Source organism: Nannobrachium achirus, assembly GCF_963921795.1.
Source record: "Nannobrachium achirus genome assembly, chromosome: 18".
NCBI lineage: Eukaryota > Metazoa > Chordata > Actinopteri > Myctophiformes > Myctophidae > Nannobrachium > Nannobrachium achirus.
In genome coordinates, this window is record NC_137825.1 from 46,461,115 (window position 1) to 46,533,203 (window position 72,089).

Below are 72,089 nucleotides of genomic sequence, written 5' to 3' on the forward strand. Positions count from 1 at the left end.
TGAAAAACCCCTAGTTAGACCCCTCACATGCTACTTAAAGAAGATTTTTTGGGGGTCTTTTATTTCCTGTATAGTAAGTGAATGGACTCAAACATGAACCCACTGAATTTACCTTGATCCACTAAATATATAATTCACAATTTTTAATATGTTATTTGGATGACCCTAAGGATCATAAAAACCTTGAACCATTACTATTGCAATTTATTTTGGGTCAAACCTTAGATTGACTAGCCTACCCTCTTTTGTAGTACCTCTAGCAGTGGCCAACATGGCAGCCGGCAAAGTGTCAATGAAGGAGCCAGTGTGTCTGATAAACAGCGACCGCGATGGCAAACCGTGCATTGACCCCAGTGCCCTGAGGACCTTAGAGCAGATTGACCAACATGTGGTTGTGGTGGCAGTAGTGGGTCTGTACCGTACTGGGAAGTCCTACCTCATGAACAAACTGGCTGGAACAAGCAAAGGTGAGCATGATTGATTGGTTGATTACATTATTAATGGTAGTGTAAGTGATAATAACACAATGGGTTAAATAATAACACAATGGGTCTATGATCTGGGAGTACTAGTTACTTTAGAGTGTTAAGGACTTCCGGCCTATCCCCTGTGAGGAGAAAAAAACTGTTTCAGTTTTCCCCGTAGGTGACAGCCTTCCTCCAATCAGGATAAAGTGGGGGCCTTCCTCCAATCATGATCGAGTGACTCGATACTATCAGAACATAGATCCATTTTATTATTATTTATATAGAATTAAATGAATTCACTTAGCCTACATTTAATTGTTTGATTCAACAGTTTTGGGGAAGGAATATATGCATGTTCACTTTACAGACCCATGTTTACATGTCTAGCTCAGGTGATTATTAATATTGATGACATCAGGGATCTCCATGCATGTAAGGGCATGAAAGTGATTCTGTTACTGTGGTTCCCCTGACTTCACAGTGAAGTCAGAGTGTGATGTCAGAGCAGAAAACGACCTTTTTCAAAACATTATACAAACATTATAAATGTTTTAAGAAAACTAGGCCTACATTAATGACATGATGATGTGTCCCGTGCTGGGACACATATTTGAACAGCCAGCTCATCTGACAGAAACGGACAAAATACGATGTTTTATTTCACTTCTATGTAACACCTGTGGGTTACATAAACCCTTGTTTACTAAAGAACTTAAAGGTCCTGTAGTGGTACAATGTTACCTATCTCTACCCTCATCAGATTGATGATAAGATGCCTTTCTGTCTCTCTGTCTTTCTGTCTGTCAGTGGTGAGTTTCACATCAGGGGGTGAACAGGATATTTTGCATTGCTCTGCCTCATGCATGCATGACAGTGTCATGTGATGAATTCAAATCAAACGATCAAGCGATATTTTATTACTTCCAAACGTCAGGGGATGGGTCTATTTGGCAAAAGTTTGGGAGATAAAATGTGACTAGGTCTGGTACTTTGTTCCTTATGTCTGCATTGGTCATTTTTCTTTTTTGTACAGATTATCCAAGTACAGAGTCTAAGCTTTCATATGATGTATCATTTGTTGAAATTGGAGCATATTTGAAGAAGTTATGGACATTTTAAACTTGTTGCACCATAAACCCCAAAGTGCTTAAAAGGCCATTTGAATCCAAGGAACATTTTTACACCTCTAAGTAGCCAGAAGTGGGTGTGACAATGGGAGGGACAATAGGTACTTACCTACACCCCTAAATCACTCCCCCCAAGTCAAACCACACCCACAGTGGTATAGCTGTCAACTTCAAATGTACTTTTATTCCACTACAATTATTTAAAACTACTATTTAGTAGTAGACCTGTGGTAATATATTGTGCTATAGTGCTTGCAGCCATGTCAGAAATAGTGGCCAGTGGTCTTTTCTACCTCCTCCCCTCCTTATATGCTCATCCTGTCATTTTCTTCTTTTTGTAGTTTTTATTTTTCACTAAAATAGTGTATTACAAAAGTACCTACATTTTATAATTAAGTAAAAGTATCAATACTGCAATGTAGAATCACTCTGTTACAAGTAAAAGTCCAGAATTAAATAATGTACTTGAGTAAAAGTACAAAAGTATTGGTATCCAAATGTACTTAAAGTACCAAAAGTAAAAGTACAAAAATGTTTGAAAATAGCAGATCTACAAGCTCACAACGCGTCGCACCGCAATGCGTTGTGAGCTTGTAGATTGGCTATTTTCAAATAGCCTTGGTATAACATAGGGCTAAAGTGGTTCATGTATGTTTTAAACTTTAGTTATTGTGATTTAGCATTATTGGGCTAAATGTAAAGACGCTACGCTGCGCCAACCGTGAATTCAACACAATCTGCTGTTGAGCAGTTTAACCAATTTGCTACGTACGTCTACACAAACGGTCAGATTACAAAGATAAATTGCTTAGTGAAGGCTCACGGATGTCACCATAGGGTACGCTCCAGCAGAATGTCCCGTAATGATCGTATTATTTAACGAGGAGCATTTTAATCCGATCGGTCGGCGTTTCCTTAAAAAGGTATTAATGTATCTAAGTGCAGTACACCTCGCAACCGATGGGGTCGCATGGCTGAAAAACAACAGAAAATGGCATCTGATCGGATTAAAATGCTGTTTATTAAACAATACGAAAGATACGGGTAATTCTGCTTGAGCGTACCATACTGTGACATCTGTGAGACTTCAGTAAGCACTTTATCTTTGAAATATGAACGTTTTTGTAGACGTACGTAGCAAATAGGATTAACTGCTCCACACCAGGCTCGAGCCCTATCTAAATTGGTCGGGCTAACTGTGCCAAATGTAGCATAATCAGTGTTTGTGTAACTTCAGTCAGAACGATCATCTGATGGTTCTGACAGACTTAAACTCCTCGCGTTGTGAGCTTGTAGAAGAGCAACAATTCCAGTTGTGTATACGATGCCTTCATGCCTGCAGTTAGCGCTAGCTAACGTTAGCGTTTGCCGTTAGCCACTGCTTCTCATAATAAACAGCCAGCGTTAGCGTGTAGCTAACGTTAGCTTCCCATTAGCGCCGGCTGTTCCATTACGAGAAGACATCATCGCTGCGTCTCTGTGTGCCCGATAGCGACTCGGAGAGTCAGATCACAACGTATAAATCAAAAAATAAATCCTTCCAGAATACTGTCTTCTGCAAACCAATAACATTAGCGAGATGAAGTTAGTCACTGAGATGTGTTTACACACTAGAGAACCAGATGCACCACTGTATGGGCGGTGCTCAAAGCGTGAAATACGAGACAATTACTTTTCAGAGCGCTATCTCTCCTCCCCCAAAAACCACGTACAGTTTCTTCCAAAAGCAGCCTAGTTTAACAAATAAAACTAGCCATTGTAATACCTCAAAACAACTATCTTTTGACATGAAACCCTTGTTATAAATTCGAACTTGTGTGAATTTGAAAAAAACGAAAAATACAAAAAACGACTTTGACTTCATTTTCTCACTTTTCTGCCGTTTTAAAATTGGCGACATTAGGACGGTTTCACCAGCCTGGGACACAAATGGTCCTTTCGCGCTGATCAGTCAAAAAGCACCAACTTTTGCCCAGATGTAGCTGGAGGCATGCTCTAATGATTTAGCCAGGGGCACTGGCGTAAATAACGGGACGGAGACAGCGGGGCAGAGTCAGCCCGACGTGCTGTCGGTAAAATCTCCTAATAATGTATACAGACGGAGCCGCTGTTCTGTCCAGTGTCTGCCGCTTCCATTTCCTGTAATAGGCTGCTACCATTTCAAAATAAAACGTGTTGAATGATCACATTACAAATATCCAATACAACTACTCTTGTTTTCAAATGCCCACTGGTATGACAGGAAGCTCTAAGGCCCCTTGGTGCTGCTGACGGAACAGGCTGAAGAGACGTTCTTCTGACTAAAACACTCGGACATTATTAAGTGTGCCTGCCATGCAATGGCAAAACACTTATTGTAATCCACCATACTTACATATGGTAGTTAGTTAATGATATTGCAAATTTTGGCACGTAATAACTGCCGCACAATTTACACCACCCCCACAATATATACATCAAAGCGTGCGGCTTGGCCGGGAATAGGTAGCTATTACTTTTCTTTCCGATCCGCGTTACCATGGCGACGTATTTTGCAAAAACACAACGCCCAAAAATCCCATTGACTTAGAAAGAAAAGAAAAGAAACCATTTTTGTGTATGTTTATATCAAGAGTCCCTAAATAGCCCATTCTTAATTGCTGGATTTCCTGTGAACAGAAACGTGCCGCGTGATGACATAGACAGGTCATCTTGAATATAAATGAACCTTGATTACATTCACCTGTTTGATTCCCATTGCTGCACATTCCTCCAAAAACAACTGATTTTATTCACAGAGCTACTCCATTTTGAATCTCATTCAAGATGACATCCAAACTATGTATTACTCATTGTAAACTTAATGAGCACAATAAAATATGTCTGTGAACATTGGCCCCCCTGTCTTCCTATTGGCTGAGCTTTAAACAGCCATAACTCCAGTTTGCATAATGGCACGCTCTATACACTCGGTGTCTGGACTTCAACGGCCAATAGGGACTTATTACTTAAGCCAAGTCCCTCTTAAGCCCCGCCCCTGTCTTCCTATTGGCTGAGCTTTAAACAGCTAGAACTGCAGTTTGAAGCATGGTATAATCTCGAAACTTGGTGTGTGTAATTAGACGGCCAATAGGGATGAGCTGTAATTGCTAAGCCACGCCCCTCTGTCTTCCTATTGGCTGGGCTTTAAACATCCATAACTCCAGTTCCCAACATGTTACTGGTCTCAAACTTGGTGGGTGGTCCCACAGACTTAACCGCTAATGCTAACGGCTACTTCCGCTAATGCTAATGCTGAAAATGCTAATGCCACGTTAAAATGTTAATGTTGCTAAATATTAATGCTAATGTTGCAACATATTAATGCAAATCCTACAAATGCTAATATTACATTTATTTTGGGAGGTCCCCAGATGATTAGCTTAAAGGAGTAGTTCACCCCCAAAATGATTTTTTTTTCTATTGATTACTCATGCCATGGAGAGTAGAGTTCAATAATATTTTTAGTTTTTTGTCACATTCCTAAGACATAAATGTGATAACAATAAATGTACCCCCATTCATTTCGGATGGTGACCCGTTTCGAAACGGGTCACCATCCGGAATCAATGGGGGTAAATTTACTCAAATCAAATTTTTGTCTTAGGAATGTGACAAAAACCAAAAAAATGTATTGAACTCTAGTCTCCATGGCATGAGTAATCAATAGAACAAAAGTAATTTTGGAGGTGAACTACTCCTTTAATGTGCAACATTGTTTTCTCACTCAGCAGTAAATAAAGATAGATAGATAGATAGATAGATAGCTTTATTATCCCGGATAAAATCAGTTGTCCAGACGCAGCAAAGCAGTATAAGGTTATTTACAAAGTTACAATATGAAAAAGATAACAGAAAAACTAGAAATGAACATTTCTAAGAAAATGTGCCTGCAGCTCTCTAAGTGTGTGCAACCTTGTGTAACGGTTGGTGTTAGCATTAGCATTAGATTTTTTTACATTAGCATTTTTAGTATTAGCTTCAACATTAGCATTTTTGGCATTAAGATTTTTAGCATTTTTATTAACATTAGCTTTAGCACTTTTAGCATTATCATTGGTATTTTTAGCATTAGCTAGCATTAGCATTTTAGCATTAGCTAGCATTAGCATTTGTAAAATTAGCATATTAGCATTAGTATTTGTTAGCATTAGCATTTGTTAGCATTAGCATTATCAATACCATTTTTAAAATTAGCTTCTTTAGCATTAGCATTTGTTAAAATTCTTTTCTTTTTTAGTATTAGCATTTTTACTATTAGCATTTTTACTATTAGCATTTTAGCTTTAGCATTAGCGGAAGTAGCCGTTAGCATTAGCAGTTAGCCGTTGGGGCCGTGGGACCACCCACCATGTTTGAGACCAGTAACGTGTTGGGAAGAGGAGTTATAGCCAAATAATGTTTCGGCCAATCTGAAGTGGGGGCGGGGCTAAGTTAATCCAATTAAGTTGAATGACTCTGAAACAACCACAACACCACCACCAAGTTTGTACGACAAACGGTTGATGAGTAATAGCCAAATAAAGTTTCGGCCAATCAGAAGAGGGGGTAGGGCAAGGTTAAACTAATTAAGCTGAAGGACTCTAAAACAAGTCAAATGGCACCACCCACAAGTCTGTACGACAAGTGTTTGACGAGATAAAGCCAAATAAAGTTTCGGACAATCAGAAGAGGGGGCTGGGCTAAGTTAAACCAAATTAAGGTGAAGAACTCTGAAACAAGTCAAATGACACCACCCAAAAGTATGTACAACAAACTGTTGATGAATTAGAGCCAAATAGAGGAACAATCAAGTTTCGACCAATCAGAAGAGGGGGCGGGGCTACGTCAAACCAATTAAAGACAGGGTAGCAGAATAACATCTACTTTGTCCCAATTTAATTGTTAGGTAGTTGTGAAAATATTTGCCAATGCAACCATATAGTTGTCTTGCCTGTTTTCAGAGTTGTATTCAGACGGAGATTCCAATGTCCTACTTTTTCAAAACTCCTCCTCCACGAGCTCGGGAATGGCCGAGCAAAATCATGACGTATGGGCTCAGAGCAACATCACGTGATCCCATTGAAAAGAATGGGAAACGTGCCTTGGGAATTACAGTATTTTACACTCTTTCAAATAAAGTGAACTCATAACTTTCTTAATTGACATGCACAACAACGTGAATGCTATACACTTGCAATTTTTTATGAAGAATCAATAAGCCGTTTTTTCCGTATCCATTATATAGTGAAGCATGCACCTATTTACTAGCCTGGGGGCGTGTCTCTTCGCTACCCGGTTCTCTAGCGAGGCACTGAGAAACACCAAGCCGAGATGGGCGCTCGTTTCGGCCAAATGCTGGAGTTGCCTCGGTGCTTGACTGTGGATGTTTTTTTTTTCTCTCCTCCCGTTTTTCCCCCTGCCTCTCCATTCATGTGTTCTCTACATCTGGACCAAACAATGACACGACATTGGATTAACTCACCCAAAAGAAGGTAGACAAATGTATTCCACTGGAATTAGTTATAAGGTCCTTCACAAACGCGAGTGACGGGGCCGTGGGCCGTGCGAGCTCGCAATGGTGGAAAAGATACTCATATTTTACTTAAGTAAAAGTACTCTCATATCATTCTCGCATGGACAGTCGCCTAGGACGCGACACGCAGTGGCCAATCTACAAGCTCACAATTGTGAGCTTGCAGATCGGCTAGTTTCAAACAGCCAAGGTATAAAATAGGTAGTTAATGTATGTTTTACAATATTATAATGTGTTTCTGTAGTAACTAAAGCTTTCAAATTATTTTAATGGTGTAACTACAGTATTTGCCTCAGAGATAGATGTAGTGTAGTAGAAGTGAAAGTATTGGAACTATCCAAGTACAAATACCTCAACATTGTACTTGAGTAAATATACTTATAGTTACTTTACACATCATGCGGTGATGCAGAGTCTTGCGGACATGTCCGGGCGTGCGGCGAGCCGCGAACACGAACAGTCACGCAATCAATCAGTCTGCAATGTGTCTCTGCTACTACTGAAGTAGGCTAAAGTACACACAATCAGAACATTAAACAATTATTTCACTAATCGTTCACTCTCTCAGTGCAGACTGGAGAGAGTCCTGCAGAAACAGGCAGAGGGGAGGGGGGTGACTGTCTGTCTGTCTGCCTGTCTGTCTGCCTGTCTCACTGACTGAAACGAGCCGAGGCACTGTAGTAGCTGTGACGGAACGTCACGTCACGGAAGAGGCGTGGTCCCGAAGTCGAAGGAAGTACAGGGTGTGATTATAACTTCAAATGTGCCTATGTCTTTTGTGTATTTATTTATTTTAAATTTATTTGGACATCCTTAGGGGATCTTTGAGAGATATGCGTCATTATTTAGATAAAGAAAGATTCCTGCTCCCCCTCCTTTAAGGACAAGGACTCTGAAACAAGTCAAATGGGGCGGGGCTTAAAGCTATACTGTGTAAGTTGCTCAACTGGTGGTCTGTAGCAGTATATTTTTTCGTCCGTTTTTCGCTCGCGGACCGGGCCGTCAGACCACCGTGTCCGCCTTGCCTCGCCGAGACGCTTTTAATGAGGTCTCCCGTGTCCTTCTACGAGCAGCGGTTGGAGAGTTACATGCTAGACTCCTCCAGTGTAAACACTGCAGTGTACTTCCTGAAGGCGTGTTTCCTAAACCCACCAGAGAGCCCGGCAGTGTATGTTCTGCGCTGTGATTGGCCGGCAGTGTATAACCCTCGCTGTGATTGGCCGGTAGTGTGATGACGCAATTTTTTCCGCGAAAACCGGTCCCGGGCAGGGATCATAGAAAACATATAAAGAGAAGGCTTTAGAAGCTGAAAATAACGGAGTGGGGGTTCTAAAACTTTAGTGATTTAACAGCTAGGACCATTTTAAGATTTGTTTTATAAAAAAAGTTACATGGTACAACTTTAAGTAATAAGTCCCTATTGGCCGTTTAAGTTCAGACACCGAGATTTGAGAGGTTACCATTCTGCAAACTGGAGTAAAGTCTGTTTAAAGCTCAGCCAATAGGAAGACAGAGGGGGCGGGCTTCAGCAATTACAGTTCGTCCCTATTGGCCAGAAAGATTCCAACGTTGTGTGAGCGTTTTAAATTCGAAATCATGTTGCTAGGCAAAAGTATGCCACATTACTCTGGCATACTTTTGCCTAGCAACGTGATTTTTTGGGACTTTTCCCAGGCAATAGGGAGGAGCTGTAATTGATTAAGCCCCGCCCCCTCTGTATTCCTATTGGCTGGGCTTTAAACACCCATAACACCACTTCACAGCATGGTACCATCTTGAAACTTGGCATCTAGACTTATACGGCCAATGGGGACCTATTACTTAAGCCCTGCCTCCTTTAAGCCCCACCCCTATCTTCCTATTGGCTGAGCTTTAAACAGGTATAACTCCAGTTTGGTAGGGTCTTGACTTGGCGTGAGTAGTACTGCCTTCCTATTGGATGGGCTTTAAACATCCATAACTCCACTTCCCAACACGTTACTGGTCTCAAACTCGGTGGGTGGTCCCACAGTACCGACGGCTAACTACTAATGTTAACCGCTACTTCCGCTAATGCTTAGCTAAAAATGCTAATGCTAACACATGCTAATGCTAAAAATGCTAATGCTAACCAATGCTAATGCTAACACATGCTAATGCTAAAAATGCTAATGCTAAAAATGCTAAAATAGCTAATGCTAAAAATGCTAAAATAGCTAATGCTAAAAATGCTAATGCTAGCTAATGGCTGGCGAGGGGTCCCCGAGGCCGGGGAAGGCGGCGCAGAGGTCCGTACGGGTCCCCAGAGTTCTGGGGACCACGGAGCTCGGGGCTGGGTGGCTGGCTTGCGGCCTGCCACCCAGCCCCGACGGGCCCTGGAGGTCGTTAAGGAGCCAGGGGCGTCTCTGGACTCCTTGCCCCCCTCCCTTCTTTGAAATTCTCTCCCGAACGATCTTCCAACTTTTCCCAGACCCAATGGTAGTGAACCGGCACGCGCCGGAGACAATGCGGTGAAGCGGGGGTCCACAGACCCCTCCCCGGCCGAGCCTCGGCCCGTGGAGTGGAGCAGTATGTAGATTGGCTACATTTGCCTATTATTCCATTCGTTTTTCCCGGCAGTGCCGGGGTCCATGGGGTCTGCATTCGGAACCCCGGCATGTTGGAATGGCGGGGTGGAACCCGTATATGTACACGGTCTTCATTAATAAAAACAGTACCCTGACATTCAGCATTTACCTGTGAAAACAAAATGGTACAGTAACGGTACAATATGTAGCAATATGTAGCTTATTTGCCGTAGTCTATAGCTTGGCCTGATTATCGCTGCTTGCAGCTATATTTAGTGGCCAAGGCCACGAAGTGGCAAATGGCCACTCATTGATATTGGACTTTCTCATTATGATTATTATTATTCTTCCGCCACTTTTTCTCTAGCGGCTAGACCGTGCAGTCGCTTTTTACGAAACTCGGCAGTATGGCAGAGGACTATGCCAAACGGCTAAAACGCGAAGCTCGCAACAATCGGCCAAAGGGTGGCGCTGTAGGAAGCTTTTGAAAAATGCCAACTTTGAACAGATAAAGCTCATGCTCTGTTTCAGATCCAGCCATGAAACCTGTATACACTTATGCGTCTCCTCATGCCGAACAACTTTTACGCTCTGACTTTTGACCTCTGACCTTTACTTCTCCCACAATTTTGAATTATATGAAAAACAGTCAAAATCTGTCCTGGGATTTTCGCATCACGTGCGCGAAACCTTTTTTACATGAACTTTGGACCAATACGGTCAGATCTGTCTCGGCGGATTTTTTTAAAAGTGAAACATTATTTTTTAATAATTCACTGTATATTGCAGTTTCATGCAAATTATTCTTCTGCCTCTAAATCATACATGCAAAGTGACACGTTCATGGCATTTGGCAAATATGTAGAGGGTTAGTCCAAATATCACTGAAAGCAATCTTACTCCAATTGGCCAAAGGGGGGTGCTATACGAAGCGTTTGAAAACTCAAACTTTAAAGGGGCATAAGTCATGCCTCATTTCGTTTGAAGACATGCAACTTGCTTACACGCGTGCCTTGACTCAAGCAGAAGTCATCTGTGTCTTTGTTAAGTAAGCTCCGCCCTTTGATTTTCCGCCATTTTGAGCAGTTTGTAAAACGCTTAAACCTGCTTTTATTCCGGAATTTTCGCATCACGTGCATGGAACTTTTTTTACATTAACTTTGGACCAATATTTAAAGATCTGTCAGATCGGACTTTTTAAAAACTTGAAACATGCTTTTTTAATAATTCAATCAATATTGCAAGTTTTATGAAAATTATTCTTCTGCCTCTAAAACATACATGCAAAGTAAAATTTTCATGATGAACTACTGTAGAGGGTTAGTCCAAACATCACTGAAACCAATCTTACCCCAATTGGCCAAAGGGGGGCGCTATATCATTTTGAAAGAAGGCGTCAAGTACATTACATGAAACTTTTTTTATTTTATTTTTTATGACAGGTCCATTATGTGTGACTGCCGTAGTGTAGTGGTCAGTGCCTGTGCCTGATATATGGACGGTTGTGAGTTCAAACCCCACGTCGGGTTGAGTTGATGTTAACATCCTGGATGCCCATGGCATGTAGTCCATGTGCCATACGAGTTGTCAGTATCAAAAAGGTGGCAAAGGTTACCATGCATTTTTGAAAAGCTCTATATCTGTAGATTATTTTGGTATGATAACCCTTTCTTAGACACAGCTAAATTGGTGTTATCAGCCGCTAGAGTTGGTGTCCCATTAACTTTACATTACAGGAAAAAAAGCTAAAAATTAATCTGCTTTTAAGTAGCATAAGAGGGGTCAAACTAGGGGGTTTTCATGATGCTGAATCCATTGCAAGCATCTGTTTTGCACAAAAAAACATTCCTTGGGCTAAAAACTGTCCCACAAGACTATAGTTTAGTGATGAAAAGTGATGAGTCATCACCTTTCACACTTTTGTGGGGGTTGTTTTAGCCCCAGGAATGTTTTTCGTGCAAAACAGATGCTTGCAATGGATTCAGCATCATGAAAACCCCCTAGTTTGACCCCTCTTATGCTACTTAAAGCAGATTAATTTTTAGCGTTTTTTTCCGGTAATGTAAAGTTAATGGGACACCAACTCTAGCGGCTGATAACACCAATTTAGCTGTGTCTAAGAAAGGGTTATCATACCAAAATATAATCTACAGATATAGAGCTTTTCAAAAATGCATGGTAACCTTTGCCACCTTTTTGATACCGACAACTCGTATGGCCCATGGACTAATGTGCGTATGTCAAACTCTTTAATGTTGACACGTCTGATCTAACTCCAGATCACGTTCATGTTTAAAATGAGCCCTTCTCTACCGGCCGTTATTTTTCTGTTCTGAGTGAAAGAAAATATGATCACTCGAAAATGTCAGAAATACTCAGATTACATTTACTCAGGTTGATTTCACCCCAAGCCTCCAAAATATAAAAAATAAATCAATAAAATCAAGGCACTCAGCCTACATAGAACTTTTTTTTTTTTAAACAAACATGGTTAACAGATCCTGTGGATGCCTAGTGTAGTGGTCAGGGCATATGCCTTTCATGCAGAAGGACGTTGGATCGAATCCCACCTGGGGTTTATATAAGCATAAAACCATGACATTTGGTAGACTTTACAGTTTGGTTCCTTGAACAATGTCTATATGGAGCCTTCCTAAAAATGTCCCCCAAACCCCCTTGATGCGTATTTTAATATCCGCCATTACTAAATAGTACAGCGCCTAACAGAAGTATTTTGGGAGAATCGTTCACTCGGTGATACAAGCGTGAAAATTGGTACACATCATCTTTGGAGGCCACTCTTCGAATTAAGAAACCAAGCCACTTGAAAATAAAAGATGGCGGCCCCTGAAATCCAAGATGTCTGTCTGAAAACATGTCTTTTCCTTTATAACTCTAAATGCATTGATTTTAAGACCCATAAACATATCAAAGTTGAATACATTACGGATATTTTGGTACTAAGTATGTGTCTGTATCTATTACAGTTCTTGAGATACAACATATAGGTACTTTTACAGACTCAGGTGTACCTATATGCTTTATCTCAAGAACTGAAATAGATACAGACATTTACTTGGTACCAAAATATCCGCAATGCCCAACTTTATATTCAACTTTAATATATATATGGGTCTTAAAATCAATGCATTTGGAGAAAAAACATGTTTTTGGACGGACATCTTGGATTTCTGGGGCCGCCATCTTTGATTTTCAAGTGGCTCGGTTTCTTAAATCAAAGAGTGGCCTCCAAAGATGATGTGTACCAATGTTCACGCTTGTATCACCAAGTGAACGATTGCTCTTATTATCTCCTGTACTATACCTTCCACTTCCAACTCCGCTGACATCCCAGAAAAGCTGCTACTGTATATGAAAGAATATATTCTCCCAATGGTGCTCAAAGTGTGGTCCAGGGACCCCCAGGGGTCCTTGAGGGGTTTCAAGGGGGGGTCCCCAGCAAAATCAGTGCAACCACTCTAAAGCACCTTGGCCTAAACGCCGGGCGATATTACGCCTAGCAGCCATTGTTGTAGTCCTCCTGCGCGCCAGCCGGCAAGCGGGAAAAAAGCTGACCACAATCCAGCTCTCGCCGCCTGCGAGCGCATGCACGAACGAGCACGCGCACGAGAATTTCACAGGACCGCGCCCGCTCGCCTCGCCGCCCCTAAACCTCTCCGTGCAGCCAAAATAACCGCCCGCCTCTCATTGAAAATGAATTACTAGGACGCGGCAACCGCGCTCCGTATGAAAGGCCCTTAACTCTATTTTATACTTTGGATGTTTTAAAATAGCCGATCTACAAGCTCACAACACACATATTTCTGAAAAAGCGTGGAAGTATTTTTTTAATCTTTAGGTGTGCATTGTAATAGGATAGACTCCATCTCCCAGAGGTCTATAGTGCATTGTAACAGGATAGACTCCATCTCCCAGAGGTCGATAGTGCATTGTAACAGGATAGACTCCATCTCCCAGAGGTCTATAGTGCATTGTAACAGGATAGACTCCATCTCCCAGAGGTCTATAGTGCATTGTAACAGGATAGACTCCATCTCCCAGAGGTCTATAGTGCATTGTAACAGGATAGACTCCATCTCCCAGAGGTCTATAGTGCATTGTAACAGGATAGACTCCATCTCCCAGAGGTCTATAGTGCATTGTAACAGGACAGACTCCATCTCCCAGAGGTCTATAGTGCATTGAAATAGAGGGATAGACTCCATCTCCCAGAGGTCTATAGTGCATTGTAACAGGACAGACTCCATCTCCCAGAGGTCTATAGTGCATTGTAACAGGATAGACTCCATCTCCCAGAGGTCTATAGTGCATTGTAACAGGATAGACTCCATCTCCCAGAGGTCTATAGTGCATTGTAATAGGATAGACTCCATCTCCCAGAGGTCTATAGTGCATTGTAACAGGATAGACTCCATCTCCCAGAGGTCTAGTGCACGACAATAGGTGTACAGGGTTATTCTTTCTCGTTTCGTTTCTTTTCCTCACAGCTTCATTCAATGTAGTTATAAAAGACAAATCCTCTCTCACACTTATGCCAGTGTGCCAGTGATTGGTAACGTGGCATTGATTCGACCTCCCGTTGGTCCGACCACCTCCTGCCGACGTTGGTGAATGCTAAGCTAGTGAAATGCTAACCTGCCGACACTGGTGAATGCTAACTTGGTGAATGCTAACCTGGTCAAACCAACGGGAGGTTGAACCAATGCTCAGTCCTCCAGTGATCACCCTCCCCTGTGCCTAAGGTTGCCTCCCCTCATTCTAATCTAACTAGTAAGACGCCTCAGGGTGACATCGCGCCAATTCTTGGCCATCTGGCCAGTGATGTATATCGGACCAGTTACCCATAAATGGAGATCCTTGTACTGTATATAGTGCATCTCTTTTATGCCCATACATGGAGATCCCTATCTGAACCAGCCACACAGATATGGGCCATGCCTTGGCCATCTGGACAGTGATGTACTGTATATCGATGATCATCAGGGATCTTCATATATGGGCATAAAAGGGATTCTACCATATATGGACTTTTACATAGTCACCTGTCACCTGTGATATCACCTGTGATGTCACAGTGATGTGTCAATGGAACCAACCCATAGACAAAAAATGTGTACACACACAGCTTCACAGAGACAAGCTGTGACATTTCTCATGGTAAACTAATAATAAGGTACAAAGCCCAGCGTGTTATGACGGTAAACCTCCACAGAAGAAGGCAAGGTGCCCTGGGGAGCTCTGAAGAGAGCAGGAGGATGAAATGACCTGAACAGGGAAGCAGCTCAACTTGTGGTTCCCTTTCAGCTCATTTCTACCTTCCACTTCCACCTCTGCTGACATCCTAGAAAAGCTGTTACGGTACATGAAAGAATATATTCTCAATGGTGCTCAGAGTGGGGTCCGGGGACCCCCAGGGGTCCTTGAGGGGGTTCAAGGGGGGGCGGGGGGGAATCAGTGTAACCACTCTAAAGGTCATTTAAAAAATAGCAGATTTACTACCGAGTAGAGTGCCGCGATATGAGCTTGTAGGTCTACTATCTTCGAATAGCAAAGTATATAAAACAATGGTTAAAGTGGTTCAAATCTAAAGTGACAAACATGCTTTCCAGCTCTTAAAGGAGTAGTTCACCCCCAAAATGACTTTTTATCTATTGATTCCGAATGGGGACCCAAATGCATTTGGGTCCCCATTCGGAGTCAATGGGGGTACATTTATTGTAATCAAATTATTGACTTAGGAATTCGACAAATACATTTATTTTTTAACTCAAGTCTCCATGGCATGAATAATGTGATCACCCTCCCCTGTGCCAATGTTGGCACGGTGCCTAAGGTACAAAGCCTAGCATGTTATGATGATAAAAATCCACAGGAGGATGATATGACCTGAAAAGAGAACCAGCTCAACTTGTGGTTCCCTTTCCAGCTCCAAATGCATTGATTTTATCTATTACAGTTTTTGAGATACAACATATAGGTACTTCTAACAGTTTGGCTGCTCTTGGTAGCCAAACACGTTCACAGACGAGATAAGGTTTCCATGGTAACCCGCATCTCAGACGCTTGCTACGGGTGCTGGTGAAAGAAAAAACTGCATACGTCATGACGCAACGCAGCCAGAAGCAACCGAGAGCGGCCATTATCCATTGACTCCTATTCTATACTGAAACATAAAAACGGCTTTATCTCGAAATAAGGTGCAAATAACGCCGAGGAGGCCGAGATCAGCTTGTCTTCACGGCGACACTATGCCGTGATGGTCGGCCCCGGTTAGGATTTTAGTTTTCGCGACCGTTTGTAAACAAACAGATCTCCTTCCTGGATCGTCAGTGTACACCCACGTGCACACGTACGGAGCTTCCGGGGCTCTTCAAAATAAAGCGCAAGTGAATGGTGGCGTCCTGAGTGTTAAAGACTCAGGTGTACCTATATGCTTTATCTCAAGAACTGAAATAGATACAGGCATTTACTTGGTACCAAAATATCCACAATGCCCAACTTTATATTCAACTTTAATACATTTATGGGTCTTAAAATCAATGCATTTGGAGTTATAAAGGAAAAAACACGTTTTCGGACGGACATCTTGGATTTCGGGGGCCGCCATCTTTGATTTTCAAGTGGCTCGGTTTCTTAATTCGAAGAGTGGCCTCCAAAGATGATGTGTACCAATTTCCACGCTTGTATCACCAAGTGAACGATTGCTCTTATTATCTCCTGTACTAAAATAATGTATTTTGCATCATAACTCCTGAAACAAGCATTATAATACAAACTGTCATGTCTACACCTATGTTGTGATTTCCAAGGATTGCAATAATATCATGTACCAGCTCAGTGGCCTAGTGGTTTGAGTGTCTGCCCTGAGACTGGGAGATCCGGGTTCAAACCCGGGTCGCGTCATAACAAAGATTCCAAAAAAATGGGACCCAGTGCCTCCCTGCTTGAAACTCAGCATCAAGGGTTGGATTGGGGGTAACTCCCTGCGACATACTAGCGTCATGTCCAGGGGGTGTACTTGTACATCAAGCTGCCTTATGCTACAGAAACAGGAGATAGGCTCCTGCCCTTTCATGGCTCAGCAAGGCATACTATGTATATCATCAAACTGTCCAGGTGCATAGTATCACAGTTTTTTATGTCTGTTGCATATAGGCCTACAGTCTTTTGCATACATGTTGTGTAGAGGCCAATTTGTGCTTTTACCTCTAACCACCGATTAGTGTAAATCTTTGTATGCACACTTCCCAGAGGCCAAGGAAAAACCTGTGCCCTGCATTTTTCACATCTGCCATTTATAGCGCCACCAGAAGGCCGACTTACAGTATGTAAAACACATTCTTCGATATTACTCCTTCAGATTTTATCCGAAAATCACACAAATCAGTACACAGTATCTCTACAGTGATGTAATCATGACGGATTTGTCCGATATCATATTCTATCTAATTGGCTAACATTGAATTCCAAGGTTTGCAGGATTGCTCCTTTTTGAACAAAATGTCTCAAACGCAGCCTGCTATGTGTGTGAGATTTTGCACACACATTCCCACTAGGCCAAGGAACAGATGCCACCCTTCTCACATTGGCCTGTTATAGCGCCACCAGCGGGTCAATTTTTGCAAAACACATTTTTGGAACAATATGGTTCAAATCCCGCATGCAGCGTCCGATTGCCGTGAAAGGCCCAAGAACACGTGGCACCCTTTTCACTTTGGCCTATTATAGAGTCACCACTAGGCCAAAAAAAACCTACCTGACCTGCCGGAGTCCTGTTCGGAAGAACACTGCTTCTAGTTTATCTTTGATATTCTTCTTTGCTTTCCCTTGATGCCTTTTTGCTTTCCTGCTTTTTATGCCTTGGACACTTTATCGCTGCTTGCAGCTATATGTGTCCCAGCACCCCTGAGAGCCAGTCATTGCAATTTTTTTCATTTTCATGTTTTCATTTCATTTGAAAGCTGGGGATCATAGCTACAAAATGATATATTGGTTGTGGAGATTGACCCAACAGTTTTGAAGATATGGCTTATAGAATGATGCCATGCTGAAATAGTACTTTTGAGATATTCAAGTTTTAAATAAATTTCTAACCTGCAATGACCTGACTCCGCCACATGGGGAGCAATCTTCAATTCAATCTTCAATTCAAAGAAGCTTTATTGGCATGAGAACACAAACGTTTACACAGTGGTGGAAAAAGTACCAACATTTTATAATAAAGTAAAGTATCAATTCTGCAATGTAGAATCACTCTGTTACAAGTAAAAGTCCAGAATAAAAAATGTACTTGAGTAAAAGTACAAAAGTATTGGTATCCAAATGTACTTAAAGTACCAAAAGTAAAAGTACAAAATGTTTGAAAATAGCAGATCTACAAGCTCACAACGCGTCGCACCGCAATGCGTTGTGAGCTTGTAGATCGTCTATTTTCAAATAGCCTTGGTATAACATAGGGCTAAAGTGGTTTATGTATGTTTTAAACTTTAGTTATTGCTCTCTAAAAAGATAATGCCACAACAGCATCTCAAGCATTATTGGGCTAAATGTAAAGACGCTACGCTGCGCCAACCGTGAAGCAGTTAACCAATTTGCTACATACGTCTACACAAACGGTCAGATTACAAAGATAAATTGCTTAGTGAAGGCTCACAGATGTCACCATAGGGTACGCTCCAGCAGAATGTCCCGTAATGATCGTATTATTTAATGAGGAGCATTTTAATACGATCGGTCGTCGTTTCCTTAAAAAGGTATTAATGTATCTAAGTGCAGTACACCTCGCAACCGATGGGTCGCATGGCTGAAAAACAACAGAAAATGGCATCTGATCGGATTAAAATGCAGTTTATTAAACAATACGAAAGATACGGGTAATTCTGCTTGAGCGTACCATACTGTGACATCTGTGAGACTTCAGTAAGCACGTTATCTTTGAAATATGAAGGTTTTTGTAGACGTACGTAGCAAATAGGATTAACTGCTCAACACGAGGTTGAAGTGAATTTTTTACGTGTGCAACAGGGCTAACTGTGCTAAATGTAGCATAATCAGTGTTTGTGTAACTTCAGTCAGGATTATCTGACTTGATAATAAAACACAATCTACAGGCTTAACCGCCTCGCGTTGTGAGCTTGTAGAAGAGAGCAACAATAGAGTTGGGTCACGTTTTATTTGTTTATAGCCTGCAGCTAGCGCTGCAGCTAGCGCTAGCTAACGCTAGCTAGCGTTAGCCGTTAGCCACTCATAGCCAGTCAACCAGAATAGTCTACTCTAAAGTCAACTTTCCGACGGCGAGTGAACGATTGCATTCCATCCATGTTTTCTTGGCTGTCAATTTATTGTCCAAAAAAACAAACACCCTGAACGTTAGAATTAGATAGTTTAGGACGACACTGATCTATTCAATGCTAAGCTAACTCAGTGACAAAGGAAGCTTCCGCACCGGAGCTTCACAGAAGACAAACGCATACGTCACAGACGCCTCCAGGCAGGAACGGATCATTTTCACCAGCGTAGAAGAAGAAACAGCGGAAGAACGGCGGAAGAATAATAAATAATAATACACAAAATCATACATTACGTGGTTAATAATTGTTCATTTGGAACACACGTGGCATTAAATTAATGGGATAAATACTGTGGGTTGCATCACTAAGTAATGGAGTCCCGATATTACCGCATTTGGCTACAAACGGCTAACAAAGGCTGGCTAGTTAGCATTTTAGCTAATATAAACTGGGAGGACTAACAGAATTATGTACCGATCTCTCACATTAATTAAAAAAAGTCTTATTTACATGCAGAGTTAAGCTCTGGCGTTTAAGTGAAATGTAGCCTAGATATTATGAGATGCTGTTGTGGCATTATCTTTTTAGAGAGCAAAAAAAAAAAAAAATCATTTTGGCTGCAGGGAATAATGACAGTCCCCGAGATGACTGGCTCTCAGGGGTGCTGGGACACATATTTTGGTTTGTTATCGTCCCATATTATATCCTTCAGGGTTCCCCCTGGGGTCTACCATCCAGTCCAAGACCAAGGGCATCTGGATGTGGTGTGTACCTCACCCCACGAAGGATGACCACACTCTGGTGCTGCTGGATACAGAGGGACTGGGAGACGTAGAGAAGGTAAGATGTCCTTTCGTTTCATTTTCAAACCACATTAAAGTATTATTCAAACAATTCAGTAATTGCAGGACTCAGTGGTTACTTTTGGATACTGATTTGTGCTGTTAATTGTATCATCATTGTAATAATTACCCGACACATTGCATTTGTAAATAGACCTCTATCTTTTTAAATCGAGCCTTGCCCTTTTGTATTGTTAAACCGCGTTTCAGTAAAGAATTTAAATGAGAGTTAAACAACATTTATTTGTCTCTCACTCATGAGTATGAAAGAGTAAATAGTAATCTATATTGATCATGTTTATCCTGTTTAAGCAGAAGTCTGTCTGAGTGTCTCGCCTATGCCGGTCATATGCGGTTCTCCACAGTGGCTGGAGCAATTGATCTGAATTTGCACACAGACATTGACCGTTTTTCACTTTCCCAATATGTACCGTATATTACCAATTAGTAGCCCGGGCGTTTATTATGCAAAATCGATGTGGACCCTGGGCATTTAAAAGAGACCAGGCGGCTATTGGTAACAGGCTTTTATTTATTTTGGCACCGACCAGCACTGCGCCATTAATTAACACTTATGTTGCAATGATTTTTTCTCTTCAATGTCTCGCGTTGCCATGGTTACCATAGACTTCCATGTAATTGTGCAAGTGTGTAAAAAGTGCACGCCCATGCCTAGATGATGCGCCACGTGTGTAGATGCTGTTCACAGCTTTCAAACAAAAAAATCCGCTTGGAAATCCGTTCAGGCATTCATGATTTATCAGCCATTATGTTTTCTTCAGATGTAAACAAACATGGCTGCCATGTTTGAAAGAATGGGTTGGTATGGGGGTTAAACATGCAATTTCGCGATCGCGATCATGCCTAATACATTTCTGGAGGTCCAAAAAAAAAAATTGAAAAAAAAAATTTTGAATTTTTTTTTTTTTTTTTTTTTTTCAAAAACGGCCCAAACTCGGGAAACTCGGGGTTGGCACAGCACTAGTACCAATACAAACTCGGGAAACTCGGGGTTGGCACCATATGTGTTAAGTGTGCCTGCCATGCAATGGCAAAACACTTATTGTAATCCGCCATACTTAAGTAACGTTCTTGCAAATTTGGTGCGCTAATAACTGCCGCACAATTTACGCCACCGCCGCAATATAATAATATTCTAAGAGAAAAGTTGTATCGTTTAATTGATATTAATTTATTAGTGAATTAGTTTGACCCATTGACTTATAATGGGAATCGCAAAAACTCACATTCAATATTTTTTTTCTCGCAAACCATAGGGGCTACAGTTTCAAAACTTGGAGAGGAGATTTATAATGATATCAAGGATTAAATAAAAAATTATTTCGTCAGTTGGCCTCATGGTGGCGCTATAACAGTCCACTTTACCTTTCGGCCTGTAACTCTTGAACCGTGGGTCGGAAAATTAAAATTCCTTTTTCCCTGGATTCCTTGGGTCATGACGCATCTTCTCATATAGGCCACGCCCATTTGCGTCAGGATAGATTTTCCGCCATTTTGAATTTTCTTCAAAACACACTTTTTTCTCCTTTTCCTACATATTTTCTCCAAATGTCACAAAAATCGATACACACGATCTATGGACTCATGCGATAAACATATTCAAGCGATATTTTGATAGTCCATACCGTTCTTCCGTAACAGGGTTCCAAAGTTAGCGGGAGGAGCCTGTTTTGTAAGAAGTAGCCATAAATCACAAACGAAACATCCAGTCAACACCAAATTTTAACCACAAGTGGGGGGCGCTATACTGAACATATACCCAAAAGCATTTCCACTTCGACCCATAGGGGGCACCACAAACGCGCAAAATGTAACCGTTTCATGCCAAAACGTGTTTTTCAGGGGGAACGACCCTCTCAAAACGAAACACAAACGATCTCGGGAGCGACGGGACAACGTAATCGCCTTGCGGAACTTGTGGGAGGAGCCTATTTCTTAAAAACAAGAAACCATATTGCTAATGCTAACACATGCTAATGCTAACAAATACTAATGCTAACTAAGATGCTAATGTTAACACATACAAGGTTGCACACACTTAGCGAGCTGCAGGCACACTTAAAATTTCTTCGAAATTTTCTTTTCTAGTTGGTTACTTTTCTTAAACTATAAGGCTAACAATTTGGCAAGGTTTAGATTTTACCGGCCAATTAATTCATTTATCGGCCATTATAATGAATGACACATGCGTGTTAGCAGATGTAGCAGAGGGACGCTGGACTCTGAAGCATATGCTACCAAGTGACCAGCTCACCACTCAGCACTCCTCAATGTTACTTTAAACCATAATGTATGGCATTCTCAGCCAACTCCAACTTATGATTAAGCCTCCATGGTCTCACCTCAAAATAGTGGATTAAATCTTCAAATGACCGGATCACACCGAGGCAGCAGGCATGTAGCCTACTCGAGCTAACAATTGATTAAAATCTAAAGTCTAAAAGTATTCACACAAACTTTGCGCCTTAGCAACTGTTCAGAGTAGCCTATCAAATGATTCTTAACAGAGGGAGCAGCAGACTGCCTGCCTGGTACCGGTGCGTGCACTGTGTGAGCGCGGCACATTGCAACGTGCTGTGAGCTTGTAGATTTGCTGTTTTCGGCACACTACATTAAGTTAAAATAAATAGCAAATAATTTCCCAGGCTCTTACATAAACCAAATCAAGATAAAATAAATTTCAAATAATGGCCCAGGCGCATAAACGAACCTGGCGGTTATTTGAGACGTTGGGGTCGGACCGCGACAGTTTGCCACCGGGCTACTAATTTTCGGACGAGGCTTGCTTAACGAGTATTAATTGTCTACAGCTGGAAAGAAAACAAGACGTCACTTCTTAAGCTGCTAGCCTTACACCTAACAACTATGAAAAAATTTCTCAGTCGTAATAAAATCGAGGCGAGTCGCGGCGTGCTCCCGTGATTCAGTCGTTACTCAATCGTTAAATGTGAGGTAGTGGCCCGACTCGATTTTTACCCCAACTTGAGACCCCGATTCTGTTACGAGAATATTAAACTGGTTTGATATTTGTGCAAATCGGGTCTGAATAAGTAAAATGACGTAACAACCAAAACAGAATGCTTTGAGCCAAAACAAAAGCCATTCATTCTCCAAGACGCTGAGCTGCCAGCCTGGTCGACTCGCCACTAGTAGTTGTTGGTGCGGCTACGGCAGCCCTTTATTTCACTGCGTATCATAATAGTAGACCTACATTATTCCAAAAATAAGTTGATAATAAGTTGATAGGATCAATCTGCGCCGGCTATGGAGAGGAGAGGAGACTCGAGAGATAGGGCTGAGGGAGGAGGGTGGGTGGTGCTCGGTGTGTGTGTATGCAGACGCAGTGATGGAAAAAGTACTCACAAGTTACTTAAGTAAAAGTATCAATACTGCAGTACTGTGATGCAACGCGTTGTGAGCCTGTAGATGTTTTATCATAATTATAATGTATACCTGCAAAGAAGTAACACAAGTTTTCAAAGTAGTGTAGTGAAAGTACAATATTTTCCTCTGTAGTGGAGTAGAAGTAAAAGTACTGAAAACGGGAAATACTCAAGTAAAGTACAATTACCTCAATTGTACTTAAAGGAGTGGTGACGCGCCCCGAAATTTAACATTGTGCTGCAGTAGGTCACGTGGTCTTTCTCCAAACAGTCTGAAAAGGAGGCGGGGCCGTATCAGTTAGTAGTGAATGTATACTTCGTCCGTCGTGCGGTGCCGCACAATGTATACTTCGTCCGTCGTGCGGTGCCGCGGAAAATCCAACTTTTTTGTTTCTGAGTGTATATGCACATGTAATACCTCCATTTGGACTAATGTGGGTGCGGGGAATTCATTTCTGATATTGTTTTGACCATTTTGGGTGATTTGGACCTTGAAAGGTCATGGTCAAGGTCATTTTGTAATTCCGAAGACCATGGCCACAACTTGGCCATTGTTAGGAGTAAAAACAGGTGCTGTCTAAAACAACTAATTCTGACATGTATAATTCATTTCTGGTATTGTTTTGACCATTAAGGATCATCTTGTCTTTGAAATATCAATGTCAATGCCATTTTTCAAAAACGATTTTTAGTTTTGTGTACTTTTGGTTACTTTGGGGCAATTAGTAGGACCCATTAGGCCCATGTATTGTCAAAAAGTTAACAGTGAATTACTTCTTTATTACCTGTGAATATATGAAGACATTAATGGTCCATCAACAATGAGTAGCCTATATGAATGAATATACAGATAGTCTATTCAAAGAACTGATTTGCAATGTGTGTCATTCTATTGCATAATTCAGGATTGCACAGGATATAAAGACCTGATTACAATTATATAACATCCTCTATAATCATTAAGTGTAGGTGATAGTTATTTCTATCGATGGTTTTATATAAAGCTCAAAGCTTTGAGGATTAATGTTAGGACATTTTCACTTTGGACTGGAGCCACTGGCGAGCTTGTAGATTGGCTATTGTCAAATAGCCAATGTTTAAATATTTACAGATTTAAATAGGGATACAATACAGTCATGGGTCATGGAACTGGACTTTCCAAGGAATGTGGAGACGTTTTAATTTTTAAAATAAAAATACAATAAAAAGAAGTATACCCTGCTCGGGGTATTAATATGCATATATATATATATATATATATATATATATATATATATATATATATATATATATATATATATATATATATATATATATGTGTGTGTGTGTGTGTGTGCGTGTGCGTGTGTGTGTGTGTGTGTTTGTGTTGGACCAATAAAAATAAATATTTGCCATACCACCACAGTGGCTACCGGACTACACAGTTCTAGATGAACAATGAAAGGGTGGTAACGTATGAACTATGTGATCACAGTACACTAACTAACACATCCAAACATTTCCTTCTGGCTTCAGGGTGATACAGAGAATGACAACTGGATCTTTGCCTTGGCAGTTCTGCTCAGCAGCACTCTGGTGTATAACAGCATGGGGACCATCGATAACAGAGCCCTGGAGAACCTTCAGTATCCTTCATGTCATTTTCTCATTGTTCCCTCCTTTACTGTAAATGTAATGTGTTCATCAGTTGTGTTGGGACATATTTTGCAAATGCTTATAATTTGTCTCCAATCCTTGCAAAAGTGTAAAGAATAACCTTTATAAAAAAATATTAACCACCCTTGTGATGTCTTTCGGTATTGGGGTGGCTGGGTAGGAGCACCACCTATAATAAGATGCTTTAGTCTCAAATAGTGTTTCAGAGACACATTTTTCACTCCAAAGGCTGTGACACACCAATCTGACCCGGGAGTCAACATCAAGAGAAAACAACACTGGATAAGTTGAGGCTTGAACTGGGGACCATCTTATTCACAGAAAGACACTTAGTCCAGTATCTGGCTTAAAGTCCTGTTTGCAATTTGGTGTTAGGGGAGTTTCTCACCTGAACTGAGTCAGTGGGTCCCTAGACATGAAAAATCACAGAGGTGCTCGTCCGCCATAGTGCCAGGAATGGCGCAATGGCCAAATCAAATATGGCTGCCATCGGCTATGATGAAAATCCAACTTTTCTGTTTCTGCGTGTATATGCACATGTAATACCTCTATTTGGACTAATTGTGGTGTGGGGAATTCATTTCTGATATTGTTTTGACCATTTTGGGCGATTTGGACCTCAAAAGGTCATAGTCAAGGTCATTTTGCTATTCCGAAGACCGTGGGCCATAACTTGGCCATTGTTAGGAGTAAAAACAGGTGCAGTAGGTCTAAATCAACTAATGCTGACATGTATAATTCATTTCTGACATTGTTTTGACCATTAAGGATCATCTTGTCTTTGAAATATCAATGTCAATGCCATTTTCTAAAAACGATTTTGTTCATTACTTGCACTTTTATAGTATTTTTTGTAAGTTTGTTACTATTTTATAGTAAGTTTGTTTTGTTTATAACAAAAGACATACTAGTGGGAAATACAACAAGTAAACATCCACATTTAACTTTAAAGGGGGGTTTTAAATGGGTGTTTAAATGAGCAAATAAGACTATTTACGAATAAAAGTGACAAATAAAATCACACAACAAAAGCACACACAAAATTAAATAACAATTTCCAAAGTGCACCATATTGGGATTGTGTGCATCCAAGTTAGTATGATGTGTTTTTACAGGATGTATTCAGCAAGGCAGCCATATCCTCGAGAGTCGAAGTGTTCCTTGCATCCGTCCATGTTCCATTGGTTCTAGTCTTTCCTCAGGTTCCTTGGCTGTTGCAAGCAGGTGGCAAGACATGCACTAGAAAGGTGCCTTGTTGGTCTCAGGCAGCAGTTGTAATTCTCTGCTACCAATGCTGTCTTGTTCTGTCAAGGTCTTTGCCTCTCCAAAGTTTGTTAGATATTGTATTCGGTCAGAAGCCATAGCTGCATGCTTAGTCCCCACCTGGCCCATGCAGTCATGTCCAGTTTCCAAGGCATATGTCCCCTGATCACTGTCTTGGCTAGTGGTGCTCCAAGATGAGAGACTGCTTGATGCTGTAGAAGCATGTGCCGCTGCACACCTAGTGCCATACTGCTACCAGATCTACTTAATCCCCAGTGCTTGGAAGTATCACTACGACAACTCTCTGGGGTCCACTCATAATCCTGGCGACCCATTATTCCCTCCATTAGGTTAGGGTTATGGGTAGGTTTAGTTATAATAGGGCCAGTTGACTCCACATGTACCAGCAGCTTGGTGACAGCCTCCTCAATCTAGTTCAATCTTTGGGATCTCTTCACCTCCAGCCCCTTTTGCAGGGAGCCACTCATCATCATCAGAGATAACAGAGTCGATAGACGCACCCATCCCTCATCAACTTTACACATTCTGGGTGTCTGAGGTGAACAAACAGCTCTCCAGCTGTGTGTTCGGAATATGGTGGCCATTCAAGCTTGTGGCGATGTAGGAAGAACGGCTGCCTTGGAATCTGAAGGTTCCAGGGTCGATTTATGTCTCCTCCTGCTTATTTGTCGAAGTGTGCTTAAGCAAGACACTGAACCCCTAACTGCTCCCGATGAGCACCTTGCATGGTTTCTTGGTGTGAATGTATGTGTGAATGTGTGTGTTAATGGGTGAATGTGAAATACATTGTACAGCGCTTTGGAGAAGAGCGCTATATACTGTAAATGCAGTCCATTTACCATTATCAGCTCTGTTGTCTCTGTTGATGATGTCGCTAGTGGAGAAGAGATCCCAGACATCTTGAATAGGATTAAGGAGGCTGACACCTGGTGCATGTACAGCCTCCATTATAACTAAGCCTATCCCTAACCTTCACTAACCTAATGGTCAGAATAATGGGATGTCGGAACTATGAGCGGACCCCAGAGAGTTGTTGTCTCCTTCACATTACTGCTATACTACACCCCATATTTCCAAGCACTGGGGATGAAGGAGATCTGGCAGCAGTATGGCACTGGTGAGACTCACTTGCACTGCATCAAGCAGTCTCATCTTGGAGCACCACTAGCCAAGACAGTGATCAAGGCACATATGCCTTGGAGACAGGAGATGACTGCATGGGCCAGGTGAGGATTAAACATGTAGTTATGGCTTCTGACCGAGTACAATGTCTAACAAACTTTGGAGAGGCAAAGACCTTGACAGAACAAGACACAGTATTGGTAGCAGAGAAGTACAACTGCTGAGACCAACAAGGCACCTTTCTAGCGCATTTCTTGCCACCTGCTTGAACAGCCAAGGAACCTGAGGAAAGACTAGAACCAATGGAACATGGAACAGGGCATGACATAAAGGCTTGTCCTGTTGTCCGGGACAAGTGCCCATACTATGGAGTGGAGGGAGCAAGGGGGGTCATTAGCCGTCCTTTTGTTATTATTTCAATGTATGAAATCTTTATCCGGACAAGTGACTTTTGTCTCCGGACAAGTGAATGGGAAATATACTTGTCCAAAGGACAACTGCCTCAAAAAGTCAATGTCAAGCTCTGATGGATGGAAGGAGCACTTTGACTTTAGTACACTCCTGCCATGTCTGAAGCAAGACACTCGACACTGATGGAGTTCTGTGCATCATATTTTGCCATGGAACAATGTCAAATCAATCCTGTAAAAACACCTCATACTAACTTGCATGCACACAATCCCAATATGGTGCACTTTGAGGGAAATTGTTATTTAATTGTGTGTGTGATTTTGTTGTGTAATTTTATTTGTCACTTTTATTCGTAAATAGTCTTATTTGCTCATTTAAACACCCATTTTAAACCCCAATTTAAAGTTAAATGTGGATGCTTACTTGTTGTATTTCTCACTAGTATGTCTTTTGTTATAAACAAAACAAACTTACTATAAAATAGTAACAAACTTACACAAAATACTATAAAAGTGCAAGTAATGAACAAAATCGTTTTTGAAAAATGGCACTGACATTGATATTTCAAAGACAAGATGATCCTTAATGGTCAAAACAATGTCAGAAATGAATTATACATGTCAGCATTAGTTGATTTAGACCTACTGCACCTGTTTTTACTCCTAACAATGGCCAAGTTATGGCCCACGGTCTTCGGAATAGCAAAATGACCTTGACCATGACCTTTTGAGGTCCAAATCGCCCAAAATGGTCAAAACAATATCAGAAATGAATTCCCCACACCACAATTAGTCCAAATAGAGGTATTACATGTGCATATACACCCAGAAACAGAAAAGTTGGATTTTCATCATAGCCGATGGCAGCCATATTTGATTTGGCCATTGCGCCATTCCTGGCACTATGGCGGACGAGCACCTCTGTGATTCTTAATGTCTAGGGACCCACTGACTCAGTTCAGGTGAGAAACTCCCCTAACACCAAATTGCAAACAGGACTTTAAGGCAGATACTGTATTAACTGTAAAACCCCTGACGAAATTGAATTTGAGACACACACGGCTAGACTGAATGCCATGGTGAAATGAGTAGAATAAGCATTGGGTCTAGTGCGGGTCTAATTAATTCTAATATTCCAGTTTTCCTCTATCCCACTTATCCACGTCCGGTTTCGGATCAAGCCCGATTTTTGGGACCTGTGCTACCCTCTAGTATACCGGTATGTTAAAACAATTTTCCCCCATATAATATGTACATCTATGAACATCCATGATCATTGCAACGAGCAGCTGAAAATGTCCACAAATGGTGTTGTCATGGAATATAGATTAGTTGACATTGTTGTTTGGTTAATTTAAACAGCATGTTTCAGATTTGTGTATTTCAGGTGCTAGTATAACAAAATTCAGGTTCTGAGGAAAATCACAGCTCGAAAAGGTGAATCAACTATTGAATAATGATTTTAAAGGAGATATCCCTTGTTTTGTTATCCATAACACCACCACTTAGCTATGTGACAGAACTGACAAACCATTTAAAAATCAAGTCCAAAACGGAAAAGCGTGATGACCATATAGATGTACGTTCCCTTCCCTCCTTTGTGTGGACTGTGCGCGATTTTTGCCTCAAGTTGGAGCTGGAAGGAAAACCAATAACAGCAGATGAGTACCTGGAGAATGCTCTCAAGGAGAAAAAAGGTTTCATTAACTGCTGACAAATTATTTGAATGTAGATGGTGTTTCAGTCATTTCATGTAGCACAGTTCACTAAAAGTAAAAGGTATTGTGTTTCATTGTTTTAAAGGTACAGAGAATAAAAAGAACAGCCAGCTCAGTTCCTGCCTTCGTAAATACTTCCCGTGCCGTTCGTGCTTTGTATTTGAGAGACCGGGAAACAGTAAGACACTGAAACGAATGGAGGAACTGACCGATGGTGACCTGGACCCAGAATTTGTTCAAATGGCCAAAGAGTTCACCAGACACATCTACACTAAATCTGAAACCAAGACCCTCGGAGATGGCATGAAGGTCACTGGCAGATGTAAGTGGAATTCATAGTTCCAGGGCCTTTTTGTGTTATGTTTTTAGTGTAGGTTTCCTAGGTTTTTTACTATTTTAAAACTTTGTTAAAGGAGAATTCCAGTCTAAATAGGTGTTTTACCTTCTTTTGTTGTTATTTTGTTTAAAAAAAAAAAAGAAAAACTCGTCCAGGTGTTGTTTTTATCAAAAATGCATTATTGTCCATTTTGGTTCGAAATCTCATCTTGTGAGACTTCCGAATCATATTAATAGGAATTGGAAGTCCAAATCGTATTAATAGGAATCGGAAGTCTTGTGAGAAGAGATTTTGAGTGTGAGTTAACCGTTTCACGGCAGAATCTCAACAATGACGTAAGCCTGGAGTATAATGTTGTTGCTACGTTCATAGTGTGTGTTTTAAGGGGCGATATGAGCCGAAAAATACGCACCGCCGCTCCCGTTTTGGGTCGGCCAAAATGGACAATAATGCTTTTTTTTATTTTTATGATACAACAACACCCGGAACAGTTTTTTGGAGACAAACAAAACAAGGTAAAAAAGCTACTTAGACCAGAATTCTCCTTTAATACTTTACTCCAATCAAGCAATCAATCTTTTCGTCACCTTATTGAAATAATGGCCCAAGTACATTTTCAGAAAAAAATTATCCAAAACTAAACTATATAATAATATATAATAATGTCTATTGACATAAACACATCAACACTGTCTGTCAGTTATGTAATATTATAAACATGACTAAGGCCAAACTATTTAATGAATGACTCCAGACTTAGGCAAATTTTATTTGGCCCAAGTAAAATAGGCCATTATAGGGCATCGCAGTTTAAGCCCCGCCCGTCCTCACTCTGGACCCGGAAGCGTTTTCCCCATTCATTTCATCCATAGACATTTCATAAAGTATAAATGCATTTATTTAAACGCCTTTTAAGCCTCTGACAAAGCCACCCCGGCTTGTGAGGAATCATGACAATATTTTGTATTTTTTGCATGCAAGGATTAATTAGAAAGCTGAAAAAAGGGTAGGGTACAACTTTGTACCCTCGTCTTTTTTTTTCAGCTTATCCTCACAAGCCGGGGTGGCTTTGTCATATATTTGAGTCATATTACTTTGAAAATACATAGTTACATTTCAGGTTTATAAAATAATAAGACTGTGGCCATGTTGGGAAATAACTTGGGAAAAAAATTTGCCGCGTGTGAATGATGAGAGACAGATCGCTCTTGTATCTGTGAAATGCTAGCTGGACACGCCCATTTCCTGATCATCACAGCCGCACATCATTGTAGAGTAGACACGAGCAGTGGTGGAAAAAGTACTAACATTTTGTACTCAAGTAAAAGTATCAAAAAATAAAAATAACTCAAAATTGTACTTAAGTACAGTACTTAAGTAAATGTACTTAGTTACTTTACAACCCTGCAATGACTGCAGGTGTCGGCTCACCTGCAGTCATTGCAAATGAACTCAATACACTACCCCACCAACACAAAGGAGGAGCTGTCTGCAGTCCATCAATCCAGTCCTTCTAGGCCTCAAAGTACCTCAAAATTGTACTTAAGTACAGTACTTGAGTAAATGTACTTAGTTACTTTACGCTGCACCCTCAATGCAGGGCAGCCGAGAGCGAGAGCTACTCGCTGCTCAATCTGATCCTCTCATAATGACCATAGTTTAATGTTTTAACTCTATTCTAACTCTTCTAATTGTTGGCTCGCCGTAGGCGAGACTACTATGTTATCCTCATTATTTATAGAGTGAGTTCCGCCGCATATTTCCGCCGCAGACAGTTGGCATTTTCTGCCGCAGACAGTAGAAAGGCAGAGCCACTAAACAATGAGGTGGCTATGTTATCCTCCACTAGCCAATGAGGTGGCTATGTTATCCTCATTATTTATAGAGTGAGTTCCGCCGAATATTTCTGCCGCATATTTCCGCCGCAGACAGTAGAAAGGCAGAGCAACTAGCCAATGAGGTGGCATGATTGCATTTGAGTTCCGTCGCAGACAGTATAAAGGCAGGGCCCTTAGCCAATGAGGTGTAATTGAGGTGTGGAAAATCTGGGAGTGGTGTTAGCTGGGGTATTGGTTGAGCTTTACATGACAATTAACACGCCACTTTTAGGGGGAAATAATGAGTTCTGCCGTATATTTTTCAGGAGGACTGGATAATGTTGTCAACATAGAGAGAGTAGAAGATAGTTTGAAACAAGGAATAATACGCAGACAGTTTCCCATAAGGCTTGCATTTGCATGTACAATACACAAGGTTCAGGGCATGACAACCTCAACTGCAGTAATATCACTAAAGAATATCTTTGAACCTGGTATGGCTTACGTAGCTCACAGTAGAGTTAGCTCTCTCAGTGGATTACATATACTTGATATGAATGAGAATACAATCCACTCAAATCCTGAAGTCACTAAAGCCCTTAATAAGATGACACAAGTTCGCTTTGAAAACATAATGCCAATTGCTCAGAGGACACAAACTCTCAACGGTCATGACACTCTAACCATAATCCATCATAACACAGAAGGACTAGCTCCTCATATCGATAATATAAGATATCATCATGAGCTATGTTTAGCAGATGTATTATGTCTTACAGAAACTCATCTACAAGGATCATTTATTAGTGACCGTTTCCATTTAAAAGGTTACACAATGTTCAAACGTAACCGAAAATGTATTTAATTAAACATTTTTATTTCTATTTTATTTCTTTTTAAAACATTTTTTTTTTTACAAGCGAACAGTATCTCTAGTTATTATTAACTTTCCCTCACAAATAGGTGCCCTGTCCCCTATTTATATTATTTTGTCATGATTTGTCCCAGGAACGGGAAAGAAAACCTGCATAACAATTCACCAAGTCACATGGCTTGTTCCTCCCGCACATGAAGCCCTCATTCTGGGCATGATCGTAACAAGCCAGCTGTGAAGTCAAGACCTGCCCCTCGCGACTGCAGAATGTGTGCGAGCTCTGTTTCACCATGAATACAGCAAAATCAGTCAGGTCGTTGGTCATGGTCGCTGACAAAGTTATGTATTTACTATATATAATATCGTAATTCCACAGCCTGATTCCCCACTGGTTCCCATTCATTTAATGGGGTTCACGTGACCAAGATTCCCAAAGTGACACGCTGTTTTGACTCATCACTTTCCGAGGTGGTTGGGCGGTGCCTCGGGAGTTGGGACCTCCTTCTTCAGACAGCTCCCAATATTAACACTTTCAGGGTATAGTTGCATTGGCAAATATTTTCACAACTATTTCACAGTTCTATTGACACAACGTAGAGCCTGTTCTGTTACTTTTCCTCTAAAATGTGATGCCCTATACTAAAAGGTGCAAGCACATCATGATCCTTCAATTAGGATATAACAGAGGTGGCCAGTGTCATGAAGAGCTGATTTAAGAAAAAAAGAAATGTCCCCAAAAAATTACACAGGCCATTATTTTAAGAAGGTGACAATTTGAGGAAATGCACTTTGTAATCAGTGAGCGTCCTCTGCTCACTAAGTGTTTGTAGCTAGACTGCAAAAAAACATCAACATACTGCAAATAGACGATAAATTAAAAAAATCTAACGTCATGTTCCATGTTAGTCATCACTCTCTGATTTATCAGTAGTTGAAGATGAACAGACCTTTCAGACGGGGCGGGGGGCAGTTGACACGCCCTATTAATTCATTTTCAGTGAGAGGCAGGCGATTATTTGGGACACGCAGAGAAGTTGAGGAGCTGAGAGGCAGGCAGGCGGGTAAGCGCGGTCCTGTGAAATTGTCACGCGCATGCTCGTTTGTGCATACACTCACAGGCGCCAAGAGCTGGATTGTGGTTATCTTTGTGAAATACCGCCCAGCGTTTACTAGCAGAGCGATTGTGTTTGTGTCTCCACCGCGGTGTGATCCCCACTATTCCAAGTGAGAAAGCCTTCTGTAGGGTGTTTTACTGAACTGTTCTCCCTTCCACCAGGGCTTGGTAAACTGACAGCCGCATACGTGAATTCAATCCGTAATGGAGAGATTCCCTGTCTGGAAAATGCTGTGGCTGCTCTGACTGCGATTGAGAACGCCAAAGCTGTTGAGCAGGCCCTGGCCTGCTATGTACAGAAAATGAACTCAATACACTACCCCACCAACACAAAGGAGGAGCTTTCTACAGTCCATCAATCCAGCAAGAGAGATGCAGTGGCCCTTTTCATTAAACGTGCATTCAGAGATGAAGACCAGCAATATCAGAGGAAGCTTGTGGTATGGGCTGTAAATCATTATTTTTCACATCTTGTGACACAATCACCTATACATATCTGTCTGTCTGTCTGTCTGTCTGTCTGTCTGTCTGTCTGTCTGTCTGTCTGTCTGTCTGTCACAGTGATTACTCAACACATTTATAAAATATTTCCTTTGAATTTCAATTTACTTAGTGTGACTTTTTTTCTTTGTTTCAATATATATATATATATATATATGTATGTTTAGTATGTTTAGGCACACAAAAACACAATTCATGTGTGAAAAGAAGATATAAAATAAGTCCTTGCATTTCCTTGCATTTCAATAGGGCTTCGCACTGCTCGGTCGCTAAAAAATTTTCATCATCATCATCAACATCATCATCATTCTGTTATGTTTTTTTAGAGAGCACTTGAGGGGGAATACAACCAGATCTGTGAGAAAAATGTTCAGAAATCCAAGAAGGCTTGTGAACACATCATCAAACGCATCTTTAAACCCCTGGAGGACCACCTGAAAGGTGGTTACTACACAACCACTGGAGGATACAACAAGTTCGCCAAAGACATCAAGATGATGATTGATGAATACAACTATGAACAGGGCAGAGGAGTGATGGTAAGATGGACAGATGAGTCCCTGCCTACTTCAGATGGAGTGCTCTAAATAAATTGAGTCTACACTGAATACAATTTAACAATTAGTATGGGTTTGTGTGCGTGCGTGCGTGCGTGCGTGCGTGCGTGCGCGCGTGCGCTCGCGTGTGTGTGGGTGTGTCAAAGGCTGCGGAGGTGCTCAAGACATTCCTGGATGAGAAGGCAGCAGTTGGCCAGACCATATTAGCAGTGGATAAACGCCTCTCTGAGGCAGAGCGGAAACAAAAAGGTAAAATATGAATTAGTTCATATTAATTCGTTACATACCAAGATTTAAATACTGTAGATACTTTCACACAGAATTGTAGTGCTTTCTGTTTTACATGGTATAAGGTATTTAAATGCCCAGTGCCCAAACAAGAGTAGTGATAATGCATGCAAGTTTGAAAGGGCAAGTTTAAAATGGACTAATGGTAGGGCGGATGGATGAACCTCTGACGTCACTCTGACTCGGATATATACCATACCATATACCATATAAGGAGTTCCCAATGCAGTGATGCCCAACTACGGGGTCACAAGTCAAGTCACATGTATTTATAGCACATTTACGACATCGCAGACTCAATGTGCTTCAAAGAAAATGAAAATAAAGACAAAAAATATATCTCCTTGAATGGGCCATTCTGTCTGTGACATCAGTTACTTTATTTGTACGGATCGATCCATGCTCATACATTCCGCATTAAAACAGACAGCGTAAAATGTACGAGCACCGCTCATAAACAAATTGCAAATGTCAGCAATGAAACAAAATGAACACAATTACATATAATTAAATGTAAAAATGTATAACAGACCTTAAATCAGCGGATATAGAATGGGTGGTACCATAGTGGTTTGTCTAACCTCAATGTGTCATCATGGCATCATTGACTATACACTGTACAGTGAAACAACACTCAAAGTCACTCTTTTATCACAAAGCTTATTCTGATAATATATAACATGACCAATTATCTTTGTCTATTGAATACAGAGGCAAAAGAAAAAAGAGAGCATTTGGAGAGACAGGCACGAATCGCCGCGGCAGAACTCCATGCCTCGCAGCTGCGGGAGGCTGACCTGATGAGAACCCAACAGGAGAAAATCAGACAGCTCCTAGAGCAACATAAAAGGCAGCAGATTGTAAGTGATATCAATAGGATTCCTGCTGGGGACGCTGTAGGCGCTGGGGGCATGTTCCCTCCTCTGTGTCATCAGTGCCCATACCCTAGGTGGGGTTGGCAAAAGGGCCATTCTGTGTGGAGTTTGCATGTTCTCCCTCACGAAAAAATGCAGTAATCCTGGTCTCTATACTGCCTCCCCCTGGCCAGCCAGGGCACCTGTCCAACCCGGGAAACTCCCCCCTGTCAGGTGAAAAGAAGCAACTTGGACTCCTCATCCATAGAAGGAAGCATGAGTTCAGTCCGTTGTCTCCCCAGGTTGACAGAGGGAGTGTAGCGCACAGAATTACTTTAGATAATTGACACCAGGAGGAAAATGGGTTACACAAAAGGGAGCGTAGCGTTATTAAGACGTTTGATAGTTCGACGTCACATTCGTCCGACGCTGGTGAATGCTAACCTGGTGAATGTCAACCTGATGAATGCTACTATGCCTAAACCTAACCCTAAAACCTAACCCTAAACTAACCCTTAGTCAGACTAATGGGACATCAAAATATCGAGATTTCACCTACAAAAGAGAAAAAAAAGTATGGTTTTCATATGGTGTCTTTTTTTTCATATTTATTTATTTGGGTACAACAGGTTACATGTATCATATCATTGTTTTGGAATTTCAATATAATTGAATCCCCGTGTCCCTAGTTTTTTCCCTTTTATAACAAACACCACCTACACAAGACAAGAACTTACACAACATAAAACAAATGCAACAGAATATACATGAAATAAATATATATATATATACTAGTAAGACACCTCAGGGTGACATGCGACCTCGCCCTAAAGGGCGAGGTCGCGCCAATTCTTGACTATCTGGCCAACCACAGTGTTTCTCTGACGATTCTAGTTATCATTCTGGGGGGAGTTTGTTCATGTTTTTGTGAGGGTATCAACCCTAGGAGACACGGGGAGAACATGCAAACTCCACACAGAAAGGCCCTATCGCCAACCCCACCGAGGGTGTGAGCGATGGGGCCTAAACATGGAAATGTGGAGAACACTATATATGGAGATAGTCCAGTCCATCATGTCATAATGGGACTACCGTCAAAGACAGTAGCCATTGTTAGGCCGGAGTCAATGGCTGTGTCTATGACGGTAGTTCCATATGACATATTGGACTAGACTATCTCCATATATAGTGTTATCCACATCTCCATGTTAGGACTCATATATGGGCATAAAAAGTATGTCATGTGACATCACTTCCTGTACAGACAGTCAGCCATTGACTCCGGATTAACAATGGCTACTGTCTATGACGGTAGTCGCATATGACATATTGGACTAGACTATCTCCATATATAGTGTTATCCACATCTCCATGTTTAGACAGCCAATGACTCCGGCCTAACAATGGCTACTTTCTATGACGGTAGTCCCATATGACATGATGGACTGGACTATCTCCATATATAGTGTTATCCACATTTCGTGTAGCCGCCCTGTACAGGAAGTGATGTCACAACTCGCTGACATCACACTGACATCACAGAGGATATGGAAGGACGGTCACGAGGATACGGAAGGAAGGAAGGAAGGACACTCAAGCGACACGATTCTTCAGAGTATATGCGACCTTCTAGTAAGACACCTCAGGGTGACACCTCAGGGTGACATGCGACCTCGCCCTTTACGCCAATTCTTGACTATCTGGCCAACCACAGTGTTTCTCTGACGATTCTAGTTGTTATCATTCTGGGGGGAGTTTGTTCATGTTTTTGTGAGGGTATCAACCCTAGGAGACACGGGGAGAACATGCAAACTCCACACAGAAAGGCCCTATCGCCAACCCCACCGAGGGTGTGAGCGATGGGGCCTAAACATGGAAATGTGGAGAACACTATATATGGAGATAGTCCAGTCCATCATGTCATAATGGGACTACCGTCATAGACAGTAGCCATTGTTAGGCCGGAGTCAATGGCTGTGTCTATGACGGTAGTTCCATATGACATATTGGACTAGACTATCTCCATATATAGTGTTATCCACATCTCCATGTTAGGACTCATATATGGGCATAAAAAGTATGTCATGTGACATCACTTCCTGTACAGACAGTCAGCCATTGACTCCGGATTAACAATGGCTACTGTCTATGACGGTAGTCCCATATGACATATTGGACTAGACTATCTCCATATATAGTGTTATCCACATCTCCATGTTTAGACAGCCAATGACTCTGGCCTAACAATGGCTACTTTCTATGACGGTAGTCCCATATGACATGATGGACTGGACTATCTCCATATATAGTGTTTTTCACATTTCGTGTAGCCGCCCTGTACAGGAAGTGATGTCACAACTCGCTGACATCACACTGACATCACAGAGGATACGGAAGGACGGTCACGAGGACACGGAAGGAAGGAAGGAAGGAAGGAAGGAAGGAAGGAAGGACACTCAAGCGACACGATTCTTCAGAGTATATGCGACCTTCGGTCGCAAATACAAATACTAAAATTACAAAGCAAAAAGGAGGTCACATAGAGAAAGGAAGGGGTCACATCAGCTACAACAGTCCACAGACATGCCTAGTTTTCCCTCTATTGGTGTGGCAGTGGATCACTGCCCCAGCCAACATACCGGTAGGTTGTCAGACATGTCATTTTAATCACTATCTGTCGGGAGGGGGGCAACCGTGTCAGATGGTAAGTGATCAAGTAGAGGTTTCCATATTTTGGTAAAGAAGTTCTCATTGCCTTTAGACCTAGCACTCAATTCTCTCCATAGGTAAGATATTATATATATCCCGGTACCACTGTGCCACTGTTGGTGGTTTATCCATAATCCAATTAAACAGAATGCATTTCCTGGCCAGAACTAACAATTTTTGGAGAAGCATAACATTAGATGAGTTCAGGTTCAGGGATAAGGGCCGATCTGGAAGGCTAAGAAGAAATAAACCTGGTTTCATCTTGATATTACATTTAAAAATATTGTTTATCTCTTTGGAAATTGAGTACCAGAATTTGGAAATTGCGGGACAGTCCCAAAAGCAGTGCATACATGTACCAGTTTTATCTTTGCATTTAGAGCATACTGGAGATCTTGTGGGGTCAAACTTGTTTAAAATGTATGGTGTCCTGTGTTGTCTATGTAGAATTTTGTATTGAGTTTCCTTAAGTCTGTTACAGCAAAATGCTTTACTACAGGAAAGAATGCTCGCCTTCCAGTCGGCTATTTCATATTTAGTTTTCAGATCCTTCTCCCAGCTTGATATTACATTATCTATGTTATGCTTATTCCAGATATCCATGAACTGACAGAAATATGAGATTATGGGCTCTATTATGATCCAGGTCTTATGCCTTAACTTCTTTGCCTTTTTTTACTATCATAATAGAGCCCAAAGCCTTTAGGCTGTGAAAACTGAATGAGACATTCATCTAGCAGACTTCTAACCAACCCACCAGGGGGGAACACCATTTCAGTTTGTATGAAGTGACGTATTTGAAAAAAAATCATATAAATGATTGTAAAATGAGATTTCCCTCCAGGCCCTTACTGTATTAAAGATAAAAGATTTTTTTATGCTGGTAACGACTTTGTACTGTCAGTCAGTAGACTCAACAGGGTTGCAGGTGAACAGCACCACGCATCTATATGGTTACATGTTCCACTGATATAATCTTTTACCCATTCATGGATGGTCTGTGCATGACAGGCCAGGTTAAAGTTTAGAATGTTAGGGAGTGCTAATCCACCTCTCTCTTCAGGAAGCTGTAGTGTCTTAAACTTAAGTCTGGGTTTTTGACCATGCCAAATGAATTTGGAAAGATGACTTTCTAGGCTCTTAGCTACCTTTCTAGTTATCCACAGTGGAAGCATTTGTATAGGGTATAATAAACGTGGTAGGATGTTCATTTTTATAAGATTAACTCTACCTAGCCATGATATAGGAAGATGAAGCCATCTATCCAAGTCAGCTTTTACTTTTCGCAACACTGTGATAAAATTCAATTTAAACAGATCCTGTATATTTGGGGAGACCATTATCCCTAGATAGGTAAAACCTGCTGTAGACCACTTAAAAGGAAAAGTTGTAATATTGGGTGGATCAGTGGTGCCACCTACTGGCATTGCTACAGATTCAGATTAACCTTGTATCCTGATTCAGGACCAAAAGAGTCAATTACTGACAAAATGGCCGGGATAGAGGTCTCTGGGCTGGAAATAAATAATAAAATGTCATCTGCAAATAAAACGATTTTAAGCTTATGTTTTCCCACTTGAATATCGGATATGTCTATATTGCTTCTTATCGCCTCTGCTAAGGGTTCGATGGCGATCGCAAACAAGACTAGAGCGATGAAAGCGGATCTCCCTGCCTGGTTGATCTGGCCAGTTTAAAAGCTGGTGAACGTGTCCCATTAACCACCACACTAGCACTTGGAGAGTGGTAGAGAAGTCTTACCCTTTTATAAAGGTGTCACCTAATCCGAATTTATCAAGAGTCCCGAATAAATAAGGCCACTCTATCCTATCAAATGCCTTTTCGGCGTCAAGTGAGATGACGATCATAATGGTGTCTGTGATGTGTGGGCGATACCTCTTGCCTGGCGGTCCATCTTCAGCATCCTTATCCCTGTTTAGAATGTGTATAATAATTTTGAAAGTGTATAATAATGTGTTATTTCAGGAGTGGCAGAAGAAAACGAAAAAAGCTGAAGAGGAACACGCACAGCGGTTGGAAGATCAGAGGCGGGCTGCTGTAAAGGAGAAGTTCAGTGGTGTGTTCTAAATTTTTATCCCCCAGGTTCCCATTGTTATTTTTTTGTGTTGAACTCCCCATAAGGGAATCTTAGATCGCCTCAAGAACTGTGTTCCAAAATTAAACAAACATATGTTGTTTATCCATATTCATCCATATAAACAACATATGGATATGAAGCATCGACTAAAGGTGGAAATGTACACATTTACCCAAAGAGCAACATAATTAAATGCTAGAAATCGGTCAAATAAAACCCAATGACTGCATTTCCCATGAATGCAGCTGCAAGGGAACAGTGATTTCAAACCCGGAAGTGTAGTGTTTCCGTCAGCTTTATTTTTCATTCATTTCTTATCCAGAAATAGCCTATATTACATACCGGTATGAATGAATGATGCAGAGCCACCCACCTGACAGAAATGCCCAGATGATTTGTTTACTTTTGGAACACAGTTCTTATATGACATAATCTAAGATTCCCCCATTTTAAGTGTGCCTGCAGCTCGCTAAGTGTGTGCAACCTTGTGTGGCAGTTGGTGTTAGCATTTTTAGCATTAACATTAGCATAAGCATTGGAATTTTTTGCATTAGCTTTAAAATTAGCATTTTTAGCATTAGCATTTTTTTGCATTAGCATTTTAGCATTAACATTTTTAGCATTAGCATTTTAACTCTTTTACCGCTTTGGACGTTCCCGTTCGCCCCATTTTTCCCGGCGGCGCGTTGCCAATAGTACGTTCTTTGGCTCGTTCTTTTGTACCTTGTTTTGATGTCTGTAAACTGATGAGGGGTCGCGCGGGTGTGTACAGTATAAGCATCTCCTGTAATCCTGCTTTGAAATCTCCACCTCACGTAAACATCAATAATGTCCAAATTCACTTCTTGGTTGCTAGCTGTCGTTCTATTGCTCTGATGCGACTCTGCGCCCTGAATGTATGGAAGCTGCAGCGGCCCATTTCACATTAATTCTTGCATGAGGCTGCCCTCTGCTGCTAGTATGGCCAAAGTACATATAATAAAATAATTTAAAATAATAAAAAAAAAATAATAATAATCATATTCGTGTACACTGTAGGGAGCTACAATGGAAAAAACTATGGCTCGTGGACCAACCGGTGACTTTGTACACGACTTCGTACATTTCCCATAGATTCTATGGGACTTGACCACTTGCTCCTGCCCTTCGTGTACACGGTCTGTGCCGTCTATAGTTTCTTAATGGGGGGCAGCAGAGAGCCATATGTACACAGGCCCTAGGTGGTGTCCACGACCAGTAGTTTTACATGAACCCTCAGAGGGACACTGTGGGCTTAACAAGTGGTCCGTGGTGGTTCTCAAAGTGAGGTCGGGGGACCCTCAGAGGGACACTGTGGGCTTATCAAGTGGTCCATGGTCGGTTCTCAAAGTGAGGTCGGGGGACCCTCAGAGGGACACTGTGGGCTTATCAAGTGGTCCGTGGTCGGTTCTCAAAGTGAGGTCGGGGGACCCTCAGAGGGACACTGTGAGCTTATCAAGTGGTCCGTGGTCGGTTCTCAAAGTGAGGTCAGGGGACCCTCAGAGGGACACTGTGGGCTTATCAAGTGGTCCGTGGTGGTTCTCAAAGTGAGGTCGGGGGACCCTCAGAGGGACACTGTGGGCTTATCCATACCTTGGCTACAGGGGGGAAATAATTAAATGTACTTTTCATCGTGCCTGTTGCTAAGGTATGGCAACATGATTGGTGTCTTGCAAGACACCAGTCATGTTGCCATACCTTAGCCTTTCCTGAACTGACGCAGCTGTGAACATGTGTACACAGCCAGCATATTACTCAATGCCAAACTTTGCACACACACTCCTTGCCTGCCAATCCACAACCTCCACCCCTCCAGGGACCCCCAGGGCTTATCTCCCGATTAGGACACTTTCCAGCATAGTGACATGCAGAACAAACTGTCCATATAGTATGGTTTACATAAAAGTCAGTTGTCTTTCACACACACACACACACACACACACACACACACACACACACACACACACACACACACACACACACACACATATATATATATATATATATATATATATATATATATATATATATATATACATATATATATATATATATATATATATATATATATATATATATATATATATTTCATTTATTTATTTCATAAATATTTTTCATCACAATTGGGTTTGTGGGGAGCCATCCCTGCTTCAAGCTGTCACAGCATGGCACCAACACTTCAAACTAGTTAAAAAACCCAATACAGCAGATCTACAAGCACCTCACAGATCTACAAGCACCTCGCACATGCCAGGGACAGAGTAGGTTGGCCTGTATAAGCCTTGCTGTCAACACACTATACTACACCACTCAGGCCACCAAGCCAGGTGTGGTCAATTAGTGCCTTCTTTTGATCAGTGGCTTCTGCTTGATGAGTGGCACCAGTCTGTCTTTGTTCCCTGGTCAGTCAAGTTCACTGGGAGAGAATGTTTCAGATCAGTGCAAGTGTATTTGTTTTCCATTTGGACTTACTGTGTTTTGTTGGTACAGTATGCGTGCGACTAACTAATATTTCTGATAATTCCAATTTGTTTGTTGTTTAATTAGCCGGATTGTGAATGCCCTGCATTTTTCTTTCATCTTTAGAACCACACGTGTGTAACAAAACAGAGTGGTGATCATTTGGTGTGGGTGAAGAGAAGAAAAACATTTCATTAAAGGAGTAGTTCACCCCCAAAGTGACTTTTTTTCTATTGAACTCAAGTCTCCATGGCGTGAGTAATACATTGAAAAAATAAGTCATTTTGGGGGTGAACTACTCCTTGAATGTCAGTTTTGTGGTGTTTTGACTGGACACCCTGAGGATATTGCCAGATAGACAGACAGACAGACAGACAGACAGAGAATTGTAGGCCTTGCATTTATTTGACTTGGTTCCAACAGATGGCGAAAATAGCTAATCTTCAAGCTCACAATGCCTCACTGTTTGGACAAAGAGTTGAGGCGTTACATTTTGTAAAACACGGCCTTGTGAAAATAGCAGATCTACATGCTCACAACACCTCACAACGCAGGGCGGCGTGAGCATGTAGATCTGATATTTTCACAATTTCTGCCCCTAATATTTAATTTATCATTTTAAAAGTATTAAAAAGTCCTTAAATTGTCTCTTTAGAAATGTGCAGATAGCCTCTGTATACTGTTGAGTGGAAAAACAATGTTTCACATTAAGCTAAACATTTGGGACCACCCAAGATCATTTGGAGACCCCTCTAGGGGTCCCATAGTTGAACCACTGACTTATAAGGGGAGTATGGAGACCCCTCTAGGGGTCCCATAGTTGAACCACTGACTTATAAGGGGAGTATATGAGGCTGGATCCGTCTGGAACACTGCACTAGGCTCTCGCCAGCTCTGTAGCTCTCCACACTTGAACAGTTGTGTCCTTAAATTCAATTATAATAATTAACCCCTGTATATACGGGCAATAGTTTCACATGACTTTGTGTACACAGCCAATAGTTTTACATGAACATGTTCAGGCTTTAGTACTGTACTGTCTCGTGTAGCCCAACAGAGCCCATCACAGCACAACACGGCCCACCAGAGCCCAATACAGCCTACCAGAGCCCAATAGACTCCAGCAAACCTAAGTCCAGCCCAGTCCTGCCCAATAGGAGTATAGACCAGGGAAGGGGGGTAGTTAGATGACTGCACCAGACTCCACCAGGCTGCTCCATGCTCCAGCCAGCTCTGTAGATCCTGTGTACACGGCACTCCTAACTCGAAAGGTCAAGGAAAAGGGTCGTTTTAGGCGTCAAAACAGGCCCTTTGTCCTTAAAATGAAATCAAAAAAATATGTTTTGTTTCAGGCAGGACACACGTTTCATATTTGAAGCATGCCCGATCTGGTCCATGGCCGGTTCTCAAAGTGAGGTCGGGGGGCCCACAATGTCCCTCTGAGGGGACACGGCACAGATTGTGTACACGAAGGGCAGGAGCAAGTGTTCAAGTCCCATAGAATCTATGGGAAATGTACACAGGCGTTTACAAAGTCTCTGAGTGTCCCACCAGGCTGGAGCAGCCTGGTGTTGTCTGGTGCAGTCCTGTCTACCCTAGTCTGGCCTATTCAAGCCAGATCTGGACAGTAATGGCCTGGTGGAGTCATCTAACTACCCCCTTTCCCCGGTCTATACTCCTACTCGGCTGGGCTGGACTTAGGTTCTCATGACCCTTTACGATTGCGAAAAAGACACAGAAACCCGGATTTTTGTCCTTAAAATCAATAAAAAAATCTAAAAAAATCTGTTTGTTTTACGCAGGAAACACTTTTCATATTTGAAGGATGCCTGATCCGATGGAATGGGTTTCGTGTCTCTCCGACACTTTGAACCCTTTATGATTGCGAAAAAGACACGAAATTTGCACGCCACCAACACGATTACACATTCTTTCGGATAAAAGACACTTATTCTGACTTACTTTTTGACGCTGAATCCAACAAACCCGGTCTCGTGTCTCTACGACACTCCTAACTCGAAAGGTCAAGGAAAAAGCCACTGTGTACACAGGCAATAGTTTTACATGACTGTGTACACGGCCAATAGTTTTACATGAACATGTCTAGGCTTTAGTACTGTACTGCCTCGTATAGCCCAACAGAGCCCAGCACAGAACAGCACAGCCCACCAGAGCCCAATACAGCCCCCCAGAGCCCAACAGAGTCCAGCAAACCTAAGTCCAGCCCAGTCCTGCCGAGTAGGAGTATAGACCGGGGAAAGGGGGTAGTTAGATGACTCCACCAGGCCATTACTGTCCAGATCTGGCTTGAATAGGCCAGACCAGGGTAGACAGGACTGCACCAGACTCCACCAGGCTGCTCCAGCCAGCTCTGTAGATCCTTGCACATGCGATTAACCACTGTGTACACGGGCATTAGTTTTAAGTTTTACATGAACCCTCAGAGGGACACTGTGGGCTTATCAAGTGGTCCATGGCCGGTTCTCAAAGTGAGGTCGGGGGGCCCACAGTGTCCCTCTGAGGGGACACGGCACAGACCGTGTACACGAAGGGCAGGAGCAAGTGTTCAAGTCCCATAGAATCTATGGGAAATGTACACAGGCATGTACAAAGTCACCAGTAGTTTTACATGAACCCTCAGAGGGACACTGTGGGCTTATCAAGTGGTCCATGGTCGGTTCTCAAAGTGAGGTCGGGGACCCTCAGAGGGACACTGTGGGCTTATCAAGTGGTCCATGGTCGGTCCTCAAAGTGAGGTCGGGGGACCCTCAGAGGGACACTGTGGGCTTATCAAGTGGTCCATGGTCGGTTCTCAAAGTGAGGTCGGGGGCCCACAGTGTCCCTCTGAGGGGACACGGCACAGACCGTGTACACAAAGGGCAGGAGCAAGTGTTCAAGTCCCATAGAATCTATGGGAAATGTACACAGGCGTGTACAAAGTCACCAGTAGTTTTACATGAACCCTCAGAGGGACACTGTGGGCTTATCAAGTGGTCCATGGTCGGTTCTCAAAGTGAGGTCGGGGGACCCTCAGAGGGACACTGTGGGCTTATCAAGTGGTCCATGGCCGGTTCTCAAAGTGAGGTCGGGGGGCCCACAATGTCCCTCTGAGGGGACACGGCACAGATTGTGTACACGAAGGGCAGGAGCAAGTGTTCAAGTCCCATAGAATCTATGGGAAATGTACACAGGCGTTTACAAAGTCTCTGAGTGTCCCACCAGGCTGGAGCAGCCTGGTGTTGTCTGGTGCAGTCCTGTCTACCCTAGTCTGGCCTATTCAAGCCAGATCTGGACAGTAATGGCCTGGTGGAGTCATCTAACTACCCCCTTTCCCCGGTCTATACTCCTACTCGGCTGGGCTGGACTTAGGTTTGCTGGACTCTGTTGGGCTCTGGGGGGCTGTATTGGGCTCTGGTGGGCTGTGCTGTTCTGTGCTGGGCTCTGTTGGGCTATACGAGGCAGTACAGTACTAAAGCCTAGACATGTTCATGTAAAACTATTGGCTGTGTACACAAAGTCATGTAAAACTATTGCCCGTATATACAGGGGTTAATTATTATAATTGAATTTAAGGACACAACTGTTCAAGTGTGGAGAGCTACAGAGCTGGCGAGAGCCTAGTGCAGTGTTCCAGACGGATCCAGCCTCATATACTCCCCTTATAAGTCAGTGGTTCAACTATGGGACCCCTAGAGGGGTCTCCATACTCCCCTTATAAGTCAGTGGTTCAACTATGGGACCCCTAGAGGGGTCTCCAAATGATCTTGGGTGGTCCCAAATGTTTAGCTTAATGTGAAACATTGTTTTTCCACTCAACAGTATACAGAGGCTATCTGCACATTTCTAAAGAGACAATTTAAGGACTTTTTAATACTTTTAAAATGATAAATTAAATATTAGGGGCAGAAATTGTGAAAATATCAGATCTACATGCTCACGCCGCCCTGCGTTGTGAGGTGTTGTGAGCATGTAGATCTGCTATTTTCACAAGGCCGTGTTTTACAAAATGTAACGCCTCAACTCTTTGTCCAAACAGTGAGGCATTGTGAGCTTGAAGATTAGCTATTTTCGCCATCTGTTGGAACCAAGTCAAATAAATGCAAGGCCTACAATTCTCTGTCTGTCTGTCTGTCTGTCTGTCTGTCTATCTGGCAATATGTTCAGGGTGTCCAGTCAAAACACCACAAAACTGACATTCAAGGAGTAGTTCACCCCCAAAATGACTTATTTTTTCAATGTATTACTCACGCCATGGAGACTTGAGTTCAATAGAAAAAAAGTCACTTTGGGGGTGAACTACTCCTTTAATGAAATGTTTTTCTTCTCTTCACCCACACCAAATGATCACCACTCTGTTTTGTTACACACGTGTGGTTCTAAAGATGAAAGAAAAATGCAGGGCATTCACAATCCGGCTAATTAAACAACAAACAAATTGGAATTATCAGAAATATTAGTTAGTCGCACGCATACTGTACCAACAAAACACAGTAAGTCCAAATGGAAAACAAATACACTTGCACTGATCTGAAACATTCTCTCCCAGTGAACTTGACTGACCAGGGAACAAAGACAGACTGGTGCCACTCATCAAGCAGAAGCCACTGATCAAAAGAAGGCACTAATTGACCACACCTGGCTTGGTGGCCTGAGTGGTGTAGTATAGTGTGTTGACAGCAAGGCTTATGCAGGCCAACCTACTCTGTCCCTGGCATGTGCGAGGTGCTTGTAGATCTGTGAGGTGCTTGTAGATCTGCTGTATTGGGTTTTTTAACTAGTTTGAAGTGTTGGTGCCGTGCTGTGACAGCTTGAAGCAGGGATGGCTCCCCACAAACCCAATTGTGATGAAAAATATTTATGAAATAAATAAATGAAATATATATATATATATATATATATATATATATATATATGTGTATATATATATATATGTGTGTGTGTGTGTGTGTGTGTGTGTGTGTGTGTGTGTGTGTGAAAGACAACTGACTTTTATGTAAACCATACTATATGGACAGTTTGTTCTGCATGTCACTATGCTGGAAAGTGTCCTAATCGGGAGATAAGCCCTGGGGGTCCCTGGAGGGGTGGAGGTTGTGGATTGGCAGGCAAGGAGTGTGTGTGCAAAGTTTGGCATTGAGTAATATGCTGGCTGTGTACACATGTTCACAGCGGCGTCAGTTCAGGAAAGGCTAAGGTATGGCAACATGACTGGTGTCTTGCAAGACACCAATCATGTTGCCATACCTTAGCAACAGGCACGATGAAAAGTACATTTAATTATTTCCCCCCTGTAGCCAAGGTATGGCAGCTGCCATAGCTTGCCATACCCAATTGACGCCCCTGCATGTTCACCTCCAGTAGGTTGGGAAAGTAGCCTGCCACCCTGTGGAAATAGGCTTGAACTGCAAGATAGGACCCTAAAACAAATAAAATGGAATAAAAAAGCATCCGTAAGACGGATGGGCGAACAAGTGGTGTCCATACGTAGATGGGGTCCCAGAGGACATGTAGAGCCCACCCCCTTATTTTTCACGCCCCCAGGGAACACACAGCGGGGTTTGGAAATTTGTCGTGTACACCAGCCCTAGGACCTCGGCTTCGTGGACCGATTTAACGATAGGGGTAATAATAATAATAATAATAGTTATTTTTCTCTAATGTCGCAAAGGTAGGCTGCTTTGCTGGCACCAGATCCAATGAATAAATAATAACATCTGGCAGTAATACAGTTAATATTAGCATTAGCATTTTTAGCATTAACAATAGCATGTTTAGTATTAGCGTTAGCATTTTTAGCATTAGCTTAAGCAATTACAGCTCGCCCCTATTGGCCGGAAAAAGTCCAAAGTCGTGTGAGCATTTTAAAGTTTAAATCACGTTGCTTTCAGTTCTCCCCTATTGAAAGTCAATGGTGTAGTTTTTTGTGAATTACGTCGCCATGGTAACGCTGATCGGAAAATAATAGTTATAGCACCCCATTCCCGGCCGAGCCGCGATTTACGCCGCGGGGGTGGCGTAAATCGTTATTATATGCCGAAATTTTGTTAGGTGATTATTATTATCATTAATTAAGTATGGCAGTTTACAATAAGTGTTTTGCCATTGCATGGCAGGCACACTTAAAAATAAGAATGGGAATAAGAACGGGAACCGGGGGTAAAACATTTTATTAAAAAAATATATGTATTCAGTTACTGTTGGTAACAAGAACAACTCAAACTAAGGGCATTTTGTCTTGATGACATGCACTTTGAATGCTAATGAAGCATTGGTGGAATGACTATAAAGATCGTTCAAAACCCATGCTAAGGCTGATTACTATTGAGGTAAAGTAAATCATTTTGCTTATTTTATTCTTTCTTTCCTTCTCCTCCTTCCTTTCATTGTCATTGCGGGGTTGCGGGGGAAGAGAATAACAAGATGATTGACAACCTGAAGGAGAAGGGATACATCCGCTCTGAGCTGGTGGAGCAGGCATTTAGGAATGTCGACAGGGCTGACTATTGTGTGAACGACTTCAGGGGCAGCGCCTACATGATGCAACCCATGCAGTATGGTCACATCCACCTGTCAGCTCCCAACATCTACACTGAGGCGATGGAAGCTTTGGATCTCCGTCCTGGCCTCTCCTTCCTCAACCTGGGCAGCGGGACTGGCTACTTCAGCACCATGGTCGGCCTCATACTGGGTGAGTGTTCCACCCAGACCATCCTTCTATAGAATATAATATAATAGAATAGAATAGAAGAGAAGAGAAGAGAAGAGATATTCGTTTTGGCTCCACCGTGGGGTCAGGATCAATCAGAGATTTATAATGGCTTATTGACACTCCGCCAATCCGTGACACCAGCGTTTTTTTTTTTTTTTTTTTTGTTAGATGTTCCCCATCAGGGAAGCTGATGCATACAATCTCCCGAACACAACATTTCATGCCAAAACATGTTTTTTGGGAGGAGCTCAGGAGTGACGTAACAATGTAATTGGCTCACGAAATTTGCGGGAGGAGCCTTTATCTTAAAAACAAGAATCTTATCCATATACTGTATGACAAACACAGGATCCGATCAGCACGTGTCGCACGGCCGCCAACGGTATTCGTCCCAACGTCTTTCTCGGGTCCCTGCCTTTTCCTCGGGGCCAGTCGGGCAACCACACTCGCAATTCACAAATTGCAAATTTTCTTCTTACAGGGACGATACAAAAAACTATTTTTCAAGTTATAAAAACATATAACATATATATTTTATAATGGATATTTTGCTTACTCATTTCTGTTTTCAGAGCCCAGCTACAACAACTTTTATGCTTCAATTATGATCTAATTCATTGTTCTGGAGCAGGAACAGAGCGATTACTGAGATAGGCTCAGGGGTCTGTCTGGGGGTCCCAGGTGAGGAAAGACCCCAACCAAAAGTCAGAAAGGTTATTCTGGCTGCTTTAAAATTCGAATGAATGAACTCAGGATGTTTTAAAACCTACAAAAAAACATATTGACATATTGACACGTACTGGGATGTCCAAAAATAGATAACCCCCAGAGGGGGTGAGGTCCGGATAATTTTACACCCATCATTTACTCAGTCGATTCCTTGACCCAGAAAACATAGGATTGGCATGTTTAATTAGGTTTCTAGGTTGTCTAGAAGCCAAGATGGCACAAATTATGTATTTTATGTCGGCCATTTTGAACGTCTAAAATGGCGGCTTTGCACGTGCAAATGGCAAAAAAGATTTTGAATTCCCCATGCTCTGAAGATTCCAGAAATGTATAGTTTTATTCATTTCCAAAAAAATCCAACAAAATACATAGTGGACCTGACTAAGAGTTGTGTTTTTATAGTACAACGGTGTGTGACCGGATTTTTACAAATAATCTGAATATACATTTTTTATATTCATAAGTTAAGTTAAAAATATAAGTTAAATATATAATAGATTCATCCACAGAATAATACCTTTACAATTTAGATGGCAGAGGAAGAGACTGAGGAGGAGGAGGGAGGTTGATATGCTGCAGGCGTTTGAGGCTGAGTGTGTACACCTCTTGCCTTCCGTGCCTACCTGTGCTATCACTGTTGATTGTTGACACTACGTTTTGCACCCTGTCCATCTGTGCAAGCGCACGTGTGTGTGTGTGTGTGTGTGTGTGTGTGTGTGTGTGTGTGTGTGTGTGTGTGTGTGTGTGTGTGTGTGTGTGTGTGTCATAGAGACCTCTGTGACTGTCCCAAATCTTTCACATGGGTCTGTTATAACGCCAGCAGAAGATTGATTTGTGCAAAACAGATCTTGTCCAAAAACCACGCAAATCGGCAAGCGGTATCTAGACGGTTTTCCATACCAGTTTTTAGCCCGACACTACACTACACAACACTCACACAGGTCTTCATCGAGTCTTTACAACTATAGCGACTGATTGATTGATTGATTGATTGATTGATTGATTGATTGATTGATTGATTGATTGATTGATTGATTGAAGACTTTATTAGAAGTTTGCATAGGAAAAGGTACAGTTTCATGACGGTACAGTTCACTGGTACAAGGTCTACTAAAAGGAGATCCATGAAAAGACTAAGCTTATTTCCACTGGAAACCATTAAAGTATCTCATATAACATTGAATGACAGACGAATAGAACACAGTACTATGCAGTAGATATGTAAATAAAATTAAATTAAAGAAACAAAAAAGAAAAAGAAAACAGTAAGTTTAAACAAACAGAAACAGAAAGTATATACAAAGAAGGGGCAGGGGAGGGTAGGGCTGGGCTAGGATTGTTTTCTTTACCAGTTGCAAACAGCTGCTGCCTGTAAGTGGTTTTCCAGGGCAATTTTAAAGGATGCTAGGGATCCACACTCCTTTATGGCCTTCGGTAAGGCTTTCCACATTTTGGTGGTATAGCTAACGTCGGGATGGTCATGGTCAAATAATAACTTTATCGGTCAAACTACACAAAGAAGTAAGCTACAATGTGGAGGCTAGTTGTGCTAGCATGTATGCTAGCGCAGCTACAGTACATGTACTGTAGATTCGTTTCCCCATTCAACACATGCAGTTACAAATACAAACAGGAGACTCACTGAGATCTATATAAAATAACGGATGGCTGACGCATTGGCCGTTGATTATTGCGACTCGTGACGATAGATATAGCCTATGTCCACTGTTTGTGTTGGTTAATATGTTCTTGGTGCTTCTTGGAATCTCAACTGCAGGGCTGGGGAACACAATTCTGCCTAATCGACCTCTTTATAAACAGATATATAAAACATCCAGGCTTTGCTTTTATATTTGATTTGCAGCCGTGACCGCAAACTAAAATCTGTTGTGTTGAAAGACACAGCTCAGCCGTGAGACTCCGACCAATCAGTATCAGCAGCGTGTATACGTCACTGATTTGGCCTCACTTGGCCCAGCCCGGACCCACTCTAGAGTGGAGCCTTATTAGTATCCTGTTTTGTACCACTTTCACACCACTATACCCAGTTCCTTGTGGTGGAAAACCCGACACAAATGTGTGGTGTGGGGTGGAGTGGAGTGGGGCCGTGCATATGGAAAACCGTCTTCATTAAATGCAACGGTCTTTCAGATTTTTCATATTCCAATCTGATGGACTGCGATTGGCTTCCAAAATGTCTCAAAACATGAACACAGAGGGTGATTTCCGTGACATTTTGCAACCACATTTCCACGAGTCCGAAGTAGAAATACCACTTTAACATTATGGCACTAAAACAGGCCAATTTGTGTTTTTACCTATAACTGTGCTTGGAGGAGCACTTTTTCTAGTTTTTCTCTTCTCTCTTATGCAGGTCCATTTGGTCTAAACCATGGAGTTGAGCTGTATCCTGACATGGTTGATTTTGCAAAAAACAAAGTGAACATCTTCGTCAATAATTGTGACACCTACACCTTGAACAGGTATCAGGTTATTTCATATATATATATATATATATATATACACATACAGTACATACATACACACACACACACGCGCGCGCGCGCGCGCGCGTGTGTGTGTGTGTGTGTGTGTCTGTGTGTGTGTGTGTGTGTGTGTGTGTGTGTGTGTGTTGGCCCTTTTTTAAATAAATAAATACTAGCATGAAAAACACTTATAACACATTATATATCTGCATGGCTCTTAAAATTAAATAACAATTTTATTGTGTAATTTTATAGGGAGCTAAGTAGCCAAACCATGTAACACCTGTCACTGCTATGCTTATTATGCATTTGATAATATTCTGTTAAAACGTGTGTGTGTGTGTGTGTGTGTGTGTGTGTGTGTGTGTGTGCGTGCGTGTGTGCGTGTGCGTGTGTGTGCGTGTGTGCGTGCGTGTGTTTGCTTGGGAATGTATAGGTTTAGCAGGCCTTACTTTACGTTGGGTAACTGTCTGAAGCTTGGGTGCCAGTGGTGCCAGTATGACAGGGTGTACGTAGGTGCCGGTGTGAAGAGGCAGTACAAGATGTACATGATAAACCGGCTTAAAGTGGGAGGAATCCTGGTTATGCCACTGGAGAACAAGGTATTTACAGGGCACATACTGTAACATTGTATTGTCACATCACAGGTTTACGTATAAGATGTAGGAGATTGGGTGATTTTTTTTTTATTTTTTTTTGTAAAAGGTCCATCATTTGTATTCCATCCTATCAATAGTAATTTATTCACTCTGAGGGCCCTATTTAGACAATCTATGGCACATGGTCTAAAATGCAGGGCACAAATGCATTGGGGGTGTCTGCCTCCAATTAGAGGGTAGCACAGGTCCAAAAAATGGGAGCCGAGCCTAAACCGAGGATATTTGGACCAAACAGAATGGCCCCGAGAAGAAAAAAAAAGATTTACTAACCCCGGCCCGAAATGGCACAGAGAGTGATTGGATCCGATCCGAAACAGAGCCGAATTCGATTGGATCCGACCATAAAATGGAGCCGGGGAAAATGGACCCGATCTGGCCGTGTTTAGACCTTGAAGCCCCCAACTGTGACCAGTGCTATATTATGCTTATTTTTCACCATTATTTTGAGACTGAAGTGATTTATACATACATATATATATATATATATATATATATATATATATTAGGGCTGGGACTTTAACTGATTAATTGCGATTAATTAATTACAGAAAATTAACGCGATTAAAAGAATTAACGCATTTTAATCGCACTTAGTTTTTGCACCACAGAACCTTCAGTTTCGGGAATACCGATCATAGCGATGCTCCAAACGAAGAGACAACGCAAAGGGAGAAGTAGCCGATCAGAGCGCTTTGCTTGGCCCAGTGGATGCGAAATTTAGATTTAAAAAACTCACTCGTTGATTTTTAAATCAACGAGTGTTTTACTTGAAATAAAATGCTTCTCGGGTCAAATATGCGATTAAATTGCGATTAATTGTGATTAATTAATTACAAAGCCTGTAATTAATTTGATAATTTTTTTTAATCGCATCCCAGCCCTAATATATATATATATATATATATATATATATATATATATATATATATATATACAGTATTATTTTTAAGCTCGAGCCCCCTCAGGTCCTGGCGGGCAGTGCTTATAAATGAATAGGTGCCACAGCTCTATAATAGGCACCTCATGCACATACGCAAAAAAAAAAAAAAGTGTTTTTATCAGGTTTCTACAGTTTATTTTTTACAAAAACTCTCCACACGCTGTGGACATTGTGGAGACAAATCAGAGCCGCGCCATCATGGCAGGTTTCTTGTTTACCAACATTACTACAGCCTGTTCTGTTCCCACGTATCCCCAAAACCAACAGCACCCCTACTACACGCGGTAATGACGGGCATGGTGGCAAGCCATCGTGACTTACACAAATAGATGATTTACCGGTAGCTACATTACAATGTGTGCATTGTGTGCATGCTATATGATTTCTCATTAATGCATCATCCTTTCATTCACTTCATAACGTTGCTGACCTGCTGAGTCTAACACAGCCTAAGCATTATATTTTGGATTGAACTGTTTGAACATAATTATCAATACATAAATGTTTGGGCCATCTTGCACAAATACACATAATTTTAATTTATTTAAAGCTATACTGTGTAAGTTGCTCAACTAGTGGTCTGTAGCAGTATAGCAAACCGCGGTCGCGTCTGCTTTTTTCGGCCTTTTTCCGCCGCGGACCGGGCCTTCAGACCACCGGGTCCGCCTCGCCGAGACGCATAGAGGTCTCTCGTGTCCATCTACGAGCAGCGGTTGGGGAGTTACATGCTAGACTTCTAGACCAGTGTAAACAAAGCTGAAGAAGCAAGCTATTTCCTGAAGATACTGCAGATACGCCTGTGATTGGCCGGTAGTGTACCATGTGTTTATGATCCGCGATATGATTGGCCAACGTATACACAACGTATGATGATGCAGATGACGTCATTTTGCCGCGAAATTCTCCCCCCCTCACGGCTCATAGAAAACATATAAAGAGAAGGCTTTAGAAGCTGAAATTAACGGAGTAGGGGTTCTAAAACTTTAGCGATTTAACAGTTAGGACAATTTTAAGATTTGTTTTATAAAAAAAGTTACATGGTATAGCTTTAATTTTCCACATTACTATTTGCACATTGGTGTGCGTAATAATGATTGCTCAATATCTGTTGCGTTTGAGAACACATTTCCTTCTCAAAAACAAACAAAGGGTATAGCCAGGAGTCAAAACATCATCTTTTTGGAGTTGACAAAGCATTTGCGAATATGTAGCCTCCTCGTAGATATATATTCCCACAAGTATAACTTTTAACATGTCCAGTGTCCACCTTAACGTTGTGTTTCATCTGCAACTGTTGCAGTATGACAGTGTTCTCTATCGTATCGAGACCATCACTCCACCCTTACATATTTAATATGTAAGTAAGGGAATCAATGACCCAACCTCACTTGTGACGTGGATATTCTTTTAAGACGCACCAGGGTCACCTGACCCTGGCACGCACGGGTATATGTGTTGTTTTTTGTTGGATGTTTTCATCTTCAAATGCGTGTGCATTATTAATTAGTGGTTGGACAGCTAGCCAACTTTGCTCACAAGCTCCCTCTTTGAAAGTGTCTCGAACGTATTCTAACTAATAATACAGCTTGTTTTGACCGTTCATTCATGCACACAAGTAACACAACTTAAACCGCGCGGGACTGATAGGGTTTCAAAGCATCCGTGCCAACGTATAATGCTATGCCTATGCGACAAGTAACCAGCGGCAACTACTTCTACCTCTTCCGGTTTTACCTTCAGAATAAAGTGTCTCCCATTTACCTCCCAATGAACCACATTTTACACTTACGGGGCTATCCATACCCTGGCCCTCATGCCACGGCACGGCACGTCACTTAAAGGAGCATGAAACCCCGCCTCTTAATTCGTTTTATGGGATTTCAAAACATGAAAAGAAATCTGAAATGTAGGCGTGTCCGCACTTGTTGCATTTGCATTTCGGAAACAAATTTAAAACCAGCCATTGGAGGTGTAAAAAGTATAAAGATTCGGCAACTCCATGTTCTATAACCAGGAAAAATGTGCTGTCTGAGCTTTTATCCATGGTTTTTTAACGTTTTCCAGCCGTGCTGCGTGCTCTGTGTGTGGAGTGGATTATCCGTGGGGACAGCCGGAGGCTGATGCAATGGATGCTACACTGTCGGCTATTTAGTGACTGTGTAGTGTGTGTGTGCGTGCGTGTGACACGTGTTTGTGTGTGTGTGTGGTGACAGTGCGCGCACGCACACACACTAAACGCCATGTCCACATGCACGAAAAATAGCCGCTTTCGCGGCGCATTGTGAGCTTGTAGATCGGCTATTTTTTACATTTACGAGTACATTTTGAATCCTGGATGTTTACTTGTAACAGAGTGTTTCTACATCGCAGTATTAATATACTTCCAACATGTAACAAGTGTTACTTTCCACCACTGAGTCGAACAGCAACAGCCCTGCCCCACGGACCACGGTCGAGACAGCAGCCGCAGGCACAACAGTGTATTTTGTGAGCGGTCTGTTGACGGAGTCCCTGCTCTGCTCTCTGGCTGTAAGCAGCCTACAGTGAAACCACGCCCCCCATTGATACAAATCTATATAAAACAAACATTAATATTAACTAGATAAGCCACGTCACGCCGAACTAATGGTACACAGTGAGAAAATATTTAATGAGTGGCGCGAAATATTTATTTTCTACCCTGAAACTGGAAGAACACAGAAATAGCTACAGAGACAGCAGAAAGCTCTGAATCCACAAGCATATGGACAAAATGAACCATATCATTGCCCCCCATCACAAGTGACTCATTGATATAATATATATTTATAGAAAAAGTGATTTTGTGTTTCATGGCCCTTTAACATTATGTAGACTGTAGACGCATCTGATGTACTGGAGCGCCTTCTACAAATAGGGGAGCGCACTTTACAGGTACCGAAGTGCAAGAGGCAGGTTCCGGAGCCGAGCTCCGTCAAGCTGCGGCATTAATTAAGCCCTGCTTGTGGGTGATGCATTTCATAACGCCCGAACGAGACCCGCGGCAATTGGACCCTACCCGACCCTGCCCCAAGGGACAAGTCAATATTTTGGAACTGAACCGGCTCGGTTCTCTGTTTGGCTCTCTGGGATTTGGGTACTGGCAGACCTGTGCTACCCTCTACCTCCAATTTCATGAATTAAGTTTTATTTACTCGATGAATGTACTGTAGGGGTCTAATGCAAGAAGCAATGCTGATCACCCAAAAACATTGCTCCGATGAAACTGCCATTGTAAAGTTACACACGTTGCCTCCCCCCCTCTCTCGCACGCACACACGCACGCACATTCTTTCAGCCAATCAGGAGAGTACCCATTGTGTCTTGCATGATTCATGCTTTGGAAATTGCAGCAGTCAGCAATTCTGTTTTTCTTTGGTCTGTTCTCAGTTGGTGAGGATCGTCAAGTCTTGCAGTTTCAACTGGTCGTCTACAGACCTCCTTAATGTACGCTTCAAAGCCTTGGAAATCTGAACTGTCTTGACGTTTAGGACATCAAATCTGGAGTGCTCATTTAACTTTTAGAGTGTACTTTTCTCTAGGTACAGTACTTGTTATTTAGATGTAATTGACAAGTTTTTTTGGCTGCCTGTCTTCCCCAAATGTGTATTGGTAGGCCTATGCATATTGTATAATTGCATAATATGGATATACAGTATGTTGTATAAATGCACATGGCATAATTTTAAGATACAGGATCCTTTGGGGCATTAGTATATTGTGCATTATATTCTACTGTATGATTTAACTATTATTATTATAGTGCATAACAGAGTGACTTGAAATGAGAGAGTGGTGCCACCGAGGGGTCAGAAAATGAACTGGTCACGTGACCCATGATTCAGCTCTAAAGTGACAAGCGGGCGATTTAAATAACATTGGTTTCAATAGAAGCGTCGCGAATATCGGCATTTTTTAGGTAAATACACAACATGAGAACTGTTTTAAAGTATTTTACAGTGACAACTCAAGTCTCTGTAATATTTACGTTATACTATTGCCAAAAAACAATGTGAAATAACATGGTTTAAGATTATTAAAGTTGGGCAGTTGGCCTTGTCGCCGACGCTAATCACTGCATCGTCATAATGTTGTTATCATGCACAATAGCACCTCCAAGTGGCAGGTTAAAGTAAGGCAATGAAAGCCATGTACTCTGTTATCGTGAGACATCAGTTAAATTAAATTGTTGCAAATCAGAAAATAAGATATCAGGAAATAACCTGTGATATGTTTTCTTTCATTTGTCTGAATCGATTATTTTTATAAACGTCACAGTCGTTAGAAAATGATGTTTTGAGCAGCTGCTCTCATTCATTTAGCAGACTTCCGGTTCTGAGATTTGTCACTATAGAAGCTCCTCCCGAGCCGCCATTGGACTCGCCCCATGAAGTGAACGTAGGTGGCACAACTCTCCATTCTAAGGCTCTGGTGCATACATACCATTATTATTATTTTTTTCTTTTCTTTATCAAAATAGATGGATGTGTACAACTACACTAGTATGCTATGGGAATAAATAATGGTTGAACTGTTGTTCGTGCTTGCTGTGGATTATTTGCATTAAGCACTGTCATTTGATGGTTGGACTATCTTTGTAAACCTGTTTTTAATATTCAATGAAGAGGCGAGCTGTGTGTGTGTGTGTGTGTGTGTGTGTGTGTGCGTGCGTGCGTGCGTGCGTGCGTGAGTTGAACCACTTTAACCTCATTATATACTTCGGCTATTTGTAGCCGATCTACCAGCTCGCAACGCGTGGTCTTTGTGAAACTTTGAAATATCTTGAGTGACATGAGATAAGATAAACATGTATTGATCTCATGTATTGATTGAGAGTGAGAACTTTGGTAGTCCAGCCTGGCACATGTAATAATAATCAGTAAAACTCACATAGACAACAGTTCTTTTGAATATGAATTTATTGACAGGATGAATATGAGAGTTATGGGGGTTCTTTAAACTCTTTAAAGTAATGGTACCACTACCAGTGGTTGAAGTATCACAATTCAATATTTAAAGTGGGTTTTACTCAAGTAAAATATTATTGGCATGAAGATATACTTAAAAATAAATTAAATTAAAAATGTGTCAAAAAGAATCTGACTTAATTGGACTTAAAAGAAAAGGTGTCTGTACTCGAATCCCTGTCTGGAGAATAACTTGAGGAGCCAAATTGCAATATAGAACCTTAACTTTATTTCATATTATGCTATGTTAATATGTAAATATTGTCCCCTAAAATATGTGTCTTGAGAAGTAGCTGTTTCCATTATAGGAGTCAGGACAGATTGAAAATAATGTTTAACCAATTTAACCCCAGTGTCCCTATTGTGGGGTGAACAATCGCCAAAAATAGCAGATCTACAAGCTCACAACGTATCGGCTATTGTTGGCAAAGAGATTTGTTGTATAGTGATAAAGAACGCATCAAGTACATTGCAAATAATAAGTCTACTCGAGAGGGTCTAAGTGGTTGAACTGAAGTGATATTGATGAATTCCAAATATCATCAAAGTATTCTGAGGCACCCCTGGACCCTGCATGTCATAGATGACTGACCTGTCTAACAAACACTAGGACCTGTTTACATTGTGGTCCATTAAAGGAGCAGTTCACCCAATAAATGACTTATTTTCTATCCATTACACACCCCATGAAACCTGGAATTCATGAAGATTTATTTCTTCTTTATTCTCAATACTTTGATGTCCGCTGGAGTCTCCTACTGAGTCTACTACTGACCCATGACCCGGTCGTGTGTGTGTGTGCGTGTGTGTGTGTGTGTGTGTGTGTGTGTGTGTGTGTGTGTGTGTGTGTGTGTGTGTGTGTGTGTGTGTGTGTGTGTGTGTGTGTGTGTGTGTGTGTGTGTGTGTGTGTGTGTGTGTGTGTGTGTGTGTGTGTGTGTGTGTGTGTGTGTGTGTGCGTGCGTGCGTGCGTGCGTGCGTGCGTGCGTGCGTGCGTGCGTGCGTGCGTGCGTGCGTGCGTGCGTGCGTGCGTGCGTGCGTGCGTGCGTGCGTGCGTGCGTGCGTGCGTGCGTGCGTGCGTGCGTGCGTGCGTGCGTGCGTGCGTGCGTGCGTGCGTGCGTGCGTGCGTGCGTGCGTGCGTGCGTGCGTGCGTGCGTGCGTGCGTGCGTGCTTAGGCCTATAAGTGTAGAGGTGGTGTGTGTTAGTGGTTTTCTGTGTATGTGTGCAGAGGAAGGGGTTTGATGGTCGGACTTGTTTCTCACGAACACTGTTGTTTTCTTGTCTGTGCCAGACCGAAGGCGTGTGCTGCGTGGCCTAGATAGTGCATGTGTCAGGCATTGCTGTGTGCGTGCATTTGCCCTCACTCCTATAGGTGCCACTCACACTTGAACGCTCCTCCCACACTTGTTTACATGTGGTTCCCAGCTCGGATGAAACCGATGCCAAGTAGCCTACCGTAGGAAAACTGCACGGAAAACTTAATTTAGCAAAAATGAGTTCATAAAGAACAGTAGAATTGGCGAGTAACTTTGCATGCATGTGTATTGTGTAATGGACATGATTGATGTCAGCAAGGAAGGGAAACGTGCCATAGAACGACATGATTAACTGACAGAAATACTCAATCTGGGAACTGCTGGCAGGCCTACCCTCTTGTTTTTCCACATCCTGTTGGATACCCAATTGAGAACTACATAACAGTGCTATCCAGTATCCACAAGTCTCCTCTTCTCTTCCACTCCCCCTCTGTTTTTTTATTGTTTTTTTTTTTTTTCAGATATGCCAGTCCTTACCAGAGTGTGGATTAGATTTGCATTGCAACAATTAAACTCAGGAATAATTGCATTAAACAACAACCCAAGAAAAAGACAATCTAAACATCCAAAGTAAAATATGATAATACATCATTCATGATTTCATGGCATCCCTAGCTAAATGACTTAATAATACTATTATATAGGACATAACTGATTTATTTTACACCATTTGAAGTTAGATACCACCGGTGTAAACGCTTTCGAAGGGCCATGTTGTTTACCCACACAGCAGGCCTGGAAAAGAGTCCTCTCTGTACAGACAGACTTCTCTGCAGGATGGACGTTTGTACAACCTGACTCGTAGGCCTTAACAAAAAGGAGGAGAGGAAGGCAGACGGCTGGTTTAAAAGTGTATAAAATAATAGGTTTATTTACAACATAAATGACCTCAGACATAAAGAATGGAATGGAGTGTGTTGAGTGGAACCAGTAGTGTCAGTGTGGTAAATGTAGTGTGGGGTGTTGAATGTAACAAAACAAAGGCTAAACTATTGTAGTGTAGGGTGTTGAATGGAAGGAGCGAGTGCATTCTCCGGCACCGTGGTGTCAGACACGGCATCGCCGGTAACTGCAGAGGCAGTGTCTCTGCAAAATCTCGATAGTCCGACGTCCCATTAGTCCAACGGTATTGGGGTTAGGTTTAGGCATAGTTTTAGACAGACAGACAGGCAGACAGACAGACAGACAAAGAGACAGCCAGCCAGCCAGCCAGTGTACACAGACAGACAGACAGACAGACAGACAGACAGACAGACAGACAGACAGACAGACAGACATGCTAATGAGCTCAAATGGGCTGTGGGTGAGACCTTTTTTTATTTTTATCAAACCTCTTACTGTGTGAGCAATATCAAAACTATAAGCACAGGATGTGGGTGAGTGTGTATGTGCGCGCCATGGCCTAGATACACTATACTATAAAGGAAAGATATACCCCCAAAAATCTGATATTCTGAATCCATTGCAATTTGTTTTTCATGAAAAACATTCCTTCACAAAACTAGCCCAAGGAATGTTTTTTTTCATGCAAAATAATGCTTGCGATGGATTCAGAATCATTAAAAACCCCTAGTTTGACCCCTCACATGCTACTTAAAGCAGATTTTTTGGGGGTATTTTTCCCCGTATAGTATAGTATAGTATAGTGTATTGTAAGTGAATGGGCCCAAACTTTTACCCCCTATAATAAAAATTGCTCAATACTGACAGGCGGTCAGCAGGTGGTTTCATGAATGTATGTATATAGACATTGTAGGCCAATAAATAAAAAATCACACCCGTGTGAACTGAGCGGTGGTCGTGGAGGCTGCACAACAGCACTACTGGGTGGGTGCAGCGGGGGTTGCAGTATATATATGGGTAATAATAAGGGTAATAATAATAATAATAAAAAAGATTAAAACAATATTAAAAAAATATTTAAAAAAATATTAATAATAAAAATAATAATAATATCCCTGTGTGTGTGTGTGTGTGTGTGTGTGTGTGTGTGTGTGTGTGTGTGTGTGTGTGTGTGTGTGTGTGTGTGTGTGTGTGTGTGTGTGTGTGTGTCTGGCCTAGCCTGAACAACAGCGCCCCTCCCTTAACATGTGTGGTCAGAAAAGGTACTTCAGGCTACATACAGACACGCACACACACACACACGCACGCATACACACACGGGCACGGCCACGTATAGGAGACGGTGTAACCACCGCTCAAAAACTATATACAAAATGTCATACCTGTGCCATAAAAGCCAAGTTGGCAGCTGGACTAAGGCAGTCAAGCAGCATTTTTAAGTTTGCTGCTACTTTATGATTTGCCTCATTTTTACTGTATAGGGCATATACCCTACAGTAAAAAAAAAGAAAACGCTGTCTGTCCCCCCGTGTCTCCTCTCTCTCCAACTCTCAAAAAAAAAAAACAGGAACTGTAACCAGTGCTGTCCGGTGCCAAAATAAATAAAATTGTGATACTAATAGCAGCCCAGTCTCTTTTAAGCGCCCGGGGTCCACATCGATTTTGTATAATAAACGCCCAGGCTACTAATTGGTAATATACGGGTATGTAAATATCTTCCCCTAAAATACAAATACATGAGGAATATCTGTTTCCATTATACAGATTGAAAATAACTTTATACTTGACGTCAAACCACTTGAACCCCATTATCCCTGAAAAAAGGTCTAGAGGGTCCAAGTGGTTAAACTGAAGTGATACTGATGAATTCCATGTTTTCTGAGTCACCCCTGGACCCTGTCATAGATGACTGACCTGTCTAACAAACACTAAGACCTGTTTTCATTGTGGTCCATTTTAGTAAAACAGAACTGATTTGCATTGTATACTTGATGAGTTCTTTTTCCATCTGTTCCATCTGTCCTTTTTCCAAAACCGTCAGCGCCTGTGAAAATTGGCAGATCCTGTCAGTAACACCTGACAGAGCCCCTATAGCTGATGACATCACATCGTTGTGACATCACATTGTGACATCACATTCCACCCATATATGGAGATCCCTGATGACATCAATATAAAGCCCATTGCATGGAATGCCCTTTTATGGACATAGTGTGTGAGTCACATGTGGTCTATACATAAGACATCTATGATGTCAGACGTCAGTCATAGGCCTATCCATATTTGCGGAAATATTTTGTCCCCATTTTCTCCAACTTAAACAACCAACGAATCACAATGAATTCCGTCCTGTGCAAATTCCGTCCTGCGCGACCTCACCCTTCGCTTTTCGCCCTTAGGCGTCTTACTGGTAGCATAATGCTGTGTTCTACTTAACTCGGGTGGATTTTCACACTTTTTTTCCCCTCTTCGCCTCAGTGAAAACAATGCACGGCGTAATCTCAACAACACACACAGACACACACACAAACGTGTGTGTGTGTGTGTGTGTGTGTGTGTGTGTGTGTGTGTGTGTGTGTGTGTGTGTGTGTGTGTGTGTGTGTGTGTGTGTGTGTGTGTGTGTGTGTGTTCGTGTATAGGCCTATAGAGGTGGTGTGTGTTAGCAGTGGCGTAGCTAGGGGTAGGAAAGTTAGACTGAGGTAAGGGGGCCCAAGGTGCCAGAGGCCCTCGAAAAGTCTGGATTAAAACTCTTTTCCCCCCAATAATAATAATTATTATTATGATGTTTATCATTTGTGTCTAAAAACTTAAAATTACTGCTGGAATAAAACCAATGAGCGATACAATTTAAATAATTGAGGGTCCCTATATTATATACTCACCCCTTACAAAGCTAAAATGGTTTCTCCTGCTTTCACGTTGTTTTGAGACCTATAGTAGCTTTGCGGTTTGTGCGTCCGCTTGCATCATGTTATGGTTGTGAAACGTAGGTGTGCTCTACAGGATAATTATGATCATCTGAAGTAAATGGAAAAGTCTTTTCATTGGCCCTGCAAACATAAGATCAACTCTCACGTTCTGTTCGCCCCACCCTCCCCCGGTCCTGACTGTAAAGCAGCTTCTTCAGCACACAACAGCATGCATTGAACAGAGACAGGGAGAGGGAGAAAAAAAAAAAAAAAAGACTGCAAACATAAGATCAACTTTCAGGTTCTGTTCGCTCCACCCTCCCCCGGCTTCTTCCACACACAACACGCATTGAACAGAGACAGGGAGAGAGAGAAAAAAAGACGTAATGTGACATAGAGCAGCATGTTTCATTACTGTAAACTGAGAGGAGAGCTTGACTGTTTACACTCAAGGAAGCAGCTGATGTCTGTGGGTAAGCATGCAACAGAAAATCTTCTCCCCTCTTCCTTCTTCCTTCTTTATCCAACACCATTAAGCAATAAGCATGGATAACGTTTTAAGCACAAACGCAAGTGTTTCGAACGAAACACCTGTTTGCTAAGTTCTGGAAGGAAGCACTCCCAAACTAGTGACATGATCAGTTGATCACAATCGCATCATGTTATGAATGTATGTAGGTTCCCAAATCAAAGTGAAAAATGGTTTGGTTTGTTGCAACAATGACTAGTTATCTAAAGTATGGTAATAGTGTCAAGTAGTGTGAGGATTAATGTCAGAGTGTTTGTGTTTGAGCGCCTCAGTGCGGCCGCTGCAGAGTTCATGTGCAACCTCTTCCAGAGAGATAGATGGAGACACTAGAAACTCTGCTGGAGAAACAAGACAAACTGCTGGATGTCCCTAGTAATAACAATAATTGTATAATATCCCATCATCTATCTAGTAGTCATATGATTATGTCATACAAAAATAACAATCTAGGCATCACAATATTTTTGTTTCAGTCAGTCACAGTAGGCTATTATTGTTTTGTGAACTCCCAAAATGTTCACAGGATCTTGCTGTAGATTAAACACACTGACTGACTTTGCTATTAAAACAATGTATGTGCATACACACAGACACAGTACACACAAGAATGTCCTGTTATGCCATTCTCATATAGCCTTATATGATATAGCCTGTTATACAGTAGATGTATTCTCAGATCATTATATCCAACCCTTGTTTTCCATAGTTTAGCTAACTAGCCAAAGTTCTGATTGCATGCAGACTCATTTTTGCATGTAGGCTAATCATGTTCACACCCAATCTGAATAGTCCTACGGTATACTGCTTATTTTTTCTCCTATTCTACTTCCTATGTATAGCCTATATGCTTCACTCCTCATGTGCATTTGCTTGAGCACAGCTGCTATTGATTAGTGATTGTATATTCTGCACAACACCTGCACATATTTAAGCTGCTACTAAAAATACAATGTAGTGTTTTATTGTTATACTGTTTTATATTGGCTTGCATGGGAGGCTGGGCTCAAGTCAGAGTTCTGGTGTCTCATTCACTTGCTGGTGATGATGGTGGTCTGCACTTTTTATTTCATGGGACTGTTATGGATTATACTGTATTAATAATACAGTAGCTGTATCTGAGTGTGCATGTAATGGATGATTATGTGTAGTGATCATGGTTAGATCAAGTTAAAATTCCTGGACTTTGTTTCAAGAGCTAGCATTGTCAAATTGTTACACCAGACACTACATGTTTGTTTATATCCTGCTTAGGCTACAAGAGTAAAACTAAAAGTAGACAAAAATGGTAAATGGTGTTAAAATTTGACAAATAAGGTGAACATGATTGCTGAGGCGATCACGGCTACCGTATCATTGTGAGACATGTCATTCAAACAGTAACAAAGTGTTCCCGGTTGGCCGGTTCTCCGCTTGCATGGGGGGGCCCATACAGATTTCTGGCCTAGGGGCCCAGAATTGCTAGTGACGCCCCTGTGTGTTAGTGGTTTTTCTGTGTATGTGTGCTATGGTGGCAGTGGAAGGGGTTTGATGGTCGGACTTGTTTCTCACGAACACTCTTCTTTTCTTGTCTCTGCCAGACCGGAAGCGTGCGCTGCGTGGTCTAGACTATATGTTCTGCACCCTGTCTGTCTGTCTGTGATCAGCTAACCTGTGGCACCGTTGGCCCCATCCTCAGTGAAACTGTGCACGCACACTATTGTTTTTAATAACTCCTACATCAAGGAAATCAGTACACATGATTTCTATAGTCGTGATCAACACAGACAAATCTGTCAAAGTTTTTTATATTCCTATAAGATTAGTACACTAGGTCTAGTGAAGATTATAGAAAGTATACACCAGTTTATCTGCAGAACTGTTGTATGTTTAACCACATTACAATAAAAGGCACTGCTCACTTCACTCTGGGTGGGATTTTGTTGTTATTCTCACAGAGGAGGGCTGTGGACACCTCAGTGACATCTTCAGTAGGCATGGTTTGGTCACAAGACTAATAAGATCATCATCATTCTATAAATCAAAAGATCTGTCCGCAAACATAAGAAAAAGTGTCTGTACACAAATCCCTGTCTGGAGCATAACTCAAGGAGCCAAATGGCAATATAGAACCTTACATTTATGTCATATTATTTGTGAAGTGAAGTGATATTGATGAAATCCAAATATCATCAAATTATTTTGAGGCACCCCTGGACCCTGTCATAGATGACTGACCTGTCTTCTTGGGCTAAAAACGGCCCCACAGGTCCATTTTTAGCCCAAGGAATGTTTTTCGTTCAAAACAAATGCTTGCAATGGATTCAGAATCATGACAAACCCCTAGTTAGACCCCTCACATGCTACTTGGGGGGGGGGGGGTCTTTTTTTCCCCTGTATAGTAAGTGAATGGGTTGGTGCAATAAATCATTAAATATGAACCCCTTGGGACTATATTTCAGCTTGGTACCTGGCAGAATCTTAAAATATACCCTTTAAGTATTAAGAAATAACAGGTGGTCGAAAATAAAACCACCCTACAGCATCTTGCAATGGGCCTGATGTACAAGATACACTACACCACCATACCCATGTACCTGACAAAATACTTCCAAAACGTCAAGGATGTCCACAATCACAACACCAGAGGCAGCTCCACAAATCATGTTCAACCCAGATGTAACACTAAAAAAGGCTCTAATTCCACTAACACAGGCCTTAAAGGAGTGCAAATCCCTAGCCTCCTTCAAAATTGGTCTGAAAAGTCACCTTCAGACGGCTGCTACTCGAGCCACTAAAAAAAAAAAAAAAGTCATGATTGGATTCCCCTGTGCACAGCTTCCTCACAGCTGCCTGCATGTGCATTCACTTTCTACTTTTGTTGACTGTCTGTAACTCCAGAGACCAGCATTGTCCCGCAATGAAGGAGAGAATCGCATCTCTCATTAGTCCCAGGTGGAAAAAGTACTCACCTTGAGGCCTAAGTCAAATTATCCATAGTACTGCACTGTATAAATACTCTGTTAAGTAAAAGTCCCATTTCACATGTTCAAATGTATAAAAAATATTTTGAAAATACTGGTAGCCGATCTACAAGGTCACAATGTAGTGGAGTACTTTTTTTTTTCCTGTAGTGGAGTAGAAGCAAAAATATTGGAAATGGGAAATACTCAAGTACAAATACCTTGACATTTTACTTACAGTACATTGAGTACAATACTTAAGTAAATGTACTTAGTTACTTTACACCACTGATTAGTCCAACTCTCTAAAAGGCTACTCTAGCCTTGTAAACTTAATGTTTACATTTAGGCTATATTTCATTATTTAATGCAAAATGATAAGCTTTCCTAAACCAAGCCCCATTTCCATGATTATATTATTGTATTTTTATTTTCCGTTAGTGAACTATAGCTTATTCTACAGTTTAACCAAACACAGTGATTCTCAATTGGCTTAATTTTAAAGACCCCTATTTGATAGAAATTAGTCTATGGGCCATTTGATATGATTTTCCTCTCTGGGACTCAAATCTACAGTACATGCTCAAAAGCCAGTGTTACCTTTAACTCAGTGTGTACAAATGGTAGGCCTAGAATGCTCAAATCATAGCATGCATACATTATGTAGCCTCCCATGGCACATACAGAACGCAATACTGTACTAAGCCTAGATATTCTGTTGGACTGTCTTTTACTCATCATAATGCCTGTCACTTCTCAGCCAGGGCTACCTTTAGATATCTATCAATGTTAATAACAGAGAACGGGGTAAGATGAATCACTTCTTGCTTAAAGGGCCACTTCACCTCTGGGACAACCCTACATCTTAGTGATGTGTTTTGCATCATATGATGCAAAACACATCCCTAGTACATGCTGAAATACTAAAATATCTCAAAAAACAGATTGAACACAAAAAATAACTCAGGATTGTGTTGATCGTGTCCCAAACAACAATAAAATAAGATTGGGTTGTCCCAGAGGTGAAGTGGTCCTTTAAGTTGCCCTGGAAGCAAGAAAAGGTGAGATGGCAGTAAAATTAAAACATCTAGACATATTTCAGGATGTCTGCTATCATTTGAAATTATGAGTTGGCATCCATGACAAAGGGTCATAAAAATATGACTTATTAATATAAAAGAAAAGTGCTCATGTGGCTCAACTTGCCCCAGGTTAGGGGTAAGTTGAAGGTAAGTTGACCCACATGATATTCTAAACTTTAAAAGTTTAAACTTGAACAAACAATGTAGGCCTATTTACTTATCAGAATTATTTTAATAACACATTTCCCTTTTGCAAATAGTCTTATTTATTTTCTTACGGTTATTTAAACCATAAGAAAAACTATTAAAACCAATTCAATAAAGTTTGTTATTCAGAACCTTTTAATATTTGCAATTATTAATATAATATTGAAAACTTCTCTTAAATGAGTGTATTCATCAAAATGAAAAACACTTTTTTTGTGTAGAAATATGTTTGCCACTTTGCCCATGTGTCTGTCAACTCCACAGCCAGGTGGAAATGATGGTTGTGTTCTTATTTTAAGGTCAAATGACAACTCATATATATAGTTTTAAAGATAAAGATATGCATATTTAGGCTTATTGTATATACATTATGTACACAATATTTTGTCAACATTTATTTCCCTTTGTGTGTTCACATCGTAATACTGAATAATAATGATAGATTTTTCCCGTCCTTTTTAAATACCGTGAGGCGGTGTGTGTTGTAGATCTGCTGTTTTCACTGCTTTTGTGCGACGGCCATGAGGTTTTGGCCCGACAGTGACGATGTGATGCTCAACAGTTGCTCATATTGCGCTCAGTAGGTTGGGGTCTTTGCTCATATTAAAAAAATCAAACCTCGGTTCGAAGTGAAGCGGTGAACTGTTATTCTATGTGTTCTAGAGTTATGAACTCTGTGATCTGTACATTCTTTATATTCTGAATGAATGATTTTATCTGTCATGTGAAGCTTGACCAATCCTCAAAGTATCCAATCATCAGACCGGGACGGACACTACACACATATTCTGGATGTACAGGACAGATAAAACCTGTTCATTCTGGACTGAAATGACCATATATGGACATGGGACACACATTTTGTTTTTGAAAAAACCTATCCATTCTGGACTGATATTCTGGACGTACGGGACAGATAAAACCTGTTCATTCTGGACTGAAATGACCATATATGGACATGAGGTGACAGACATTTTGTTTTTGAAAAAACCTGTTCATTCTGGACTGAAATGACCATATATGGACATGGGACACACAAAGCCACTCATTGGAAGCGGCTTTCACCGCTTCAAAAAAAGAAAGAAATATAGCTGCAAGCAGCGATAAAGTGGCCAAGGTAGAAAAAGTAGGAAAGCAAAAAAGCATCAAGGGAAAGCAAAGAAGAAATCAAAGAAAAACTGGAAGCAGTGTTCTTCCGAACAGGTCTCCGGCAGGTCAGGTGTTTTTTTTTGGCCTAGTGGTGACTATAATAGGCCAAAGTCAAAAGGGTACCACGTGTTCTTTGGCCTTTCACGGCAATCGGACGCTGCATGCGGGATTTGAGGCATTTTGTTCCAAAAATGGGTTTTGCAAAAATTGACCCGCTGGTGGCGCTATAACAGGCCAATGTGAGAAGGGTGGCATCTGTTCCTTGGCCTAGTGGGAATGTGCGTGCAAAATCTCACACAAATAGCAGGCTGCGTTTGAGACATTTTGTTCAAAAAGGAGCAATCCTGCAAACCTTGGAATTCAATGTTAGCCAATTAGATAGAATATGATATTGGACAAATCCATCATGATTACATCACTGTAGAGATACTGTGTGCCCATTTGTGTGATTATCGGATAAAATCTGAAGGAGTAATATCGAAGAATGCGTTTTCGGCCTTCTGGTGGCGCTATAAATGACATACTCTGCCGATTTTACACTAATCGGCATAGTTATTGGTGAAAGCACAAATTGACCTCTACACATCATGTTGCAAAAGACTATATGCAACAGACATAAGATAGTTCCAAAGAACTCAAGGTTTTAACTCAATATCTTTATTTTCCAACTTTTTCATTAGTTGTCTTTGTTGAAGAGTTGGTCATCAGGTTGTAAACCTTCAAAACAGAGGGTTAACAACCTAGCCATTTTCAGGCATGTCTTTTAAATCACAATGTTTTCAAATAATTCAAGTAGTAAACGTCTTCAAATAAAGTTTTTAAACATTAAGTATTGTGAAGTCTGAACCCAAACCAGCACACGGAAACAGTTCAACGCAATAAGCGTTGTTTTATTCAATGGGGCGTTCCCCTAAAACATGAAATAAAGTTCTTCCCAAAACCGGGGCTTTTAACACGTCTTCAAATAACGTTTTTAAACATTAAGTATTGTGAAGTCTGAACCCAAACCAGCACACGGAAACAGTTCTCAAGGTGAAAACGCAATAAGCGTTGTTTTATTCAATGGGGCGTTCCCCTAAAACATGAAATAAAGTTCTTCCCAAAACCGGGGCTTTTAACTCAAAATATGCTTCTTTCCAGAACTTAACAAACAGGGGTTCGAAACACATGTGTCACAGTATGCCGTTGCTTCCATTAACACATGCCATTTCTCTTCCAAGATTCAGATGCAGCTCCTAATTTGCCTACAATGGGAACAGATAGAACCACCATTAGCAATGTGGCAAAATACAGAGCAAATGAACATAGTGGAGTTTTGCTTACTGCTCGCTGGAAGAGTCCCTTCGAGAGCCAGCTACACAGTGAAGCAGAGCTCGGTGGTTAAGAGCAAAAACATTTGGATTGCCTGACTCGGAGAAGCTGTGTTGCGGCCAGGTGCTGACAAATCAAACTGATCGCAACAAGCAGCCATCTTAGCTGCTGCATTCTGGGAAATTTTGTTTTTCTGAAAACCAAACAAAGCCATCAGTTAGATTCAGTTCACATGCAAAAAACAGGGCCTGG

The 72,089-nt window shown here is 41.5% G+C and overlaps 1 protein-coding gene across 1 annotated transcript; it reads left to right on the forward strand.

Moving 5' to 3' along the window:
* Window positions 1-271: 271 nt before the first annotated feature.
* Window positions 272-40,559, forward strand: LOC308303812 (guanylate-binding protein 1-like; the record flags this gene model as incomplete). The annotated part of the gene is made up of 8 exons (XM_080748311.1): window positions 272-467; window positions 19,697-19,824; window positions 24,746-24,855; window positions 29,212-29,399; window positions 29,506-29,742; window positions 33,725-33,855; window positions 34,390-34,602; window positions 40,458-40,559. 8 exons carry the CDS (start codon window positions 272-274, stop codon window positions 40,557-40,559), a joined length of 1,305 nt encoding a protein of 434 aa, XP_080604437.1.
* Between the last annotated feature and the right edge of the window lie 31,530 nt (window positions 40,560-72,089).